At 38.8% G+C, this 60,948-nt stretch overlaps 3 protein-coding genes and 2 long non-coding RNA genes across 7 annotated transcripts; 4 read left to right on the top strand and 1 right to left on the bottom strand.

Moving 5' to 3' along the window:
- The first annotated feature begins 4,130 nt into the window (after positions 1-4,130).
- LOC146575866 (uncharacterized) lies at positions 4,131-7,517 on the top strand. Its single transcript, XR_014892181.1, has 4 exons — positions 4,131-4,257; positions 4,355-4,436; positions 6,892-7,206; positions 7,283-7,517. It is a non-coding gene; the product is annotated as an uncharacterized LOC146575866 (long non-coding RNA).
- A 23,384-nt stretch (positions 7,518-30,901) lies between these two features.
- Positions 30,902-32,468, top strand: LOC146575865 (ras-related protein Rap-2a-like). The gene has a single exon (XM_085272601.1). The coding sequence runs from the start codon at positions 31,020-31,022 to the stop codon at positions 31,644-31,646; it is 627 nt and encodes a 208-aa protein (XP_085128727.1). The 5' UTR covers positions 30,902-31,019; the 3' UTR covers positions 31,647-32,468.
- Positions 32,469-36,510: 4,042 nt separating this feature from the next.
- On the bottom strand, positions 36,511-48,427 carry LOC146575864 (phosphoribosyl pyrophosphate synthase-associated protein 1). Of its 2 annotated transcripts, XM_085270767.1 has the most exons (11): positions 48,025-48,427; positions 47,713-47,765; positions 46,342-46,408; positions 46,074-46,246; positions 45,868-45,983; positions 45,701-45,756; positions 45,353-45,498; positions 44,242-44,283; positions 41,613-41,683; positions 39,671-39,817; positions 36,511-38,162 (listed from the first exon to the last, which is right to left on the bottom strand). In XM_085270767.1, the coding sequence occupies exons 1-11, from the start codon at positions 48,105-48,107 to the stop codon at positions 38,004-38,006; spliced, it is 1,113 nt and encodes a 370-aa protein (XP_085126893.1). In that variant the 5' UTR covers positions 48,108-48,427; the 3' UTR covers positions 36,511-38,003. The 2 variants fall into 2 exon arrangements, with proteins under 2 accessions (XP_085126893.1, XP_085126894.1); XM_085270768.1 differs by lacking the exon at positions 44,242-44,283.
- A 2,405-nt stretch (positions 48,428-50,832) lies between these two features.
- LOC146575863 (cytoglobin-1-like) lies at positions 50,833-56,468 on the top strand. 2 transcript variants are annotated; one of them, XM_085270771.1, is made up of 5 exons: positions 50,833-51,048; positions 51,142-51,284; positions 54,226-54,457; positions 55,409-55,608; positions 55,896-56,468. In XM_085270771.1, the coding sequence occupies exons 2-4, from the start codon at positions 51,142-51,144 to the stop codon at positions 55,571-55,573; spliced, it is 540 nt and encodes a 179-aa protein (XP_085126897.1). In that variant the 5' UTR covers positions 50,833-51,048; the 3' UTR covers positions 55,574-55,608; positions 55,896-56,468. The 2 variants fall into 2 exon arrangements, with proteins under 2 accessions (XP_085126897.1, XP_085126895.1); XM_085270769.1 differs by having other exon boundaries at positions 50,835-51,048; positions 55,409-56,468.
- Positions 56,469-60,279: 3,811 nt separating this feature from the next.
- Positions 60,280-60,707, top strand: LOC146575862 (uncharacterized). Its single transcript, XR_014892336.1, has 2 exons — positions 60,280-60,332; positions 60,495-60,707. It is a non-coding gene; the product is annotated as an uncharacterized LOC146575862 (long non-coding RNA).
- Positions 60,708-60,948: the final 241 nt, after the last annotated feature.

Here is a 60,948-nt window from a genome sequence, read left to right as displayed (position 1 = left end):
CTCCAGCTACTCCAGACATGTCCTCCAAACACATCAGGTTAATTAGTGATTGTAAACTGACCATAGATGTGAATGCTTAATTAGCTCTCTTAATATGCCGTGGGTCTACCAGACCCACTGCATATTTAGAATCTTAAAATGTTTAACTTTGTCGCAGTTTCAAGGAGTACAGACCATATTATTAGATATTTTATCTCTGTTCGGGCCCAGCACCTCCTGATCAGGATGATTTTCTAGGTGTCATCCAGGATGAAAAGTTTTTAAAATTACTGGTTCCTTGGAGCCTGCTGTCCAGGCAACCAAAGCCATGTTAACAAGTCCCATGATCAAGAAGCGGGACTAATCAAATTTGACTTGGAAGACCATTCCAGTTTCTTCTTATCAAGATTAGCAGGAAAAACACCTGGACAACATCCAGGTAGGTAGTACTGGGCAAGTCCCCTCACCCACATTGGCTCCAGCTGACCACCACATACCTATTGGGTAAAACCCAAAGGATTGGGGATTAGGACATTTTTTATGAGAGAGCTGAGGCAGACTTCCTGTATAGGGGTTTTGCAGGCCCTGCAGATTGACAGTGTGATAAATGATAAAGCAGTTCCCAGACAGGCAGAAGGCAAAATATTAGGGAATGTGTGGGATCAGACAGGTGTTGGTGCTTGAAATGGAGCAATGCTGTGTGTGAAAATAGGAAGCAGGATGACAAAACACAGGCATGCTATAAACACACAAATACAAACAAATACACCCCCTCCCGTCCAGTGTGTCAGTGGGACCGAACGCCTTACTATATCTTAAAGTGAGCAGTGCCATATTCCAACATTACACGATGGGAGTCAAGCACCAATTTCCCCTTGTGAGTCACCGGGCGGTTAGCCAGAATCCCTCCAAGGTTGGCTAAAAGTCTTGTTCCATGAACTCCTCCCACATCAGAGTTTTGCTACAGCTACTTCAAGAGCTACACTCGGCTTTCATAGTTTTCTTACATACAACATATACATGAGCACTTTGGAAAACCTTAGTTTCAGTTTCCGAGGATTTTGATGTGATTACTGGCCAGATTTTACACACTTCAAACATATTTATTTCATTCATATTTCATGAACTGATTCTGGGCATAGGTGTGCTTTATACATAAAGGTGCTGAGACTATAGGTCATCTGCATTCATGCAGTAAAGTGATATTTACAGATCACTATCACTGTCAACTCCAGAGAGGGATTGACTTATAAATGCAGTTATGTTGGGGAGTTGGCCCTCAGGATACAGCATGTCTCAAACTGTAACATGAGGAAAATCCCAAGTCAAACAGGTCTGAACTTTCTGAACAGTGGTTTTTCTTTTGCCATCACTTGAGTTTGGAGTCAAAAACATTGAGACGAAAATACTGGGTGCATGGTGCTTTACTGTATGAAGGCATGATTCGGCAAAAAACAACTTTAAAGCCAAAATTCCTTCTCTCTGCTCAAACATGTTCACTGCATCTGCAACAAAAGCTGCTTCTTTGGCATTTGCTATTAACTCCATTGCATAATGCATGTTACTGACTGTTCTCCTCTTTTGGTTTATGGATGTTTGGTGTATGCTGCCATGATTAGAGGGAATTTTAAGGCCTTTGCTATAATTTTCAGTTAGATTTTCTAAGTACATCGGTAAACTCATTCAGGTGAGGATACGTTTTGCCTTGGTGTGAGTGCGAGCTGAAACATGCCAGTGCTCATTAAGTAGCTGTGAATCAGTGAGTAAAGGTATTACAATATCAGACAGGCTGCTACTTGGTTGGTATTAAATAAAAAAAAGCCTGATAAATGATATTTAACTTAACCCTTTTTATTATAACATGAAACAAAGTGGAAAAAATGAAAAGTGAGTCCTTTGGATACTCTGCATCACCTTCTACAGCCTGTCTTTGTTAGGCTCTAGTAAGCAGGTTAGCTTGCTAACTAGCTTCCAGTGTTCTTCCTTTACTGGCATGACAACCATTAAAATAAAACCTTTCTATATTATAACTCCAGAGTCTCTGCTGTCAGCTCACTTTTACATTGTCTGGGTCTGTGCAGCTGCAAGACGTTCTGCTGCAACACCCCCAAAAGCCCCAGCTGTCTTCATCTCCAAGCTGTCTGAGATGCTTACCTTTGTATGTCTGACGCCCTCCACACTCCTTGTGAATTTTATATTTCACATCTATACTGACTCTCACAACTACCCTTTGCTGCAGAAATGTCACTCTTAGACTGCTTTAGCATTGGTCACCATGTTTAAGACCCCAAAGATCACACACTGGAAGGATATAGCCCCTTCCGACCTGCACTATATTGACCTCGCTGTCTCTGATCATCATGCCATCTTTTTCTCTGTTACTGTTCTCCCGCCCAGTGTCAGGTGTATCATCGCATACAGGAACATAAAGTCTCTCGCAAGTCACTGGGCTTGGCTTGACCTCTGACCCTCCAGAGCACAATGTGGAAGGGCACGCTACGGTTCTGTGTTGTCTCTGTGCCTTGACTCTGTGGTCCCTTTAAAATCACAACAAATCCAAAATCTCAAACTCCCATCTTCATCCTGCTCTCAATTCCCAATATGAAGGCCTTTGGTTTGGGTTAAATGCACCTTCATCCACAGAAACTATACAAAAAAAACCTAGTTTATAGGTGTTATTAATGAATATGCTCAAGGCTGAAACTTCCCCTCATGTTTGCTTTCCTGTCTCAAAGTGTTCTGTTTACTGAACTTTTAAAACATTCGTTTTCACTTCATTAAAAAAAATGTATGCGTGTCCTTAATTTAAATAGATGGAATGTATTAATATAGCACTTTGCTCATCTCATCCATGATGGCTGACACTAGAATCTCGTGGCCAAGATTCCAGCTCAAGTTATGAAAGCTCAAAAGGATTTAGACAAATACAAACCCTGATCTCAAAATAAAACAAAGACACTTGCCACATGTTGAGGAAAAAAGACATGATGAGTCTTTGTCAGCGCTGTGGTGAAAATCGCCTGAAATGCATTTGTTTTCCGGCACATTTCTTCACTCTTCTTCCAGAGAATAACGGTTTACATTTAAATGCGTCATAGCGATACAGACATTACAAAATCCTTCAAACTTAAATTAAATCACATGATTGTAACAAAACAGTGTCTCCTGCTATGAAGAAAAAAAGTAAGGTGTGTTGACTGTACTGTCTTTTGCTCTGTCCAGTTCACCAGTCGCTATATGTGGTGTACATAGTTACGCCACATATAGTCTTCTCTGTCATTTCCATTTCTAAAGGATAGAAGTTATTAACAATCATTCAAGATCAGGTCTCTGGATAGATCAGACCTTGTGAAAATATGAGTTTCTTTTGTCTGATGCTTGGTGACATACATGTACATCCTAAACGTAATTATTTGTAATCACCAAGATTATTAACTGAAACTAAAACCAGAGGTGAAACAGCATTTAGTTAAGTAAATTGAAATAAAGTAAAATAACTAAAAACTAAAAAAAAAGTAGGAAATATTTCCTTCAAGTATCACAACTTCCTCGATGAAGCATTGATAGACACGATGTTGTGAGACTGGATGTTTACAAGTCTGCGATTCGACTGCTTTTAAAAGGTTCACTGTTTTTATTGTAATACCTGTGCTTATTTTCTTTTGCCTCTGACATATCCTCCAAACATTAATAATTAAAGTTATAAGGCGAGTAAACACGTGAGTTTAAGAAAATACCATTAGCCAATGATACGTTTAGGGGAAAACATGATATAGCTCTGCGTCCAGCTGGTGAGCTGTCCAGAGTGACCTGTCCCCCGCCTTTTGCCCCATGGTAGCTGGGAAGCTGATAAGCATAAGTGAGAGCAAATGGATGTATGGATGGATGGTTGGACACATAAACACATAAGCACTCCTGCATTTGCTCAATTAGGTGGGGATTTGATATATTATCAATCAATCAATCAATGAATCACAAAAGAAGGGTAAAGCCAACCAGTTCAAAAAAGATGACTGAAAACTAAATAAACTAACTGTAAGAGTTAGTATTAAATTTGTTCCCCTAGGTTGTTTTCTTAAGAAGAGAAAACTCAGTTTGTTGGAGCAGGGCATGTCTGTTCATGTTGCTGAGTAAATATGATACCCTAAGCTGAAGTGTCTTAACAGCAGAGAATGAGGCACTGTGTGTTCCTTCATTCTGCCGTTGTGCTCTGACACCATAAAACAGAGTCAAACTAAACGCCACAGACATCTACAGTGGATCAAAGACAGCAGGGTGGTACGTATAGATAGACTTGTTTTAGCCCATGTAGTAGCTCTCTGTGCTTGGCTTTTATCTGATTCCTCTCATGTAAAAAACATTGATTTTCATGCAGGTTAAAATGATGGCTTTCTTATTTACTGAATGGAGACATGTTACTGCCTTGGTTTCTATTTTCTGGCTAGCTGCAGCAGAAGGTAAGTCTTTGTTTTGAGTTTTGAACAGTGCTTAAAAAGAAGTTCTCACGGGAACTTTTTTTTTTTTTAAGATAAGATAAGACTTTATTGATCCCACAACGGGGAAATTTTTGCGTCACCTCAGCTCAAGTACAGATATATGAAGGAAATACAAAAATACAATTAAGTACAATCAATGAAAAAAAGTAAGATAATACACTATATACAATGGTAGCATACACAGTATGTGATTATGGATATAGTTGGAAATAGGGAAGACATAAACTATATAGCTTGGAAGGTCATGGAAGGTCCATTATGCATGAAACAGTATAAAGACAGTATAAAAGCCTTCCACCTCCAACTGAGGTAGTAAACTTTACTCCATAATATTTGTCTCTAAGTCAGTTTCCTGTATTTCTGGTAAACTATACCAAACTGGTCTTCTTGCCAGTGAATACAATAAAAATGACCCAATAACTGAGGACGGTATTTATCAAAGGTGTGATCAACCTAATCCCATTCATGCTGTTGATATTGCGGAAAATACTTTCCTGGCATATGGAGGCATTTTGATAACCATGTCTGGGAGAAGAAGAGCATCATCTGCAGATTAGCAACTAACTTGACGGCTGACAGTTTTTACGATGTCCTGTAAAATCTGGATCGTAACATTATGTGTAGCATCCTTGGAAGTATAAGTGAATGCAACTTTTCTGCAGAGCCTCAAGAACTGACAGTAGTTAGCTAAGCTTAGCTTGATGTCGATAAAACACAGTTAAACAAAGCTAGTCTGACACATGGTAATATTCTGCAATTACAACAAAAAATAAATAAATAAATAAACTAAGTGTAAAATTGTGTCTCTGGGACATCAGCCGAGTACATTTTTGTGATCTAATATCAACATAAAGTCTCTATCGTGCCTTTTAGTGACAATAATGAATATGTTAGGTTTCAGATGAACAAGATTCGAATGCAGGATTCAAAGAAAAACTCTATTCAGGTTGTCAGGAGTCCAGAACAGAAATCCAGAATGAGCCAAAACAAACATCAAGCAAGGATGGATACGCTGATGCTCTGACAAGGGCTGAAGAGAGACGACTATTTAAACACAATGAGGGCTAATCAGGGGAAGGGGACACAGCTGGAAGAAAACTAGACACAATATAGTCATAAAGACAAAACATAAGTGAAATTAAAAGTAAGATACACAAATGCACAAAGTAAAACCGAAAATACCAGGGGAATTACACACAAAGATAAGAAACCTCAAGCAGAGAAGACCCAGGGGCAGACTAGACTTATAAACTGAAATGCAAGAAAAACACAAGAAACCAGATATAAATAACTCCAAGATTAGCAATTCAAAATAATGTAAAATATTAATAATATGAAAACTCAGCTTAATGATAAAAAATCAAAAACGAGAGCATGACATTTTATTTATTTATTTTTACAGTTTTTAGTGGGTGGATATTATCTGTTTCACATTATCGACTAACAATTAATAAATTCAAATTTTAAAAAATGAGAATGAGACGAGAGAAACACCCTTCAGCCATGTTATGAGTGTTGATGTTTGTCCATCAGAGGGCACTCAGCAACGTCCCTGTTAGCAGTACATGAGCGCAAGTAAATAAGTTAATACACAAAGGAAATGTTTGGAGAGTCTGTGTCTGAAAAGAAAAAGAATTACTGAATGACAAATCACCAAAAATCAGTATTTGGAACAGCTAAAAGACAATTAAAAACTATTAATAACAAAAATCAAAAGAATAAAGTAAATAAAACTAAAATTACCAGAAAAAAACCCACATTCTGTCATCCTGTGCACTCAGAGTCAGCAGCTGATTTATTAACTTAGCATCAAAACGAGGAAAATCCAGTTGTGTTTAGTAGCCATTCAACAACTCTATTCCTTCAGCTGCTTATTTTATAGTTTATAGTTTTTATTACTTTTAACAGGGACATGTAATAAAGAGGTATCTGTTCCTTATCTGTGCTAAGCTAAGCTAACAGCCTGCTGGTCTTAGCTATCCTGGTACAAACTTAAAACAAGAAAGTGGCTTAAATTTAGCATTTACAAAGTCACAATCCTAAATCTTGTTTCCAGGCAATACTTCGATACATTTTCCTGAAATCCAATTAAACTCTAATCCAGACAGTGAATTCCCACTGAAGACTATTTCTAGTAAATATTTTCATTATAAATAAGCACTCTTTTAAGGATGACAATTATTAACTAATTAAAACATTGCTCCTGTTAGCATATTGAGCTAAAACATGGTAAATGGTAAATGGCCTGTATTTATATAGCGCTAGTCCCTAAGGACCCCAAAGCGCTTTACATATCCAGTCATCCACCCATTCACACACACATTCACACACTGGCTAAAACATGACTAAAAACGTTCAAGTATGTAACTTGAACAACTGATAACACTATGTCCTCTCTCTCTCTTTGGTATTTCAGCCAACCAGAAAATAGAGTTGAAGACTTTGCCCAACATCACAGCACAGCTTGGACAAAATGTGACACTGACATGTGAAACCAACTTAGATTCATCAAGTATTAAGCACTTGTCCTGGTTATTTCCTAGTAAAAATCAATCTATGTGTCAATATGATTATGGAAACACTGTGCTTGAGAACAGATGTGAAGTAATAAATGGGACTTCACTCGTCCTGAAACTCATCAACGTAAGCCCAGCTGATCAGGGATCATACATGTGCAAGCTACGCTCCAAAGTGGGAACACAAGAAAATATCTCTACTGTTACAGTCCAAGGTGAGCTCACTTTAAATAGGTGGTAACAAATTTGTGATTTCTTTTTATTCATTCTAAGAGCCTTTTGTCTTTACAGAGTCTTCCACAAGTTCTCCAGAGGACATCTCCACGACTCTCGGTCAACCGGAAACTCCTGGACCTCACAAAACAAGTTCAGGGTCAGGAAATTTGGTGCAGTCGATGTATATAATGGTGGGAATCATCATAGTGAATCTTATTATGTATTGTTAATGGAACAAAAGTGTCCATTTCAGAATTTTATATGACTCATTTTTAATGTGAACAGCTATAAGTTGCAGGTGGTCGTGCCCCGGAAGCTCAAAAAGAGAATTTTTGAAATTCTTAGCAAATCTTTATCTTGAGAGAAGGATTGTAAAATCACAGTTTTGCTTAAATCTGGACTAATGAAGTGCTGAATGTCTTCATTTAAAAAATCACAGCACTGATTGCTGAAAACTCCCCACTTGATGGCAGCACAGCATTTTCTTTCCCTTGTCATGTGAAGCAGAGGCACAGTACACTTGCGCATTCGGCAGGAGCAGACTGAATAACTTTTATCACAAGTATCTAATTATTCCAGAAAACATGAACAGGTGAATTCACAGGCAGAAAAATCTCCACATTGCAGAAAATCCAGCTTCATTTTCACTCTTGTTTTACTGGCAGTTTGATGCTGACTGTGAAAAGGAAGGTTTGTATGTCACACCGCCACAGTCACATTTACTCAAATACTGCATAGAATTATTTGCTTGTCTGTTAAAAGTCATAATGTTATGTTATCATTTTTTATTTCCATATTACATTCAGCTCACAGTAAATGTGTAGTGATATGTACTCTAAGCTAATGTGCAGTGGATGATGTTGAGTCTTGCTTGGACACTGGATTTAGGGGGACTTGTATATAGGGTTGGAACTTTTTTAACATTTTTATTATACTACGCTTAAAAAAACGTGAAATGCTGTAAATGTGATGAACAATGTGTAAACCTTTTGAGAATAAAGCAACTAAACACCCCCCTGGTGCATTAGCATATTTGACTTGACATACCGTACACTCCGACTGTGGGTGTACATCTGCTGCTGCGACGCACGTGTTTGCTCTGCTATCGTGTGACTGCATGCGAGAGGTTTGTTTTGTCTTACGGGTTTCTCTGCTTGGTGGGAAAAGACAGAAAGAGCATTCTGTTTTCAAGCTTTTTATCTTAATTTCTTTTCTTCCTTCGACTTTTAACACAAGAGCAGGAGTTTCCACTGGAATCGGATGAGTCTCAACAAATAACAAAAAGCCATTAACATAATATCAGCAGTCAGTGAGGAATGTTACATTCTGAGAAGTTACGTAAATAATAAAAAAAGTAAATATGCTTCACAAAAACTCTCAATCCCAGGGCAGATATGTCAAAATAATAAGAGCTGATGCTGAGTAGACACGCAGCACAGATTAGTTTCAGAGGGGAGAACACAGGCAAGAGATAAAAGGCTTACTTAAGATCAATGAGACAGCAAAGCAGGCAGTAGAACTTTTCAATAAGTGCGAGTGTGTGAACACGTGCGTGTGTCTGATCAGGTACTCAGTGAATACAATCTATAGCTTTCATTTACATCTAATTTTTCAATGGCACACTTTGGGAAATGCAAACACAGCTGTGGATCAGCATGCAGCAGCGCTGTGTGTTCTTTAATCTACAGACTGATTTTGTGGAAGGCTCACAGAGGCAGAGGGAGAGTAGCTTAGGGAAGAGCCGGAGTCAAAGGGAATGGTTTCATGGAAAAAAACCCAACAACAATTCTGATGAACGCAGATTAGTGTCAAACAAACTTTAAGCATGTAAACCGCCTTATGCACTTCTCGTGAACCAGTTAGGTGCTGGTGTGTGGGAAAAAACTTAAAACTGCTCTTTCAGAGGGGTGTTCAGGCTTCACCTCATGAAAATCACACAAATGATGTTGTTTTTGTGTGCGTGTGTGTGTTTGTTTTTATAATAGAGGTACAAAGAACAATGTGTTGTTCACTTAAAAAAGTTTTAATTTTTTATTTAATGTTAATGCTTTATATTTACCCGCTGTTATTATCAGGAACATTTATATGCAAATGTATGTTCTCAGTCAGGGGAAGCTTGCTGGCATTTAGGCTGAATGTCCAGATACACAGAAAATTATAAATGTCATGTGTAGGTGTGTGTTTGCAACACGCCGCAATCCACAAAGTCATGAATGATGATCATCAAGCGATAGATAGATAGATAGATAGATAGATAGATAGATAGATAGATAGATAGATAGATAGATAGATAGATAGATCAAGCATTTAAAGCACTTTTTAGTCACAGTAATTTAACATAGTAACAGCAATTACTTACTATACTATTTTTAGTAGCAGTATATAAGTTGCTGCTGCTATAAACCAAACAGTTCCTACCGCTGCAGGTTCAAGTCACTGTCAGGCATCCACAGAGTGGTTTTCAGTGACTATCTTTTCTCTTTCTGAGAGCAGCAGTCACAGTAAATTGTTAGATTAAAAAACTGCAGGCGACATGCTGGACATCTCCAACTACTCAATGAAGTAACCACCATTCATGTGCACGTTCTTTGCACCCTGTTGTCTGCAAACTCATGTGGTGGGCAGCATAATATCGGATCACAGCTGCTTGCAGAATGAAAGGGAGGAAAAAGCCAGTGAAACAAATTTGCTTTTAGCAGCAGTGCTTACGGTCAGCTCCAGCAGACCTTTAGAAACTGTGAGATTACTCTTTGGGTTTGCAAAACACAAGAAGATTAATTTGATTGTCTCACTATCAGGTAGAACTCAGTTTCCATGGTGATGCAAAGGCACTCAAGTCATGAGAGAAGTATATTGCTATTTCTCTAATTTGTTCCTTTTCATCCTTTGCTGCAGATGAGTGAAGCCTTCTGAAAGCCCAGCAATTACATATGCTTGAAAAGCTCTGCTGAGCCTGTTAGGCCTGAACACCTCCCTCTGCAACTGGATCCTGGACTTTCTGACCGGAAGGCCTCAGTCAGTACGGATCGGGAACTGCACCTCCAGCACCACCACACTGAGCACTGGGGCCCCACAAGGCTGTGTGCTCAGTCCTCTGCTGTTCACACTGCTGACTCATGACTGTGTAGCAACACACAATTCAAATCACATCATTAAATTCGCTGATGACACGACCGTGGTGGGTCTCATTAGCAAGAACGACGAGTCAGCGTACAGAGAGGAAGTGCAGAGACTAACGGACTGGTGTAAGGACAACAACCTGTCTCTGAATGTTGACAAGACAAAAGAGATGGTTGTTGACTTTAGGAGGACACGAGGCGACCACTCACCGCTGAGCATCAACGGCTCCTCTGTGGAGATCGTTGACAGCACCAAATTCCTGGGCGTACACCTGGAGAAGGACCTCGGCTGGTCCCTCAACACCAGCTCCCTGCACAAGAAAGCCCAACAGCGTCTCTTCTTTCTGAGAAGACTGAGAAAGGCCCGGCTTCCACCACCGATCCTGACCACCTTCTATAGAGGAACTATTGAGAGCATCCTGAGCGGCTGCATCACTGTCTGGTTTGGGAGCTGTGCCATATCAGACCGCAAGACCCTACAGCGGATAGTGGGAACAGCAGAGAAGATCATCGGGGTCTCTCTACCCTCTATTGAGGACATCTACACCACACGCTGCATTCGCAAAGCCACCAGCATTGTGGCTGATCGGACACACCCCTCTCACACACTCTTTACACTCCTGCCATCTGGAAAAAGGTACCGAAGCATTCGGGCATGCACATCCAGACTGTGCAACAGCTTTTTTCCACAAGCCATCCGTCTCCTCAGCAAAAAGGGACTGACTGATAAACACGCACACACACACATACACTAACATTATCACTCAGCTTAACTCAAATACCTCAAAACATTGAGACTGGACTGACTAACCAACACAAGCGCAAACACACTGACCTACACCACCAAACCATCGCACACACCAACCTGTAAATGCTCTTTTGCACAATATTATTACTAGATATATTATATATTATTTTTTTTTTTGCACTAACTTGTCTTGTAGCACCTTGGTTCCTGGAGGAACGTTGTTTCGCCTCACTGTGTATTTTTAAACTGTATATGGTTGAAGTGACAATAAAGTTGAACTTGAACTTGAACTTGAACTTGAAATTCAAGGAGCAGTATTTGAGCAAACAAAGGTGAAGCTCATACAAGTCTGGGCATTATTTGTAAGAGGATCAGTTACATTTACTTATACAAAGTCAGGTGTAGTTTAAGAGTCAGACTGTACACAGTACAAGGATTATGGCTTTGTATAGGGTACTCTAAACTGTATTTTCTCGAACCTGTCGACGCTTGATCTTTTATTTTCACTTTCTTGCACTTTGTTGAAAACAATCGACAGCAGTGCAATTTAAACTTTATCACATAAAATAACACTAACGGTGGAGCTGTTTGATGGGAGGTTGACCTCTTTTTGAAATTAGTTCCCTTTCAGTGCAGTGGAGGTGAACCACCCCCTATTGATAAACATCCTTAGCTTTTCATTGGCTGGAAGTTTCACGTCTCTAAAGTACTTTGGGTCATCTTGTGTTGTTTAAATGTGCTAAAAGCTATAAATAAAATAGACATCACAGTCATCACACAAGAGTGTTCAACGTGTATGTTTGTGGCTTTTTTCATTTCCCAAATATAATATATTTAACACAATTTAGTGGGTTACAGACTGAACTTAGAAGATCGAAACACAGTATCGATCCTGCACTTGTATCGATCTAAAACCTATACCAGTGCTGATATTGATACCACTGATACTTGGATTGATCCATCTCCATCTACTGGGGCAAAAAAAAATGTGGCCCACATGAAACTACCAAAAGTTATAGTTCCTTATATATCCACTTGAGCCTGTCTCCTAAAGTGAGTGAATACGGAGTAATTACATCAACAATTAAGGGCCTGACGACTCTGAGTGACAAGTGTGTGCTGTTTCATCCTATTCGGCTGTACTAAAAGAACCTCTGTGGAGTCCGTTATTCAGTTTTCTCTGTAATTACTTTTTGTTTTAAGCCTGTTTTATGTTAGCTAAAATTAACATCCTTCAATAATATCTCTTTTTTCCTTGAATTATGGATGCACTTTACTAATCGAGCGAGCCACCTACGCTTGCGTTGACTTGACTGTCAACATGCTCGATAAAAGCTTTGTTCGTTTTTTACTTTAGCTGATGTCTGACTTGACTGTTAGTCATATTCAGTTATTCTAACAGCAATAAATATTCGAATGCTATTTTTAAAAACAAAAACAGATTGTAATAACAAATTACCAAAATAACTGTTTCCAAAGCATTCTTGTCAAATGTTACCTGTCAGAAGGAGAAAATAAGATCCAGATGGGCAACCCAACTCCCAAATCTTCTAATTCAAATATTGTAGTGGATAGTATCTGATGTAGCAAATCTAAAAGAACTACACCCGTCAGTTTAATTCTAAAGTCATTAATAACTTGAACCAAAGCTGTTTTTTTTGGTTTTTTTTGGGGGGGGGGGGGTTCTTGTCAAGCCAAAAAAAGACTAGACTGATTTTGATCATGTTTGCTGTTGTAAGCAAAGTGGCCAGGTAACCTTCTCCCGGACTGCCTCGTTTTTTGGGGGTTTTGTTGTTGTTGTTGTTTGTTGGTTTTTTCAATAAAGAAACAGGAGATTAGAAACCAATCTGTAACACTAGCAGCCGGATGTAGGCTGGACTTCTTTACAAGTGGCTTTACAAAAGAGGATTCCAGCTAACAGGAGATTAAAGGTGTGGCAGAAAAATACCAGTTTATACTTACAGAGGTGTACTTACAGACGTTAGCTACATTTTCTAGCTATCTATCTAATAAGTTGTTACAAAGTTACTAAGTTGCTAAAGCTACAGCCCCATAGACAGAGGCTCCATCATTGTAAACATTAGCTGCTGATGTGTTGGTTATTTTTAAAAAATTTATCTAAATCATTCACAGTCAGCTTGTGTTATCATATATTAGCCCGATGTTGCTTCACCCTACGTCATAGGCACAGTCAGGGCTGCTTAGAGGTGCTGAAGTGACAACATTTGATGACATGACGATGGTCGCTGGACTGGTTGAACCCAGATCTGCGCCCACAGCCCCTCCTTTATCCTGATTCTTAGAATAGCACGCTTCTCCAGGAGCGTCAGTGGTGCATGTTATTTACTCTCTCCCAAGAGATCACAGACTGTTCACAATCACTCAAACGTTGTGGTATTTCTTAACATCTAAACATTACGCTTGAGCAAACCATTTGCATGGAACACGGAAGTCATGTACCTCCTAAAAACATATTTATTTTAGTTCTGACTGCATCAGCACCTGTCTCTCTACATCATCAGTCATGAAATATTGAAGGTATATTCAGACAGGTGGAAAATTAAAGTGCCAGATTTCAGGCCTGAATTTTCAAAACCGCAACAGTAAGACAACCAAATCTACAGTACTTTAAGTACTAATTAAATTACCTTTGCCTTTCGAATGCACAGAAATATCACAGTTCTCTATCTCAGACTCTATTTTGTTAACAGCTTTACGGTCCAGGATAGCGAAGGCGAGGTACACCATATATGAGTTGCCAGTCTATCATAGGACTAACGGAGTGTCCTTTTCCTCATCTCCTCCCACGGCCAATTTAGAATCAACAATTAATCCATTTGTTCATTCACTGTGTGTTTGGACTGTGGAAGGAAACTGGAGCACCTAGGAAAAAACCCACGCAGGAACACGGAACATCCAAAGGTTGAAAAAAAAATGATGAGATGTTGAACTCCATTTAACTCCTCCAGTTTTAGGATAGTGATCATGAACCACTTTCATGGCTCATGGATACACTTGAAAACATTTTTACTGGGTCGTCATAGTTGCATAAGCAAACAGGTCTAGATGTACGCTGTTTTTAATGTGCATCAATTCAACTACAGAACAGAACATTTTAACTTTGGTGGCTAAAAAAAAATCCATTTGACGATGATTGCAGGTGATATTTTTTATGAGTCACGGTGGAAATTTTGACATAGAGGTGAACATAATGCATCATCAGTAAAATGCTTTCGCCTGCAATTAAAAAGATAAGTGGAGCACAGCTGCAGGGCACTTATTTTATGTAAACGCTGGTTGCTCAGGCTCCTCCCCTTTTTTCCGTCTGTGGAAGAATCCATAACTTACACTTGCTGCACAAATTACAGGCCTACAGAGAGCAATGCGGGGGGAAATGGCAACACCAGCAACATAACACAAACTCTAATAGCTATTCTGCGCATTGCGCGGGACTCATCCAGTGACATTAATTGGCTTGATCGGGGAACGGGAATGTGTTGCGTGTCTGTACAAGTGCACGCATAAAGTTTCTCTTCCTCTCAGAGTACTTCGTCTCCCTATTGCTTAAACTGTGTCTTCAAAATTGAGCACAAATCAAGGGTTCAAAATGTGTAAGGCAATGACCTTAATTTCAAAGATGAAAAAACCCCATTACAACTGACTTTAAAAAATGTTGTTAAATCTTTGTGGAAACCAAAAACTGGAACGTTACTATACTTGTGGTGACCACCAGGCCTTATGGCGACAAAATGCCTGTGCCCTTGAGTTTAAAGGCATTTTTGAGACTCAAAATGTGGTTTTAGTGTCAGGGTTACAATTAGCTTATGGTTAGGGTTGGGCTAAAGGTTAGGGTTATTCATTCATTTTTGATAGTTAGGGTTAGGGTAAGTGGATAGGGAAAGCATTATGTCAATTAGATGTCCCCACTAAGATATGAAAACATAACTGTGTGAGGAAAACAAAACAGAATGGCAGCAATGCTAAAGTAAGCTGATGACCTTAAATGAACACACAGAATTCATTGTGTGATTCTGAGTCAGTCGGTCGACTGGTCACTGGTCACATTACTATCCATTATCTCGCTGCATTACACAGTCAAACAAAGCCTCGAGTCACGTGTCCTGGAACCCAAACACAGACTCCAACCACTACACCTTCTCAACGAGGTTCACGACACTCGAGAGTTTTCACACTTGTGCTTTGAAAACAGAGGGTCAGTGTGTGTATGTATGGGTGGGTGGGTGCTTTCCTGTGTGTTTGCAGAGTGCAGCCGGCAGCCCAGTGACATTAGGACCTAAACTGGAAAAATCAGCCAGAAGTTGAGAACAGCTGAACTGAGCGGTGAAGAGACACATGTCAATGTCTGTGTGCGCCATAGCATCAATCCCCAAGAGCTACACAGCTTTTAAAAAAGAAATGATTTTATAGATAGTAATCACTCAGTATGTGATTATATTTTCTTTTCATACACTCAGAAGTTTGATCTAATATTTTTTTTCTTTTTATCATGAGCAAACTTAATAAAATCGGAGATTTTTCCAATGGCACTTTGATTTCATGAAAACCTTTGACACTTTAAAACAGCACAACGGAAGCACTGAAGCATTTACAGAATTTGACCATTTTTTGCAGGTCCCCATCGTAAACAGAATAAACTATTCAACTGTGATGTTTACATTCAATGGCCACTTCATTAGGTACACCTGGGTTGGCTGCCTATATCTCCGTCAGTATAGAGCAAGTAAGGTGCTGGAAAGATTCCTCAGAGATTTGGGTCCACATTGATATGATAGCATCACACAGTTAGTACAGATTTGCACATCCATGATTTGACTCTCCTGTTCTACCACAACTCACGGGTGCTGTAATTAATTGAGATCTGGTGACTGTGGAGACCACTAGCACTTTATATAGCCTCTGTAGAAATTATCCACACCCTCAATTATCTTAACTGCACTACTGTATAGCTCTGTGTAAATAATCATTCTGTACATACGATAATTTTTAACCCTACAACTGTTTACAACTTGCATAGTTCCCATTTCTGTATAACTGTATATCTCAGATTTCTGTAAAGTTATTTCATATTCTGTATAGTTTTTCATATTTATATCCTGTTCATATCCTGTACATAGCTTACAGCCTGTACATACTTATAGTTATAGAATATTCACAAAATACTTCATACCGTGTACCTTATAACATACCATAATAGACCCATTTCTGTAATATACTTACATATCTATATTATTGCTAATATATATTGTAATATATCTATATCACTAAAGCACTTCTGGATGGATGCAAACTGCATTTTGTTGCCCTGTACCTGTGCATGTGCAATGACAATAAAGTTGAATTCTATTCTATTCTATTTTAATACAATGAACTCACTGTCATGTTCAAAATCACTCTTTGAGATGATTTGGTCATTAGGGGATGGCCAGCAACAAAATGCTATGGTGTTTATATGATGCTCAGTTGGTGCTAAAGGGCCAACTGTAACCCGCACCATTACACCACTAGGCAGAATGGATACACGCTTCCATCTTTACATCAGATGCTGACCCTACCATCCAAATATAAAGCAAAAATCAAAACTAGTCAGACCAGGAAACATTTTTCAGTTTTTTACTGTCTAATTGTGGTGAGCCAGAACCCAAATGTAACCTCAGCTTCTGGTCTTAGCTGACAGAAATAGCACCCAGTTTCCTCAAGGTTAAACATGTTGTGCACTCGTGGATGCTCTTCTACATACCACCAAGGTATGGTTTTTCAAAGTCAATTAAATAATCTTTATTTCACATTGTAATTCTCAACTTGAACTTTGGGTTGTCTTGACCATGTCTAAATCCAATCAGTTGCTGCCATGTGATTGGCTGATTTGATATTTGCATTAACAAGAATTTAAACATGTTTACCTAATAGTGTCCAGTTTCCCTAATTATAGAGAAATTTTGTGACAAAAAAATTATGCGTTTTTAAATTTTACTTCATTATCATAAAATCGTGACTTAAAACTAGAAACAAAAAAATGGCAGTACTGGTAGAATCTTCATCTATTTGAGTCATGCTGATGCAAATACCACCAAGGTCACTCAATGCTTGGAGTTATCAGTACTCCAAGAATGAAGTCACCTTGAAGAAGGCCTTGGGAGGCACAATGCAAATGCAGGGCTTTCTAAAAAAAAACTGATGAGACAACATGTTTATCTTTCACGCTGTAAAATGTGCTTAGAGACTGGAAGAATCTTACATCGGTGTGGTGATTCACGGTAGTTCCCAATGAGATTTATTATTCAACATTTCCCCCAACATAGCTTGTTGCATAAGACACTAATGGATGACTGGTGAGCGGGTCATTGATGTCACTTCAAATTTGCATAGTGTTTAGTTAGATAGCACATAACCCTGACTGAAGGATGTATATCACCAGAGGGAGACAGAAAAAATATCTAATTGCAAAAACAAAAGCTTGGCTCACAAAAGCGCCTAATGTCCACAGATGCTAATAATCAGCTGGAGAATTTTAACCTTGATTGTATAACAGATTCACAGTTTTTTGGGGTATGCTTTTCAGTCCTGTAAAATCTCTATAAACTCTTAACCTGCTGTTTGAACTGTCAAGCTGTCAGCGTCGCTATGCTCATGTGTCCACAGTAAACTCTTCTAACAAAATGTTTGGAGTTCAATAAACTCATTTGGTCTTCTATGTGATGTTATCGAACAAGACAGGAGAGTCGTGCTTTCGGCTGCACCAGCACTCCTGCTGGTTTAAACCACAGCAAGTAGAAGTCAGCAGAATAAAAACCTCCGCATGCAGTTCTGTATTCTGTCTGTGCAAAGAATAAATGAAAGGTTGCTTGTTCACCTTTCACAGGAAATAAAGTTTAGATGAAACATGTATATATGCACACTGACTCCACCAGAATCACAAATAGACAGTTGAGAAACCTGCCCTTAGTTTTATGTGATAATACATAAAGATGAATTTGAAGATTCTCCAGCATTCACTCACACGGCATTCAGTGGTGGCCTATGTGCAGTACCAATACAAGAAATTAATTCCCCTTGCGGTGTAACATCCTGATAGATCTAAAGGTCAAGTGCTTCTTTGTGCAACATTTCCAGAGCTTCCCATATCTATTCTGACTCATTTTTATTGCTTCTTCTATATGGCTTCTGCCGGTAAACTGCAAGCACTGCCCGTGCTTTCAAGGATTGTAGGGGAGAACGGGGTAAGTTGTCACACTCTTCACACTGACTAACTTTTACTGAGCACCATACATCACAACGTAATAAATGTTTCACCAAATGAAAGACGGAAGTCTCGGGCACATATGATGTATTGATTACATTTTCATATCTTATCTCATTACGGAGTTGTAGACTGTTGAAAGGAGAATGTGCACTTGTGACAATTTGCCCCATCGGCAGGTAAGTTGTCACACTAGATTATCTTAAAATATGAACACAAATACTTAATTATGATTATTGATTTTAATTGTTAAATTCAAACCAAAACTGGAAATTTGAACAATTATGCCAAGAGAATTTGGAAAAAAACAATTATTTCAATCCAATACACATTTTAATCAAAACATTAAGTAGAAAGAAAACTTTAGTTTGAACTTTAAACTCAAATGTTCTCTGGCTTGCACATAAATCCATCATAACTGAATGGAATGCTGCAAATAACTTGCTTTACTTAACATGTTTATACTCTGAACAAAACAGATGCCTTATTTCTGATTAATCAGACTCAACTTCATAGTCACAATTCTGGCACACATAAATTGCCTGGCCTGAGGTGCAAGCATCATGGGCCCATTTGTTGCATTTTACGCATTTTACCCAGGTCTCTTTTGGACGACTGTTTGAAAATGGCTCCACACAGACAAGGCAGAAGCACTCTTCATCATCTGATGATGACTCTTGAATTATTTTTCTTCTTTTAGCTGCGTTGTTCTTCATAGGTCCAGATGTTTTCCCCCCTCGCGTCCCTCTCTTTTGAAACAGCTTTTTGCTAGATTCAGCCTTATTCTTTTCTTTTTCTAGTTGCTGCTTCACTGGTGTGTCGGTTAGAATTGCTGATTTGCGTCGTTTTCTTCCTTTGCTGGATGGTTTTCGGCGGCCAGCTTTTGGATATGGCTGGATGTCCTCTGGAGTTGGTAGTCCGCTGTCAGTAATTGCAGTGCGGTAATTTATGTCAAAATCCTTTGCTGTACTTGTGATTGATTTGTTCTGCATCTTTACCTGCCTGACTGCCTTTAACATAATGTCAGGTGGTGTTCTGCCACGCTCTGTCTTTCGTTGATAATTTCGAACCATCTTACTTTCTTCCTTCCTTCCTTAATTCCTGCCTCTCCTTCCTTTCTTCAAAAACCTTATTACAAATACAAATGAATTACAATATCACAATTTTTTGGAGCATTTATTTGTACTGGGGCAAGTTGTCACATGTGACGACTTGCCCCAAAGTTAATGAGACAACTTGCCCCAAACTGACATTTATGCTAATTTTGGCTAAATGTCAGGGTTAGCTCAACATAGCACATCAGCTGAAGTATCAAAAGACACGTTAATGTCTCCTCTATTTTGTGTAAAATAATAATCTGTAACATCTATACCTAACAAAGTTGTACTGAAGAAAATTTAAAGTGATTTATTTTTCCTTTTAGGTCAAAAAAATAAAAAAGATGTGCTCACCTCAGATTAGAGCAGTCTTGACCACATGTGAACAGGAGGTTGACTATAGAAGAAGAAGTCACACAAAGTGGCTATTTCATTTTTGAGATAGAGCCTCTAGTGTTGGAGTTATGAACAGTGTGACAACTTACCCCGCTCTCCCCTACATTTAGATAAAGGTTTCACAAGCAGCAAGAGAGAATAAAAGGTAAGCTCTTCTCTGTGTGCGCATGTAAATACATTAGAACGGGGATCTCAGAATCGTATAGCGCACCCTCATCCTGAGTGGGCCGGACTACTGGACTACATTTAATAACTGAGATGCCATAATATAAAAAAGTGCTTTTTAGGACACAAGTAGCTGTCAATCAACTGCAATTCATGGAACACAAAATACATCACAGTTGCAAAGAGTTAAATTACTGACTGCATTAAATGAAAGATGTGAAAAGCTAATAATGCGCAAAGTTTTCAAAGGTTTTTGTTAGATTGAGAAGAAGAGAAGATTTTGAGTTTAGTAAATGCAGAAACTAGGCTGGGAAGCCTGACTGTAACCACAGAAGAGAAATCCAACATCTGGTGAACTTTTCTTTAATTTATCCCCATGACAGCTTCAAAATCACACTCACAACTCGAATTTTCACATTTAAAGAAAAGGGTAACAGCAATGTGAGGGGCTGAGCTGGTTAAGAAGAAAGACTCAGTTATAGTTTTGATTACAACCTTGGTACTAGTTATTTTGTATTTTTGTACAGCACTTACATAAAAAAACAGACAAATGGGGGTTTTATTTAAAATTCAAAAATAAGTCACTCAAAATTTAACTGAATAATAATAATGGTCCCTTAAAAAAGGCCAAGTAAACAGAGCTCAAGTCATAATGCCAACTTAACATAATCAAACTGTGCGTTGTGCATGTCCCAGCTAATGCTTCATAAACATAGCTTGGTTTTGTTAACGTCTGTTATTCTAATAAGCAGCAGAATTAATCAGAAATATGACGTCGAATTTTAATAACCATCCAGACAACATTTGATTATATGAAAAACGTGTAAAATGTAAAGCAGCAGCATATGCTATTTTTATACATATATCTTCAGTGGGACATACATATATATATTTCACATAGCATGTGAAGCAGGTTTAACTCCATCTTCCCTCTGAACAACTTAATTTTGCATTTTGCAAATTTCATTAAATTTAGATTTCATATGTTTCCATGAACCAGAGACAAAACTCAAAAGACAGGTGGAGGACTCCCTTGAATGTGAAAGTCTCATATTTATATTGGGAACCTAATTATCTTTTTTTAAATGAATTATTTTCTGGCTTTGAGACCTCAGGACATATTTCACTTTCAATCCTGTGTTTAATTAAATTTATCACTTTATTAATAACTGAAACTGAAATTAGTTTTGGACTTGCAGCACTAATGAAAAGGTCATGTAGCTTAGAGCTTAATTATCCCATAGTTGTCAGAGAGTAGTTTCTAGCACTTTCTATCAGTAATGCGGGAGCTTAATAATGCTTTTCACAAAGATCAGTTTTCTAATCTTCTCCCTGGTGTTTTAATGATCTACTCTTAGTTTATAAAAAATCGTATGCATTTTTTGAAGCATAAATATATTTCTCTGCTCGAATATCAGTTATTTCCATATCTTTTGTATTACATATTACTATTCAGAAATCCTTAAAATGGCACATCCATCTTTCCTAGTTACATTCCAAATTTATAAATATGTTAATATTTCCAAAGTTGTTTCAGCAACAAATCTCTTTTTTCAGTTTATGGGCAATGTAAGCTTCAAGTTTTATCATACTGTAAACTAGATTTAATGGTTACACTAGATTAATGGGTTTTAACCTCTAATGGCCACTTGAGGCTCCAAAAGGAGTCAAATCTCAAATAAAAAAGTTTGCAGGACTAAAAAGCATGTGATCTGGCCACCTTGATCATGAGGCGTTCCAACACAGGCAGCTGTCAGGGACTCACCTCCTGCACTGTGTTTGTGGTGGTGGCGTTGTTGGATCCTTTTTCTTTTCTTTTTTTTATCTATGGTACGATCGTTATAGTAAAATGACCATAAACTCAAGTCAAGCCTATAGTCCTGTAAAGGACCAGAAGTCTTTTTGCAACCCCAGATCTTACCACTGATGGGCTTCAAATATAATTCAGGTGTAGCGCACTTCTACATTGGCTTCATTTTCCAAACCCATATATTTCCATATTTTATACTGTGTTTGCACGCCACCCCAGTATGAAACATACCGACACATTAAAATTAGCCGTAACAGCAGAAGAACAAATTCTGAACATGCATCATTGAGAGACGTGAAGGTGAAACTTTCAAAAGCTCATTGATCAAAGCACATTCCTTTACAGGTCTCTACACGCTGAACATGACAGAGGTCAAGAGTTTCAGGCCTGATTGAATACCAAGCTTTTACGACCCTTTCATTAGGCGGACACTTAAAAGACTCACATGGTTTGTCGCTCAAGTCAATCTGGTTTGAGAGAGAAACCATTAGAAGACGTGGCCTGCTGTTTATATGTTAAACCGATCTCCCGAACACACTGAAGTCAGTTTAGGTTTAGAAATAGCATTAGTTTAAGTGACCTCTTTAGTTGACATCGGGGGGGATCACAGCTAGAATGGAGAAGCTCTGCAACTGTTGCTGCAACCACCACTAAGAAGCTTCACCAAAAACAACCCCACATACACTCTATGAGCAGCATTTTAAAGAAAGCTGAATAAAGTTTGAAATGAGAAACTGGGTCAGGAATACATAAACATTTACAGCAGCAAATATCAAGCAGGAACAAAACTGCCTTCACACACCAGGGTGCTCAGAGGGGGAAAAAAATCGATGCAGATTCTGAAAATAATTGCACACTTTCACTCGGAGGTCACTCTAATGCGATATTCTGAAGTTTCAATAAATCTAGTTATTTTCTTCCCTCTGTGTCCCCAGTGCCTACTGGCAGAGCATATAGTAGTTTCTGGCTAAAAAAGTAACACATATTTAAAAATATATATATAATATATATAATTCCAGAGGTTTTAAGGAGGTGTTGTTTAATATAGCAGCTACTCTAAACTCAACACTTTTCATCAAGTGCTGAATCCCGAAACCTCCAGCGAGAAACCTGCACACAATCCTTCAAATTAAAAAGATGTTTGCCGCAGATGGTCTTCTGATGCTTTGGACACAAGGGACAAAAAAAGGCTTAGGAGCTCATAACCTCACAGTACTGAGCACAGAGGAGCATGTCTGAAAAGGTCTTGGCTTATGAAATCTCTCTAAATCTCATTCTGAGATCGTGTTACCACCCTTTTAGTTAACTCGTTAAAGTCAAATGTGGGCCACCGACTCGCACCTGTTTAATCAGATTAAAAATTCTGTAATTCCTCAATAACCTCCATTACTGTGAACTTAGAGTTATTTAACTTTTTAATAGTTATTCTTTAAATAACAATGAATAATCTTTGCTGAACGGTTATTAATGGCATTGTGATCCATTTTCACCCACTCTTTGGATATTTACTGAACTTGATGTGTTTATAATTTTGTAAATTATGCATTATAAAAGGTGAAACTGATTTCCACTGTGGATTTGCAATTTTAATGGCTGCTTCAGTTTAGCCACCAAAACTTATACTTGGACGTTTTAACAAAAGAATATCATTTGGCTTAAAATACAACCGTTCACATGTTGTAAAATGACACACAAATGATATGCACTGCAATAAATTGCTCTTATATGAAGCATCTGCGGTGAAAGTGGCATTGGTGACAGGTGCTCCATGGCTCCGTTGCCAAAGGATACCTTGTGTGTGTCTCTGAGATATCAGCGGCTTCAGCAAAGCTCCAGGGTTTGATGCATTGGGAATGAAAACAGGGACAATGATCAGTAATGATAGCTTTATTAGAAAACAACAATCATATCCAGCGATCAATGTAAAGACTTAAAATAATATAAAGTAAAGTGCTTTGAGTGCTAATGTCATTAGAATGTAACTGTTATTGTCTTGGTGCAGTACATACAGTACAGGGTGGGCCATTCATATGGATACACCGTAATAAAATGGGAATGGTTGGTGATATTAAAGTCCTGTTTGTGGCACATTAGCATATGTGAGGGGGCAACCGGGTCATTGCAGCAGATTTCAATGCAAGACACCCTACGAGACCACCCATCTCCCATGCTGCAGTTAGCAAACTGCTTGCTAAGTTTCGTGAAACTGGTCGAACATCCCTTCGGCGGATATTAGCTACTCACAAATGGCACCCTTACAAACTCCAGTTACTGCAGCATCTCAACGAGGATGACCTAACACAACCACCGCTATTGGTCTGACACTAACCCACATTGGATGGATCCCTCCAAGACTGTTGGAACAACAAAAGTGATGGTTTAGTGTAGTATATGGGGTACAACAATAGTGGGTCCATTCTTCATCAATGGAAACCTCAAGGCCACTGGATATTTGAAATCTCTACATGATGATGTGTTTCCCGCTTTATGCACTGAAGCTGGCACGTTCCCTGAGATTTTCCAGCAAGATGGTGCACCACCACATTATGGGTGCCAGGTCCGAGCATTCCTAGATGAACAGTTTCCTGGAAAGTGGATTGGTCATCGTGGGCCAGTTGAATGGCCCCCAAGGTCTCCCGATCTGACCCCCTTAGACTTTTATCTTTGGGGTCATCTGAAGGCAATTGTCTATGGTGTGAAGATACGAGATGTGCAGCACCTGAAACTACGGATACTGGATGCCTGTGCTGGCATTTCTCCTGCGGTGTTGCTATCAGTGTGTGAAGAGTGGGAGAAGAGGGTTGCATTGACAATCCAACACAATGGGCAGCACATTGAACACATTTTATAAGTGGTCAGAAACTTGTAAATAACTCATGAAAGAATAAAGTTACGTTGAAACCAAGCACACCATTGTTTTTCTTGTGACATTACCAATACGTTTGATGTGTCACATGGCCCTCCTCCTATTGAAAAAACAAAAGTTGGTGACTTCTAAATCGCCACCATGGTCACCACCCATCTTGAGGAGTTTGCCCCCACACATACTAATGTGCCACGAACAGGACTTTAATATCACCAACCATTCCCATTTTATTACAGTGTATCCATATAAATGGCCCACCCTGTACAATCCTTAGCACACAATATAATCCTTAAGTGATTCTATAATTCTATATTTCTAAGTTTAATTTGCATATTAACATTTTTCTGAATATGCAGAATTTTCATATACTACCTGTAACATTATTCTTACAAAGAAACTTGGCTATTTTCTCAGGAGAGTGGCAGGTATTTCTGGGCAATATCTCTATATGGATTTTATTGTTATCATTATTTTTATTAATTAATCTTTTTTTTTTTTTTTAAAAGCCTGAGTCACTGCTTACAAACAAATTCAGAGAATAACTGAAGACAGCTGTCCTCTGTTGTCATCTTCAATCAGAGGGACTAAATTGCAAAATTATGATTTTTTTCCCCACATATAATGTTTTTTATATTTCTCTTTATTATGTGCCTTATGACTGTAACATGAACAGTTTGTGAGCTTACTCAATATAAAAAGCACAGCGGGCATTAAATGTACTCATCAGCTCACTCCCTGTTGTCCAGCTGCCTTCACCTTTCAGTGCTGAAGGTTGCGTAACGAAATCCCAGTACACCCAGTCCAAATGTTATTAGCTGTTTCTCAGGATGTTCAAAGATTTGTTGTTGAGTGCATGCAAACACATATTACACACACACACATGCACGCTTGTGTGGATGCCTGCCATCCAGTGGGTTTTTGTAATGCTCACTCAGCCTTGCAGACATCTGATGCATACAAAGGCTCACCTTCAATTATTGCTAACCTTGGCGGGAGAGACATAACTGCCATTGGTGCCTTGGCTGATGTTGAAAAAGAACAATCAAAGCGGCACTGACTAATTCCTAGAAAGTATGAGTGATTCAGAGAAAAAAAGCATTAACTGGATGATATTTTAGATATATCCATGTACAGTAGAAAAATCATAATGATATAGATGAGAGCTTTTGCCTCATGGTAAACAATAATTGCTCAGTTGCTGAGCAGACCTGCTGCTACGGCGAGATATAATGAGACCGCTCGCCATTTGGTATGTTGCTTCTTCCCCTTCCACCACCGCACCTTTCATAATCCAGGACATGCTGTTCCAGAGTCAAAGGACAGTCAGAGGACCTGTAGCCAAAGTTAAAATCCCAAAAGCCACTGAATGAAAAAGATGGATTAAGAGCATGATGAGGTGGAGGTTGGTGTATGTTTTCTGTTCTTTTTGCTGGAATATGTGAACGGTAAAGACGTGTCTGCAATCTGCTGTAAATAAGGTGATCCAGAAGAATTTAGGAACAAATTAAGACAAAGGAGACTGATCGTGCTGTCCTGGAACAATAAAAAATGAATATGCATCTATGCTCTGAAAAAGCTTTTGATTTTAAAATAATTCAGATATGGTCATATTAGGTAAGTATCCATCAAAAAATGCTCTGTCAGATCACTCCATTGCCGTGGTCATTATGCATGTGTGACGCTCTCTTTTGTTTCAGATGGATGATGGAGCAGTATGTGCGACCAACCCTTTGTGTTACCTGTATGTCAGTGTATGTGTTTGTTTAAAAAAAAATAATGACACAGTGCATCAATGTTGAAGCCCTGAAAGAAACTGGTCTGAACAATTGTACAGTTCCTGCACACAAAAACTAAACCAAAAAAAGCTTTAAAAAAGCTGGACTGCTATTACGATCATCCTGGATATCGATCAACTTCTTCTGCAGAGACGATCTTATCCCTCAGGTTCCCTCAGGAATTCCAACTCTACAAAATACTGCGGGTGGTGCCAACAGATCAAATGGTGCCACTCTGCAGGAAATAAAGAACTGATTTACCTGCCCATACTTCATACTTATAGTGGAGACACTCTTAAGTTCACACAGTATTTCAAGGAGGTCTGGAGATCTTGATTGGACCATTGCAGCACCTTGATTGTTTTCTTTTTCAGATATTCTGTTGCAGATTTGTTCCTGTGCTTGGAATCATTGTCCTGTTGCATGAGTCAATTCCAGCCAAGCTTTAGCTGTCAGACCGATGGCCTCACATTTGATTTTAGGAGACTTTGATATACAGAAATCTGAATAGTCAGCTGAGTGACTGCAAGGTGCCCTGTTCAGAACAAGCCCAAATCATGACCCCTCCACCACCATGCTTAACTCTGGACCTCATACCAACTGTTAAGTACCAATAGGGAATAAGTAGCACAGACACAAAAAAATGTGCTAACATTCAGCCTTGTGACCTACAGCTACCTTTTACCTTTGGGTATACAGCACTGGAGTTATATGACTTTGGTTTAGTACCACGGATGAATGTACTATGAGGGCACATCTTCTTCAGAGACTGGATAATTTGGTATGAGGTATTTGTGCTGATATGCTGTGTTTAGTTTTTGCAACCTTGTCTGCCCAAAGGACATCGCCATATATCTTTTATTTTGTGTATTTCGTCTGTATAGGATAAGAGCATGCTAATCAGATTATGCCAGTGCCTGACTGGTATTGATGTGGCAAGTCTAAAGCATTCAGATCATTGGCTTCAACCTGAGGATTGCACCCTATATATGGAGACAAGATGACCGCCACCTGCTGAGGATAATTTGCCTCCCTTTCACTCAGCCAGCCACAACGGTGGTTATGTAATTGGAAGTTTGATCTGTGTTTAGAAGGAAGTAAGTAGGGGTGAGCTACTATTTTTTTTCTAGGTGTTCCTTATATTTTTGTTAGACTAAGGAGGTAAGCTGTTGAAGTTTGGTTTGCTACATTTGCACAGGTTGGCTGAGCTTGTGTTAAATGGTGCAATTTATATATCATTTTGGCCTTAGCTCACCCTGATGTTATCTTACACTCCTCTGTTTGTGAATTCACTGAACAATAAATAAAGTTGTTCTTTTTTTCAGCTATATCAACATCTATATCGTTGCTCCCATCTAAATTTATATTGGCTCTTACTACGAGCAGTTTTTTGGTACAGGTTCTGGCATGAAGTGCAAACTTTGCAACTGTAAGTACAGACTACGTACAGAGTACGTGCGTATCCAGCAATGGCACTGGACCAGTGTAGTGTGACAAAGAAACATCTTGTGAAACATGACAGTTTGAGTGTTTGACTGATGGGCGTGTCAATATGACACACCCTGCTGAACTAACAGTTAGAAATAAACAGATAGGCATTAGATATATTATGTACCTTATGCAACTATTATATTATACTACTTATGCAACTGAATTAATGCTCCTGATACCTTTCTCAAAAACTGTTTTGGAAGTTAGGGGAACATTGGGTAACATCGCTCTAAACTGTAACCTTCATTTTGCTTTGGACAGTAAAGGCAGACATGCTGGGCAAACCACAGTTACATGTCAAAATAAGGGTTTTTTTCTTCTTCTTCTTTTATAGCTGAATAATATCAGAGTAACCAGTGTACAAAAATCAGAGTTGCTTAACAGAACACCAGATCCTGTGACCATATGAAAGGCCATGTGCTACAAAAACAAATTGTTCCTTCCACTGTGACAGTCAGTCAACAGAAACCAACGCCTCCAGGCGACCACCAGCTCAATGCTACATCACTGCTGGTGCTGCTACTATTCTCACATCTGTATCTAACATCCGAGAAGCCTGGAGTGGATGTTTAAAAAAGCAAACAAAAGTAAATCATATCTAAAAATGGATCATGCTGAAGAAAAACAGACCAAAATAAAGTTACTGTTCACGGTCAAGACTATAAATAAAAACTACACTAACTTCCCCAGCTGGTTTGAACTCTCGAATTTAGCATTTTATCAGTATTTTGTTTTTTTAAGCTAGAAATGATCAAAGCTGCCAAAACAAAGTTATGCATCCACAGAATGGAAAAGCCCAAAGACCAAAGCTATTTTTGCACCAATACTCACCAATGAAGTGAAAACCTGAGCAGAGAGAGACATTGCATTCCATCTTTAGAGAAATATGATCAATATGGACATCTAGTCTAAATGTAGCATCCCTAATGAATAAAAGTAAGATCATAAACTGTACTTAAAAAGTATTACAGTTAATATTTTAACTTTCCACTTTTAAATCACGTCTTAAAACCCACTTTTATTCCTTGGCTTTTAACCTCAGTGAGACTTAGTTTCTTTTTTAATGCAGTAGTTATTTAATTAATGATTTCACTCTTCTTTTATTTGTTTTTTATTTATATCTCATGTAATTTTATTTTACAGTTCCAATGTACAGCACTTTGTGTCAGCTGTGGTTGTTTTAAAGTGCTTTATAAATAAAGTTGATGATGATGATGATGATATTTATTGCAAAAGAGAAAACGGTGACAGTGTGCTTGTTTTATTTCCTGAATTAGCCAGTATATTACTGGTTATTAACATTCCCCTTTAAGTAGAGTGCAGTATGCATTACAATCATGATGTAAAATCAGTAAACTCAAAAATGACATGAATTGACAATTTATTTTGGATATTTAGAGTGAATTACACAATCCACATATTCTTTTTCAGTCATTCTGTTGTGCATTTGCTGCTGTGCTTGTGATCATTGTCCTGTTTATGTCCTAATTAGAGTCAACCTATAGCTGTCAGTCATGTGTCCTCACAAGAATCCTTACAATTGAGTTTATGGTCAAAGCTCATTTCATCACACCTCCACTACCGTGCTTCACAGTTGAAATGAAGTGTTTGCACTGATATGCTGCACTTGATTTTCTCCAAATATGCCGCTTTGCATGTACAAACATCTCCAGTTTCCTCTCATGTTTCCCAAAGAAATTTCTCCAGAAGTCTTGCAGTTTGTTCAGATACAACTTTACAAGCCTTAGGACTTTTGGCAACGTTTCCAAACAAGCCAAAATTGTTCAATCTTTTTCTAACTGTCCTGTCATGAGCTTCGACATTTAAAATGCTAACTGAGGCCTGTAGAGTCTGAGATGTAGCTTTTGGGGTTTTTTACTATTTCTCTGAGCGTTCCACAGTCTGACCTTGTGGTTAATTTGCTGGGACATTCACTTCTGGGAAGATTGTGTTAACAGACAACTGAATGCATTAGACTGGCACACTGTGAAAATTATGCCTTTATAGAGGTGCTCACGCTTGCTGATTATCAGTTAATGATGTGCACTTCATTATCACCAACTGGCTGCTAGTTAATTCTTTATACTGCTTCTTATGGAAGCAGTAAGGTTGTACTGAATGCCACAGAATCCTGTGACTACTTTCTTTTTCTTATACCAGTAAATTTAAATTACAATACTTCAGTGAGGACAAATAAAGTCAAACAGTGTTTATTTACAGTGATTTATATTTTTCATTATTGCTCTGTTCTGAGATCTGTGAAGAAGATAAAAGACCATCAGTACCGAACAAAGCAGCGATCAGGTACAATAGATGTGAATAAGTCAGTCACAATATTAGAAGGACAAAAATGGGTAGCAAAGCAGCTTGCATGTGCACAGCAACTTTTAGCAGGCTAAAACAATTTAAACATTATGCTCCATATGAGACTTGCCTATTAGACATAGAAAGCTGATCTGTCAGAACTGTGGCTGATATCGACTTTGTAGTTGCCTAAATGAACTCTAGAAGGCAGACCAAAAGCCTTAAATATTTTTTCTGATTCTGGTGCTACAACAACTGAGTATTAAGTCTTTTATGTTAGAAGAAAAATTCCACTTGAGTGTGAACAATTTATAGTATAAACTCTTTTACAACAAACTTTTAGCAAAAGATGAAAATGATTAACCTCCTTGCTGCAAAGGGAAGTATTATTCTTCAGATAAACAGATGTGTTGAGATATTTGATGTTGAGCCAGCAGTCAGGAATGCTTTCTGCACTGCACACAAAAACTCTCAGTGAAAGTATCTCAGTATCACCTTTTTTTTCTCTTACTGGACTTGATTTACATGTATCTCTGATTGGCTGGTGCAGGTTCAAGATGGAGCCACTGCTCCCTGCTGATTGGCTGGGAGCAGAAGGGGGCAGGCAATGTGTGTAAATAAATGAGCAGTGTAGCCTCATAGGCAGACTCACATGCCAACCACTTCCCTCTTCATCATTGCCATCAAAACACCTTCCAGGCTAAGGATCCACAGCCAAAGAGGAGAAGAATAGAGGGGTGAAAAAAGGCAAATTCTTCCTGTTACACGAAGAAGCACATCAAGATGTCTATTGAAGTGAAAGAGAAGACAGAGGTGCGTCTGGTGTTTTTGGGAGCAGGTGGAGTGGGAAAGACAGCCCTCATCCAACGTTTCCTCAAAGATACCTTTGAGCCAAAGCATCGGCGTACAGTGGAGGAGCTCCACAGGAAAGAATATGAGGTGGGGGGTGTCAAAGTCACTATCAACATCATGGACACCAGTGGCAGCTACTCCTTCCCTGCCATGCGCAGGCTCTCCATCCAGAACAGTGATGCCTTTGCTCTGGTCTACGCTGTGGATGACCCTGACTCTCTGGAGGCAGTCAAGAGTCTGCGGGATGAGATCCTAGATATCAAAGAGGACAAGTACACACCGATTGTGGTGATAGGGAACAAGATTGATCGTAACAATGAGCGACAGGTGTCCAGCGAGGACGTGGAGTCCACTGTGGAGTTGGACTGGAACCACAGCTTCTTGGAGTCTTCAGCCAAAGACAACATCAATGTCCTGGAAGCTTTCAGGGAGCTGCTCCAGCAGGCCAATCTTCCTAGTCGGCTCAGTCCAGCACTGTGCCGGAGGCGGGAAACCTTCCCCAAAGACAGCAACAAACGACCTCCTATGAACAAAACCAACAGCTGCCTCCTCTCATAGCGATATTGAGATGCACAAAGGACAAAGTGAGACTGGGGGGCAGAAAACTGTTGTAAATAGATTTAAAGTTCCTCGTTTGCAAGGGTCAGATTTGGACAGAAGCAAAACAAGAAATGCTGTTATACATCTTAAGCTTCATGTGAGACACTGAGTCAGTAAAATATTTGTCCATCAGTCTTGTAAGCACTGCAGTTAGCCCCACAGAGGCACTGACAGCACAGAGATGCTGCAGCGAGGACCGACATGTGATGATGTAAACAAATACGACCTTAAAGACAGTGTGGAATGTGGCTGAGCTCGAAAATACTTACTGTGAATGTTAAAAATGTAAGATATGGTGACAGTGCAGAGCTCATTTTACATACAAATATATGATAATGTTTGATTTGGGGCCTTTATGTTACTGCTGTTTAAAAAAAAGTGCAATAACTGTGAAACCATATAAATGCAAAAGTGTTTTTGTGTCTGCATATGTCAGTTTTATGAATCAAGTGAACAACTAAGGACAAATTTAAACTTTTTTTCTTGTGAATGCTTGTGCAACCTGTTCTACAGCTCTTAGAAGATTGTTTGCAAAACAGCTAACATTTAAATACACAGAGCACATTCACTGCTGGTTCTCTCTACTTTGATGTTTATTTATGTGAGTTTGTCTTAAAGAATAAGTGCATTGCAAATCTGAGCATAAAGGGGTTTTTTTGTTTTTCTTTTCTTATTAATGTGGTATTTTCTATTTATTGTGACACCACAAAGAGCCACAAAGGCATGTTCGATGTATTTATTCAGTGCTTATTTCAAGTTAAATAAAAGATTTGAATTTAATCCTGTCTATCCCGACTATTTTATCTTGTTTACTGCTGTGACTTTGTTATTTGACAGAGCAGCAGAGCAGACAAACAGGAACGGTATGAAAGTTACTGTTTAACTAGGGGAAGTTTTCACAGTCATAAGTGAAAAGTTATGAATCTAAAAAAAGCAAAAAATTAAAGTCTAACACGTGAAAACAGGTGACCATTAAATAAATAAAACAACTTTATTTTGTATGTCCTTAAAAAGATTCACACTGCACAGACCTCCTATACTGTTTCTCTTATAATAAGAATTCAAATCAATTCAACATCAATCCATCAATTTTCTTCTGCTGTCCTGATTCAGGGTCTGGGTCTCTTTATTCCAACCAAACTGGTGGGGTGAGACTGTCTAGTCTGTTGGCCCAGTTATCACAGGGCTAATGGTGCAGAGACAGCCACTGCCACTCACATTCACACCTACAGAAACTTTGACCTAACATGCAAATTTTAGTACTGTAGGAGGAAAGCCCAGGCGCCCAGACACTAATTCTTGTTGCACACTTCAATGCATTTGTGGCAAAACTTACAGACAAACTATACCTCCCTTCTAGAGAATGGGGCTGGTCTAACCAGATCTGTAAAGGTTTTTTCATTTGTTTTTTTGTTTTTTATAAGACGGAAATGTAAAAAAACCCTGCTGAATCACCCAACTGACATGTCTTACAGTTTGTTCCTAAGACCCTAGAAAAGTTATGTTGGTACTGAGTGGATTAAATCAACTAATAGGATCGCTTGGTTGGTCTTTAACACAATCTCAACGGCACAAGCTCTGTTTTGTGCTGCATTGCCCTCTGGTGGTGCACTTGGTGATGTGTGCATTGTTTGATGACTTCACTTTATTAGGTACACATTGTGAGTACTGGTTTGTACCCCCTTTCGCCTCGAGAACAGCTTTGTGGCGCAGATTCAACAAGGTGCTGGAAACATTCCTCTGAGACATGACAACATCACATAGTTGCTGCAGGTTTCCCATAGGTGATCTATTGGATTGAGCGCTGGTGACTGTGGAGGTCATTTGAATACAGGGAAGTCTAAGGAGCTTGGAAAGAAAAGCGTCTGGACTTCTTTGAGTTGCTTGAAGACGTTTCACCTCTCATCTGAGAAGCTTCTTCAGTTCTAAGGGTCAAATGGTGGAGAGTCCCAGATTTAAACCCAGTGGGAGTTTCCTCCCAAAGAGGGACAAAGGACCCCCTGATGATCCTCTACCTAATCACATGAGCCAAGGTGAGAAAGCGGGTGTGGCTCACACCTTGGCTCCTTAGACTACGATGACCTGGATGACTGAGAACCTTCACAGACATGAATACAGGGAACCTATCATCATGTGCAAGAACCAGTTTGAGATCATGATAGTTTTATAACAAGGTCTGTTTTCCTGTTGGAAGCATCTGTCAGAAGATGGGCGCACAGTGGTCACAGGTAGGCCGTGGCGTTTCAACTATGCCGAAATATGGCAAGAAACCTTTACACCACCATGAACTGTGCCAAATCTAGCCTTATTTCATAACTGACAGGATGGCACTAGTATGGTCTTCTGCTCCTGTAGCCCATCTGCTTCAAGGTTTGACATGTTGCACGCTCAGTGATGCCCTTATGCACACCTTGTTACTGTTCCCTTCCTATCAGCTCGAGGCAGCTCGAGGCAGTCTGGCCATTTTCCTCTGACGTGTGGCATTAAGGTATTTTGCACCCAGAGAACTGCCGCTTGCTGGATATTTGATGTTTCTTGGACCATTCTTTGTAAAGTCAAGAGATGCTGCACAGGAAAATCTCAGACCAGCCCGTTGAACATAAAAAAACAATTCTTAACCCTGTTCAAACTTCAGCAGGTCATCTTGAGTTAATGCCACGTCACTGTCTGATTAGATATTTGTGTTAATGAGGAGTTGAACAGAGACACCACTGACTATGTCTCCAAAACCTCCTGAAGTGCAAAATAAAATCGAGTTACTAATTTTATTATCTGAAGTAAAATTAGTTACTGAGATTAAATCTGGATGAGTAATGTCTCACATGTTTTGTTTAGCTGGATTTTGTGTCTACTGTGTATACTGAAACATGCAACAAAAGCTGATAAAGAGGTTTTCATTCCAACCAAACTGGTGGGGTGAGACTAAAATCTAATCCACTGCTTCAAGAAATTCACATGATGACTTGACTAAAGAGCTTACTCCAGATGGTTCTCTAATGCTCCACTCTTAACAATGGCAGCAATGACAGGACAAAGTTGCCTAATAAAGCATGATAAAGTATCATGCTATTTAATGTTCACTTTTCATGTTCTCTAAAAGAACTTCATACACATTGTTAGCATTTCCTGACTGTTAAAAGGCAACACAGGCTTAGAGAAAGAGACAAAAAGGTGCACTTCCTTTTTCCAAAAATGCTCAGATAAGGTACATTGTTTCCTCAGAATGAGACAAGGAAGTGATCTGTAATTATCAGATCTTTAGTTCCTCTTAGTGCCTTGTTTAAACTCACAGCTGCCTTCAGCTGCTCCACTGAGATTCACAAACCCATCTTTCTCAGCACATGGACGAAGACCCGGGAGGGGGGACCCCTGCCTTTTAAAACTCAGGTGCGATTTAAACCTCTTTACTTAGGTTGCTGGCAGAGCACAGGGCTCAGCTGTAGATAAGGGTAAAGGAAATGCAAACTACTCAGATAGGATTACTGCTACTATAGCAACAAGTAGAAAAGTCTGATTTGTGAGTATGACCTCTGAAATCCCTACACTGCCTGGCAAAGTGTTTGTCTCTGCTCCTAGACTTGGTCCAAGCTCCTCAGTGCTGTTTATATACCTGAGAAGTTTTGAACAAGTATAGGATCTCTGACGTCCACATCAGGTGTTTTTAAGGAAGCGGTAAGACCTAATGGCAACTGCATACTGGATCTTTATGCTAACATTTTAATCACAGTACATGTTAAAAGTAACTGAAAGCCTTCTCATAAAGCTGTATTCAATTTTATATTTGTCTCTGCAAGATTGTTTTAGCAGGATTCATTAAATATCCAAACAGAATACATATAAAAACCCAGAAAAGCAACGAGAAATCTGGTTCTTTGTAGCCAAAAACTACAAATGGAACAAAATGTTAGCTTTTCCTTGCTGAAATAGAACATTTGGACTTCAAATGTATCTGTAATCTTTAAATCTTTCTGATTCTGACAGATCAGTTTCTTTTATTACATATTAGTTGAATTCAAAACTAAGGCCCACAAACCAAACCTGGTACTTCTTAAACTTTAATCCAGTCCCCATATCCTGTTTTTCCAATAAATTTTGTTAAGCACCACAACCTATAAAACTAAACAGACATTTGCACCTCTACAGCATCAGTAAACTAGCTGCTATGGAACAAAAAGGAAATTCTGTGACTATTTTGGTTTTCAGAGAATCCAGTTTGATTTCTGAATCCACGTCCTTCTTTGGAAACAGTCCTGGACCACAAAGGCTTCAGAGAGGTTCTGAAGTGAAAGTGATGGAGCTGTAAAGGGTAATGGCTATGCCATATAGTACAAACAGTCTACATAAGGTTCATAGTCAGGCAGTATGTCAAGAACACAGCTAAAGATTGATTTTCTTTTTTTTTTAGAACTTGTTTAATGGATGTTTAATGTTTAATGGACACCCCATTGTGTTAACTGATGTCAAATTCAGGCTTGTGACTTTATAAGCTATGTGGTAGCCTTTAAGCAGAAATGTAATATGGATGCAATTATTTAGCTTGAGTGTTATAACATATGTTATAAAGCTAATAAGCGTTTTTTTGTTTTTGATTGATGCAGCACAAATTAGATATGATTTTCATTACATGGTGCAGCCTTTAGAGAAACAGAACAGACTCATATAATCTAGAATGTATAGATAGATAGTAGTTTAAGGTGCACATGTTTTGCAAAGGGAGTTATTCAAATAACTTTTTTTTTTCTTCACAAAAGTGGCAGATGCTGTGGATTTAATTAATTTAATTAATAATAAAATTCCTTATTTGGTAGAGATGAGGCAGAACCAGAGGCAATGTTTTTTTTAATTTCACAAACAGTGACAAACACAGTACAGTCTGACAGAAAGGTGGGGTTGGGATGGGGAGGGGTTCAGGGAAACAGTAAATACAGAGGATTTCTGAAACACGCTGTGGACAGAAATTTGAGCTGACATGGTAATGGCATTTTTACCCAACTCTGTGCACAAGAGTGCCCAACCTTATCAAATAACATCCAGCATCTATAGCAAACCTAAATGATAAGATAAAACGAGCACAGGTGTACAGTACTGCTGTATGGAAGACATTCTCGAAGTATTAGGGTGTGCGCACACAACAGTAAAACATCTTCATAAGCACAAGAGCAAATAATTGTGCATTGGCTTCTAAAGTATATTTCCCTGAGCAAAAGGCTCAAACAGCATAGAAAATAAAGTCATTTTCACTCAACCTCCACTCTGAAGTTTTCCCAGAGGCCATAATCACTTGGAGACTAACATCAGAACTGTGCTGCTGTGTCGCAAATCATCTTAAAAATTAGAAGGCAAAACAAATGCACAAACAGGGGACACCTTACAAAGATGTCAGTATGTTGCAAAACTGTCTATCCAAGTCAAGGCTTCAATACAAGCCATCTAAAGCACAAATTATCTGTACTTTTAATTACACAGAGAACAATATTCACCTTCATCAAAGGCATTCAACCAAACCATCGCAGCTCCCTGCATCAGTTGGCAATAGTGTGGTGCACACCTCCCTTTAGCTATGTCATATGTAGTGCATTGTCACAATCAGGTAATAGTTAACAGCATTTCAGTCGATTAATAAAGCGAGAATATGATAAAGGCTCATTTCGCCCACAGCAGCTTGCAGCGGTGGTATGAAGCCATTCGCTCTTAACTTCCTGCTGAGAGTGCAATACAACAAAAGTGAGTGACATTTTAACCTGTGGTGACGACATTCAAAAACATTTTCATTTCCCCAAATATTTCCACAGAAGATGCAAAGAAAAGCTGCATAAAAATGATCATTTGAGAACTACAGTTTGTATACTTGTTCTTACTCATTAGATGAAACATGCCTCGTTCAGTGCAAAGAAATCAGTGCCTGAGCAGCCCTGATCACAAGACCTGGCAAGGTGTTGGTTAGTAAAGCCAACAAATTCTTGCCAGCTCTTCTCCTTTGCAGATTAAGCTCAGTCACTAGATAGGAGGTACTGTTAGAGTATGACAAAATAATACCAATGCAAAGCATCTTTTGTTCAAGTGAAATGAATGAGAGCAGCGAGACGTGCCTTAAAAAACTGAAACAGGTCTTGTTTTTTATAATATCCACGACACGCCCGAAAACGTATCAGTTTTTAACAAGTGAAATATTTTTTAATAACTTCTGGTAAGAAGATAAATAACTTGGGGCAATTTATAGAATCGCTTCAAATGACTTACATTGCTTTTGTTTTTTAACATGTATAACACAGGAAATTATGACTTGCTCTCTATCACTGACAACCTCTGATGCCACTAGTCATCCACAGTGATGTTGCGGAACAAGTAAGCCATGGACTCGCCATTGTGGATCCTGCGGATAGCCTCAGCTAATATCATGCTGACATCCACAGTTTTGATCTTTGGACACTGCAGCTTCTGTACTTCATGGGGAACTGTGTTGGTCACCACAACCTGAGGACCCACAGTAAACACAGACATTTTATACTATGAATATATTATTTGTAATATTAGTTTGACATATAAGTAACAGAGCTGCTTTAAAATGACTTGAAACGCAAGTATCCAAACATGGGCATGCACTTGAAAAAAAAAAAGAAAAAAAAAAAGAAGAAAGGGGGGTGTGTGTGTGTAAGTTTTACTTTAAAAAAGGGACAAGTCGGTAAAGACAAACTGGATCCAAAACATAATTAAACACTTAAGCAATACTGCCATTGACTCAGGTCTGTTACTTAGATCTCAGTTTTGTGAAAGACAGATGTCCCGAGTTCAAAAAGAGGACAAAATACTTGTACAATGAATAGAAGATCACAGGTATAGTGTTTCCTAGTTGGCATCCCTGACTTTTCTTTCTTTCTTCTTCGTGCAATCAATCAGAAAAGTGCAAGAGGCACAGGATCAATATTCTGATTCTGTTGTTTGAATAACTTATTTCTATAATTCTTAATAAATGAGCACTGCAGCAGTTTAGGAAACAGCCCCACACTGAGTTTGCCACCTTCACACTCTGCAAACTTTTAAGATAACATTTGTTTGTTTGTTTCCCCAATAGTATTAATATCAAAGTAAAGCAAAAACTTGAATCTTGACTCTGTAGGATAATTTAGTGGCTCTGTTATGCTGACAGAGACATGGCTTGGACCCACTTGTCTCTTTTTCTACCCTGATAAGAATGGTTGTTTTTTCATCCATATGATACGAGGAGTAACTGAACAATTTGACAAGTATGAAAATGATGTGAATAAGCAGCTGTGGTTTTCACACTTACCAGACATCGACCCAGATGAACACAATTCAGATTTTGACTAATGTGTTAGACAGCACTGGAATTATTGAAGCTTTTCTGGTAGTACTACAACACTTTGCTACAGGGTGGCTATAGTAGAGTAGCTAGAGCAAGTCATTAGAGGGTTGGTGACTCCAGTCTGCACACCAAAGCATTAATGGGAAAGATACTGAAGCCTGAGATGCATTCATTGGGGTGCAACTGTGTATGAATATTAAATATAAAGTATGAATAAGTGCATGAGGCATGTATGTTTTAAGGGCTTAGGGTAGAAAAGCACCAACTACCAGTCCTTTCACCAGTATGTGGATCAAGATTAAAGAGACTAATAGATCAATTAATAATTAATAGATCTCAGATCTCACTTGTTTGTTTTTAATAAGTCATAAATGTAGAGTAAACTGCAACTATTGTTTTCTAGATAGTTCAGAGGAAGTGAAAATGAAAACTTCTATTCAGCAGATCATGAAACTCCTTACACAGTACAGGGAAAAAATGCCCACTACGAGGAAGCATCTCGTTTTACACTCTGTTTACAATGAACAAATGATAGCCCGTAAAAAAGAAAAAAAAGAAAAAAAAGACCTTTTACCACTTCTCCTTTAGCTTGTGTGACAGTTTCGTTCAAATACATGAATAACCAGTTCTCGCGTGGGTGGGGGGGATCAGTCCTCACCTCATCAATGGCTGATTCCTCTATGAGACGTGGCGCGTCAGCAGAAAGTAAACCATGTGTGGCCATAATATAAATTTTATAGGCTCCTCTCTCTTTCAGGATCTCGGCAGCAGCGACAAAGTCTCCTACATCATCTATGATGTCATCCTGTCAGAAAAAAAAAAAAAAATACAATCTGTAGTTAAAACTGCATCTCCCTTTTTCTTTGTGTTTTTTTTCCTATGATTATTGGTGATATACTTGCGGCACTGCTCACAAGCAGTGTAATGATATACAAAATATACAAAAACACTGTCAACAAGAAAAGATTAGGAAGTGTCAAAACGCTCACATTGCTCATTGTTCAGAAAGATAACTGGATCATATTTACCATTAGAATTAACTTCCTGCTTTTTGACTATACACAAAGAACAAATATTGATCAAACAAAAAAAAAAAAAAAAAAAAAAAAAAAAAAAAAAGAAGAAGTTAAAACTTTGTTCCCGTTTTAAAAACAAAGAAGGGATAGCGTCTGTATCATAAGCGCTGGGTACCAAATGATTCAGGAGAAAGACCAAAAGATCCATTATACCCCTACTAATCACACTCAAAGACTGAATTTGATCATCTTGTTGGATATTTTACTTGATTCTAGGGCTGTTCATATAACGATATATATCAGATGACGATATAAAAACATCTAGTTTCATTTTACACTATCGTTTGTTTCGTGGTGTCGCAAAATAAACTGTTTACAGTAATATTTTTTCATCGTTTTGATGGTCACTGTAGTGGCTATATTAATTTCTTAAAGTTCTCTCTTTCTCTTATATTTAATATAACCACACTACGGACGGACAAGCGACTGTTTTTGTGCGTTGTCATTAGCAACAACGACGGTAAAACCATCGCGTGTCCGCTTGTTTATTTTCCATATAAACCTTTCACAATAAAGCTCAAGATCCTGTTGAGGCTTTTCAAAATAAACCGAATCACCTGAAAGAGTATGCAGTGTTTACAGATGGGAAGCAAAAAAAAAAAAAAAAAAAAAAAAAAAAAGAGTCGCCAGGTGCTAAAAAAATAAATAAACCTTAGACTCAAACGTTAGAACAGGCTTTTCCCCGCCCGCAGCACGCTGTGTAATACATACTCTGAAGGATTAACACACATCATCACCATGGACTTGCATCAGAAGGAGATCCAGGGCTTCTTCAGCTTTCCCGTGGACAACTTGCGTGCCTCCCCTTTTTTGATTCAGTACATTCAAGAAGAGGTAATGATCCCTGTCAGATCTCTGCTGTGTGTATTCTAGTGACCTGTGGATCACTCAGTCCGTTACAACTTATGTCTAAAAATGTATAGTTTCATACATCGGTTAAAACACTCGACTCCAGGTACACGACGCCCAGCTGGAAACACTTCACATGTTTCAAATGTTGCATTTTTGTTATTTATATCGTTATCGGGACAATAGATGTCTTATATCCGGATATGAGATTTTGGTCATATCGCACAGCCCTACTTGATTCTATCATTATTATTATTAGAAGATTTTTTTTTTTTTTTTAATGTCAGTTTTCCCATTTTTTGGCTTGGATTAGATCTTTTCACATCCTTTAAAACAGAATTTGATAACTTACAACGAATAAGGAAAAATAAAAAACAAAAATATGTAGCAGAAGATGAAGAGCATACGTAACCAAGTAAAGTAAGGACAGTGCAAAACCAGAATTGCAAAAACACTTGGTGCAGAATGCACTGGATAAATAGACACACCTAAAGGAAGTGACTGGCAGACAGTAAGCATATCACACTTCAAAAAGAACTAGCCAATCATTTTAAAGAAAGCTGTAGTGTTGCATTGGTAGATTTTATCAAGAAAGAGGGCTGAATCATCAGCTAAAGTTAGCCACGGAAGCTAATGGAAATGATAACTAAGGAAGGAGAAGCAGAAATGACCTACCACGATGATGGCAATCCTTCCTCCCACATCCCCAACCACAGTAATGGGAGGTTTCTCTTTGGCCATCATTACTGGAAATGAAAAGAGCAGTTTGCCCATGAGAGCACTTCCAGGAAGTTATGCGTACAGTTTCTCACTTAATCAAAAATAAATCTCAGTAGATTGGGTAAAATGGGTTGAGAAAATTGTTTTTCGATTTAAGCTCATTTTCACTCCAAATCATTGTTTTTTCCATTGCATGCTGTGAATGATTCGTAGAAATGCTGCATTCAATTTAAATTTCAAATGCACTTGATTACACTTTCCCTCCATTCTACCCCTCCTACCCCTAAAAGATTAAACTCAAATGGCAAACATAGTACAAAACATGCCATGCAAAGATCAAATGGCCTAAGGGTTTTCTGCCCAGAATACCCAATCAGAAGACAATGTATACAACCGCCTTGACACACATGTTAGGTTGCCAGGCTGTGGCAGGCATGTGGCAGCACTCTGTATATGAATCAAATAAGCACCACACAGTCTTATTTCACATGGGTCAACAGTGGCAAGCACCGATGAGGGTTTCTTCATCCACACTTGCCAGTGTTCTGGGATCAGTCTTCAGTGGAACATCAGTGCTGCTACTTTTACATGCACGCCATAATTTTCCACCCTTTAAAAAAAAAACTTACAGTGACTTGGATATAATTTATTTCTATTAAGAAAAGCTCTGATTATCATCAATACTGTCACTGCATCAGTGCTGACGTCCACTATAACACTTCTGGTCTCACATGATATATCACATATCGCTATGTGTTAATAAAACATGAAAGTGCTTCATCTTGTGGCAGATCTTATCATGTCTCTAATTCTCAACTGATGCATTAAAAATTATCCTCAGATAAGGATTGATGCAGTGTACTTAAAGTGGAGAACCATCAGTAACACTCTGACATGTAACCCAAATCAAAAACAGCTGTTTTCTGATTACAGGTATGCATGTAAATGCAGTCATTTAGAGGGTTTTGAGGAAACAATCAACTGATAAACAATCAGCCAGCCAAGCCGATTGTGCAGGAAAAGTATAAAGCAGCAGAGAAAGGTGGAGGCATGCCTTGCAGAACATTTTGCTGAATACCGTGAGTCCCACAGCATCAGAAAACCTGGGAGTGTCACATTCAGTCTTTTATTGCTATCAACCAAAAACAGCAAGAGCCATGTTGTTAGCGGTACACACACTTAAAATACATTGTCTCGACAGTTTGTTGATGTGCTACAACATTGTCCTGAAAAATGTCTGCTCAGAGGTTTCTGAAATTAATTTCAGATGTCTAAAACGTATTGATACTTTGAGTTATCTGTAGAAAATGTTAAATCAACAGGTTGGCATGCCCAACCTGTCCAAACGGCCTAACAGAGTTAAAGCTTTGCATCACATTAAATATGCCACCCATCAGATCAGCCAGTAACCCATATACAGGAAGTCTGGACCGGTTCTTAGTGTAAAGGGTCAGTGGCTCTGAGCCTATGGGTATTACATAGTTTTGGAAATGATTTGAGCGAAAGGAGATGGGGTACATCCTGGTTTGTGCTTTGCCCTTGCTAAACTGCTTCAATAAAATATCCTGAATTCAGAAGTCTAAATTTCAGACATTTCTGTTTTAACTCTTTACGTAATCTTGTGAATAAGCAATAAATCTTTTAATACTTCTTACATGTTACCCTCAGGCCTTAAAATTAACAGATCCCTGGGACCTATATTCTTTTCCTGGCCACCAACGTACAACCTAGCAAAATTACCAAGAGCAAGCATCACAAGAGGAGAGCTGCCATTAACCAGTGTGGCTGACAAATGGTACTTAACCTACAAGGCTACTCAGCCAAGCAGGATAGACACTGGGAGCACCACCAGCTCAAGAACCAAGGTCTGCATTATCTGTTGGGAGCATTGCTTGGAATCAAAAACATGGTCCCTTTAAAAGAAAAGCTGGTCCAGACCTGTAGGAGTAACTGACCGATCCAACACTATTCAATAATAAAATAGGTTATCTGATCCAGCATATTAAAACTGCTACGATTATGCTATATGCTATAATTCACTAACCGTCCCATTCACAACATCTTTTGTTCCCGTCGCTGGATGTTAGATTTCAAATGCATGCGTTACTGTTTTATGACATGCAGTTATGACCAAATGTTAATCAGGTTTTTAAGGGCGGGTTTTTTATGGGTGCACAATGTGTTGATTGGCAAGATGAGTCCAGATGTTCAACTACAAAATAAAAACAGAAAGAATGTTTGGTATGGTTCTGGTTTGATTTATGGATTTGGAGTTTAAAAAACAAAATAAAGTAAAATAAAAATCAGAACACAACAAAAAAAAAAGAGGGTTTTGACCATCTTGTAGAACTAGCTGTCTGGAGTCACAGAAATGTGGCATAATGCAAACAGTATATCGAAACTGAAATTAACTGGTCTTTTAATTCGTTTGAGCACTAATCATCCACTTTGTTTTTACAGACCTGAATCCAGACTGTATTTTCACAAGATGCAACACAAACCCTTTGTTTATACATGCAAATTGAGGAACCATTTGAAGAGGAATCATTTCATAGTCAGATGTAAATTAATTTTACGGTCGTACTTGGAAGTTCTATGCCAGGGAACGGAGCTTGTTGTTTGCCTGCTATTGTCAACAAATAAACACCACGTTAAACACAAATGCACAAATATTTGACACGACACAACACATGACGCCAGGACTTGAAAAATCCTCTGCTCGGCCTGACGGGAATTTAAAAAGCAACACAACAAATCAGACTGATTCTAATAAGAAAAATTAAGGATGAAGCCATTTGTGAGTTGCAGTTCCAAAAGAGGATTTTTTAAGTCAAGGTTAAAAGCACAACGCTGTTGGTTTTTTGTTGGTTTTTTTAAACAAAATAATCAACTAAATATTGGACACAAATTTGGAGTCATTTGCCAACGACACACTTATTTGACATTACTTCAGATTCAGAGTTAGCACTATAAAAGCTTCACCCAGTCACATGTATTCGCACCAAAAAAAAAAAAAAACCAGAAAGAAAAAAAAAAAAAGATAAAATTAACGTGGCAAGAAACAAGCAGAAGACTGCGCTTTTATGATTACATTGTAGTTTACACTTTGTAAGTTAGGAACTGCAGCTTGCCGATGCAGCATGAGTCAAAGTAGCTCATCTGTAGAAACGAAATCATGCACTAACAAAAAATAAATAAAAAACAAAAATCAGTTACTTGCAGTATGGCTGATGGTATGAGTGAGAAACGACAGAATCGTCAGCTCAAAACAGGTTAGCATGAGTAAGAGCTGTATTTTGTCTGTTTTCCCCACAGAAGACATTTTAAACTGCTACAGTAGCTAAAACACAGGTGAACTCTACCATGACTGCATCCCACTGACTTTGATGCTGTTGCGCATGTTAGCTAATTGTCATAGCTTCCTGTGACGCTTAAGCCATCATTAATAAACTCATCAATCCACCTGTGCTTTTTCTGCTTCTAAATGTCTGCTGTGAAAAGGTCTGTTAAATTATAAATACAATGAAGTGCTAACATTAAAAATTCAGACAACTGAAGAGTTAAACTAGGAGAAAATTCTCAAAGAAACAATAAATAATGCAAATCATCAGTGCTGGTAATATCTATGGAGCACTTAAGCTACAAGAAAAATTATAAAAATTAAACATAAATGCTTTTCATATGGGTTTTCTTACAAGGAAGCTCCAGGCCTGTGTGTCCTGTTGTGTTGCGTACACATGGTGGGGAGTGTCTTCCATCAGCCATGTCAGACTCTGAACACTGAGCCTCGCCGTGGATCACAGCCAGACCGAGACGCAGTCTTTCTGCATAGGACTGAGCCCTAAAAATAGTAATAATAATAATTAACAATTAGTCAATAACAACATTATTATTATTACCAGTAACAACATGTATATATATGCACGTTAGTTATACATATGTATCTAAATATGCATGCATAGAATAGGACAGAAATTATTTTTGCAATATATATCTGATGTAAAGATTATCAGAAATTATCAGTGGTGTATTGCATCAGTTACCTTTTAGCTGCAGCAGGGGACTTTGCCACAATGATGGCATTTCTGTAATCAGGGATCTGGCAATAAAGAGTGAAAACAGTTTTGTTAGACTTATTGATGGAGTTCTAGACTGAGTGATCCACAGGTCACTAGAATACACACAGCAGAGATCTGACAGGGATCATTACCTCTTCTTGAATGTACTGAATCAAAAAAGGGGAGGCACGCAAGTTGTCCACAGGAAAGCTGAAGAAGCCCTGGATCTCCTTCTGATGCAAGTCCATGGTGATGATGTGTGTTAATCCTTCAGAGTAAAAGACATCAAATAATCAAACTCAAATAAAGATTCTTTGAACAAATCACAGATTGAGGTTTTCTTTTTTGCTATTCTTACCTGCTTTGGCTAACATGGAAGCTAACAACTTGCACACTATTGAGCCCCTTTTTCTCATCTTGCACTGCTTGCTGTAGGGGAAGTAAGGAATAACTCCAATGATGTTCTTTGCACAAGAGGTCTTGAGGGCATAAGCCATGACAAGCAGCTCCATGATGGCTGTGTTCACATCCCTGATTGTAAAAAAAAAAAAAAAAAAATCAGATGACTCTGTTTGGTGATAATCTAATAACCTTTTTAAATGTTTGGCACATCCTACTATACTCACCGTGGGATGGTCTGGATAATGAAGATGGTCTGTCCACGAACAGATTCTTTTACATCCACTCGAGTCTCTGAACAGAGAACATACTTCACCAATACTTTTTAATACACATTTGTTGTTTATTTGAGCAACAGAACACGGGATGTTGTACATTTACGTCTCATGACCTAAAAACTGATGAAATCTTGTAGCTCTATTACATGAACAATGTGCTATTTTTGATGGATTCCATTAATTTCTGCAACAGTCGTGTCGTATTAATATCCATGCCCTACTCCACAGCAATCCTGTGCCAACAACTTTTAATGCAACTATCAGGAAAGCTCTGCTTTCCCTAATGAAACAGACAGTGGTACAGATACTGATAATCTGAGCTAAAATGTCCTAGATCAATTTCTTCATTGACCATTCATACTACACCAAAACTAGTAAATAATTGATAAACACATCAATAACATAAAAGTTCCTGATTTTCCACTATCTACTATAGAAATGTGATTCAATGGGACTACTGCAGGAATAAAATAGGAGGTTTTCTGTTAATTAGCAAAGGCTTTCTATTTTATAACAACAGGACAGCCTGTTCGTGAATAACCAGAACTCTTCCTGTAATTTTACACATTATATTCTAACAATTTAACTGTACACGACAAACAGTCGTGCTGACAGATTTCTTTCGTTACAAAAGCAGCATTTCTTTATCTTATAGAAAAATGAACCATGTTATTGAAACTACATGTATTGATCTTATATTAAGATATGTCAGGTATTATATAAGCTTACACTGACACTGACAGTAAGCAGTTTTGCTTGTTCAGATTCAAGGTCAAACTGGGCTGTAGTGTCCCATGATATAAAATGAGTTTGGCATCCCTGATCTAGAGGATACTTCTATTTATATAGCACCAAATCACAACAACAGTTGCCTTGGCCTACAATAATATAAAGGAAAGTCCAACAATCAGATGAGCCCCTAGGAGCAAGCACTTGGCGACAGTGATCATTGGGAGTGAGGTATTAAAATAAGAGGGGAAAAGTCATGGACAAGCTGTTTATAAAGTCACTTCTGGTGAGAAATCAGCTTATCAAGCAGAACAAATTGAAATACCAAGTCTGAACTGAACTTACACCTGTCCCTGAAAATTGCACTTACATTATACATTTAATAAAAGGAAAAATTCAAATACCAATCTGAAACTGACCATTTCGAAACAACAAATAGTGATTAAAAATATCAACTACAGTAACTTTAGCACACAATCTCTAACTACCCTCACCTACTTGTGTATCAGATCACAAGCCTACATTTCAGATAAAACCTGACCAGAAACATTTGGAATAAAATTGCATATAAAGCCATAACACCCTGCTCACCTCTGTTAGACTCCTGGAAGACCACAGACTTCCCCAGCTCCACACCCAGACGCCTGTGAAACATGAGCACAACATGGCAACCTAATGGTCATCTGCCAGCTGCAGAGTTTCAACACACAATATCAGGCTTTCACCACACGACTAATTCATTCATCCACGCATTACAGACCACACTCACTATGCATGGTAAAGTGTCAGCAGTGAAGTTTTTCCACAATTATCACCGACCAACAACCTAAAGAAGCACTATTAGTGGCATTAAATATTAACTAGCAGTCAGTCTTAACACTAACGGTTCAAAGCATTACTTACTCTGTTATTTTCTTGGCTAATTCTGTGCATGCTGCAGAGGAGTTTGCAGAAAATACTCGATAAGCACTTTTAGCGACATTCATTCTGGTGTTTAACTTGACAGGCACTGTCAACAGCTCAACCTTATTCCTTCTAACCACTTAGTTTCTTGTCCTTTTTTCTCTGACGTAGTCGTTAGCTTGCTCGCTCGCTAGCTGGCTCAAATTAGCCTGCTAGGGGAGCGGATGTACCCAGAATGACCGTCAGAGTGCGGCACAAAGTTAGCTAAAATATAGCAGTAAAATAAGCATTGCTTATTTTGGTTTGTCAAATTATTGTCGCAGGTTTCGCCGGAAGTCTACTGACACCTGCCTCTCTCTCAGGTAGCAATGTAGCTTATAATGTTAACTACGGAATCCCCGTCGGGTCAGTCTTAACCGCGGATCAAAAAACATAAGTTCAGTTGTACTGAATGTCAGACGGCGGTTTTCTTTAGGGATACTAATAATCTGGTAATAATTTGGTTAACCAAGAGATTACATTTATTAAGCAATAGTTTAATAACACACTGAAAAATATTCTGTTAAAAAAGTAATTTATTCAGAGCCAAAATATAGTTGAGCAAAATGTGAACATAGTCAAGTGACTAGATGAACTCGTCATTTCATATTATTGCATATTGTCTATGTAAGATTATATTTTTCAGTTTTTTTAAACACTTAACTGTTTTGGCAGGCCAAGTAGGTTAAAGCTTTAAAAAAAATTAATTACGGAGTTCAATTATTTACTGTACTACGGTCAAAGTAGCATAAAATATGTGTACTCCAGCAAATTTACAAACTTTCTAATTGAAATAATAATAATTCATATTATTTTATATTCATATACTACAGGTTTTTAAATTTTGGTTAATATATGATATATGAAATATGTTGTTGTCATAGATTAATCATAGTGCGATTGTCAGTCACTTAAGATGAGATGACCATAGTTTACTGCCCAAACTAAGATAGCGAACTGTGTGAAAGAAAGCAAAAAGAAAATAAAGACACTATAAAGCGTTATTACCACAACTGTCCAGTAGATGCCACTAACGCTGTACTGACTGCAGTTACAGCAGTTATTCTTTTGGATGATAATATTATTGTTTTTCTTAAGAGAGTGGGTTAAAGGTTTGTGAAAAAGGGTCTGAATTTACTGTGGGTGTGAAAACCACTAGAGATTCAAGGAGTCATGAAGTGTTTACAGAGGTATGTGGATTTGTCTACATAAACCTGTAAAAATAAAGTTTTTTGATCCCAAAGTTTATCCACAATTATACTCTGACCTGGGGCCACAGGTCACAGCATGCACATGAACAACATACCATCCTTTAATTATGTGGCTTCTTGTACACCTTACAACCATGACGGGATGCAATATCTTGTAAACCACTGGTTTAATGTGATGCTTATAATTACTGTTATAACTTGTAAGACAGTGGTGGCAAGGCAGCCATGGTGGTGCTGATCTTTGGACAATGTAAAGGAGCAAATGTAAAGCCCTGACTGTACGCTTACACGAGGTTGACGAGTAGCCTACACGGTTAGGATCGTGCGCATAGTCATGATCTTGACGAGCCAGCTTGAAGGTCACATGCCTGCATTATAATGAGCTTCACACATGAACTGATGGTGCATGTGTCACGGCCTGGGCTCTATAGCTCCTCTTCATACCCCCCCCCCCCCCGGCTCCAATCAGCATGCACACCTGTGGCTCATCATCTCATCACCGGAAGCATCACTCTGCAGTCTCTCTGACAAACCATTCTGCTTGAAGCACTTACCCATCACCTTGTTGTCTACCTGCCCAGCTCAGGCCACTTGCTCTGATTGCCTTCAGTTCCATTCTGTTGCCTGCCCAGCTCACTGCGTGTCAAGTTGTGTCCTGTGTGCTCTGCTTTTGATCACGAAACCCAGATCTCATTGTAATGTTTCTCACTGCACACCTTAGGAGCAATAATTCCCCGTCTCCCGTGTTACACTATCCCCCTGTTCATTTCCCCTGTTTAATTGGCACTGCTTCTGCAGACGGGGTAAGGGAAAGCTATTTGAATGGTTGGTTATGATACATCTACCTTAAGTCTACTTTTTTTTTCACCAACTTGAATGGCATACTATCAACTCTGTCAATGTTTAACGCAGAGTTGTACATTGTACCTCCCCTTGTAAGACAGTTGATATTACCTAAGTCACAGTGTCTGGTCTTGTGTTTGCTCTCCTCCCATATTTACCTCCCAGATTCCAGGCTACCTGGGTCCTGGTTGGCCAATTCATTATAAAACAGCAATAACAACTTACTCAAGCTTTTTTTTAACACATGGAAGCGATATATCCTTATACTGATAACACCAACCACAGCAAAGCTACACATGTTTGCTTTTGAAGGAAGAAAATGAAAAAGTTAAAGCACAAAACACCTTATTATTATTAATATTAATATTATGATTTTTATCTATGCATTTATTTTTTCATTTACATAAAGGGAGCTTGTGAGAAATTCAATATCATTCCAGGTTATTCTCCTGGAAAGTCTGCATGAGGGACTCTAGAGGTAAAACAAGTTAAGAGTGCACCTTTATCTTATTTTACCATGCTGACATTACACTGTATCTGCGCTCACACATTATGTGCATGACATATCCGGCTCCCTTGCTTGGGATTTGTTTCTGATCTCATCGTATTTTCATTAAACACCACCTACAAAGGTGAGGCGGGCAGAGGGAGAGAAGGGGAAGAGAAGGAGGGAGGCAGGGAAGGGAGAGTGTATAAAGAGAGAGTACAGAGGCTCCTCCTCATTCGCTGCTGCGTGTGTTTCTTGTGTGATTTTTTTTTTCCTAGCCCGTTCTTCACTCACACTCTCGCTCAGCAGAGATTCAGAGGTCGGGAGCAGAGATTCTCACAGGGACAAGGGGTGGAAAACAGGAAACTGCTTTTCCCTTCTGCCACCACATAGGAGACACAAACAAGAGGAAAAGACATCAACAACAACAACAACAACAAAAAGGTACAAATTGTGTTTATTTGCCTGAGGGGGAGGGGTGCTCTCATCAGCCCTGCCTTCTGCATGTGCTCAGCTCACTACACACTGTGTTTCCAGATGGAGAGGACGCAGGGAGACGGAGAGGTGGACCACCTGGAGCGGCCAAGCCCGCTGACTGACAAGGAGAGGGTGATGATCCAGGCCTCCTGGGGAAAAGTCTACCAGAACTGTGATGATGTCGGGGTGGCCATACTAGTCAGGTATTTCCTTTTCTATGTATGTTTGAGGAAATATCTAATTCACACCAAAATAATAAAAAGAGTACTGTGAAAAATGTTATCTATAATTAACAGGAATGTTATATTTGAACTATTTTAACATCCTTTTTTATGGCTATGCATCTATTTAATCAAATGCTGAGTAAATATAGCACAAACAGTGTAATATCACCTATTTTGAGACTTTGGTATGAAAGTTCTTTCCATCTTTATTATATAGTTCACCACACTTAAGTTAAGATTTGCCTTTTACCCCCTTTTACCGTCAGCGCACCAGCAGGAGCCAATAAAAAAACAGCTGATGCTTGTTTGTTCCCCTGTGCAGAGACTTTTTTTTTTTTAAAAACTTGCTTCCTCAAAATCCAGGATACGCTCAACTTCAATGAGCTTGCTGACTTTTACAGGTTTTACAGTCATCTCTTTAGATGTGACGCTCTCTTAATCCTGTTTGTTAAGTTGTTAGGGCAGAGGTCAAACATTTAAACCCCATCTGTGCCCATGAAAGGGGCACACTCCCTCTCAGAAGAGGTTCTGATTGAATGCCTGTATAGAGGGCTTGGCAACCTATGGCAGCATGACTCCATCACCAGCTGTAAGACATTTAAAATCCTCCTCTTTTCTCTATTACAGTGGATACATACACAGCAGGTATTCAGTCTTTCATATATTTACTACATCATATTTTATTGATTTGCTGGTTGATTCCTGCACTTACCACACTTTCATTTTTTCACATTGAAAGTTAAGCAAAGCAAATGTTGCAAAAATCATCCATGTGCAGGGATTTCGCAGAAGTGTGACGGCTTTGAATGGAATTCTTGTGTGACGAGATTCGATGCACGACAGAGCATGCCTTTATAATCCGTTCTGACTGCAGGAGGTGAAAGTTGAGAGGGAGTGTAATACTGTATTTATACAATCACCATTAGTAATGTAGTTTTCACAGATTGTTGAAAAGATGGAATTTAGCTGCTGCGCTTTCCTACAGAAACAGAAAATAGTATAAAAAAGTATTTAAAATATGTCCTTTCATATTGTCTTGCTTATATTCCATCACTAATTTCCTGCGACCTTCGGGAATTTGATTAATAAAGTCCGATTGATATCCGTGTCCTGGCAAAAGTCTCCTTCAGCCAGCGAGAAAAGATCCTGCCACCGTGTCCAACTTCAAGCCTAACGCTGCAAATCCTTCAAACTCGTCGGCTTTATGGTCGTCAGATAGGATCTAAAGTAGCAAATCTCAGCGCTCTGTCTCTGAAATGAAAAACTTTCTATCACTTCAGCTCTTCATTTAGTCTCGAAATAAGATAAGGAAGGATTAAGAACCAATGACCATATGAAAAACTAATGAGGCTATTTATATGCAACCACAGGTCACATGCAATTACAAAGACAGAAAGATTAAACAGCACGGTTCATTATTTTGCTCCGGCACTTGCAGAAGCCCATACACCCAGGATTGAAAAATGAATGCACCGCCTCCCAACCTCCTTCCCTCAGACGTTTAAGTTCACGAGTAAAACTTAAATATCGAGCCATATGTTGCAGATCTGACAGTGTAAATCCGCACTTCCTTTTTCTGTTAGTTGCTCTACAGACAGGGAGGAGATGGGATATCTCGATCCGATAGCCAAAAACCAGATGCTTTGGCCCTCTTCCCAGACTGTGGGAGGGGGTAAGTTTTTAGGTTCCTCATTGTTAATTCACTCTGATACTTCTGAGTGTCAAAGAAAACATCTTTAAAAGGACTATTTGCTGTCTTCAGAAAGAACGCAGCGATATTAAATTCTCGACCCGGAGCTTAAACTGAGATGAGAAACTGAGTATTCCAACATAAGTATAACTTCGTATCTGTCTTTGCTGGAATTATAATTTCAGTGTCACTCAGAAAGAAAAGGAAGTATCAGGTGTGATCATAGCAACCTTAGTAAGCATGGAATACCCACACCCTCATCTGTAATAAGCATGTTACTTTTTTTTGGAAAGTATGCAGGATCATGTTTTTTTAAGTCCTGACAGGAACCAGAGCAGAACTAGAAACATCAGCCAACAGGTTCCCAAACGAGGAGCGGCGAGGGTGGGTGGCTTGAAAACAATGTGTATGAGGAGACAGGTTTCATGTTCCTGATATTAATTTTGTCATTCCATCCCAAGGAATGGGTAAAATAACAAATATTGACATTGATAACAGGACTGGAACTGTTTTTCTTTAAAAACAATAGAGTTATTCATCACACTGGGTTTTCAGGTACGAAATAGGGATACGCATATGGATACTACCTTATAAGTTGAATGGCAAAGGGCCTTAAACTGCAAATACAATAAGAAGTCTCCATCCATTCATTTATCAAAGCAAAAACAGTTATGAAACAGAGAAGCTCCCAGAATATCAGAGTTAGTGCACGCTTTGGGATTCTTTATCTGATGCTACAAGATTTACTTTCCTTCTCCAGTGTGACATATTAATTGGTTTGGAAAGCAAAGGAAGCTATAACTTCATTTATGATGATAACTATTTCATATTTAGTCATTTAGTCAGTATTCCTCATTTTTATTTCATAAACCTAACCACAGCTGTTGTTTAGTACAACAGAACTTGTGAAATCACTGTGTAAAGTATCTATTTATTCAGCTCTTTGCCATGATCACAGCTCTGCAGCTGGACTCTTCCCTTTAGGTTGTAAATCCTTTGCAAATATATGGAAACCACACTGCACAGTATCAGTTTAATGCAGTTATTTTACACTAAAAGTATGCAGCACCCTTATACATGCGCTAGTGTTTACTCGTGTTATCTTGCCAACTTGACAAGGGAACGTGGGTTTATAGGATGAGGCTGCAGGCAGAAGGAAGATGAGAATAGTACAGCAGTTACACGTATGTATATATATCGTATTTTTCATTTAGCACTCCTCCTTTGCAGATTCTTTGTCAACTTCCCCTCCTCCAAGCAGTTTTTCAACCAGTTCAAGCACATTGAGGACGCGGAGGAGCTGGAGAAGAGCGCCCAGCTCAGGAAGCATGCTCGGAGAGTTATGAATGCCATCAATACACTGGTGGAAAACCTTGACAACTCAGATAAGGTGGCGTCGGTGCTGAAGCTAGTGGCCAAGGCCCATGCACTCCAACACAAGGTGGAGCCTGTGTACTTCAAGGTAAAGAAAACAGTGCGTGAACAGCTGTGCAGAAAGCACGCTCCAAGACATTAGTAGAAAAAAAAACTGTCTTTCATTCTGCACCATGTGCTTCTGTAGAGTCACGTATTTACAGTCAGTCAGTTTAATAGGTTAGCATAAAATGATCAATAAATCATTTTGCATTCACAGGAAATGATACAATGTGAGATAAATGTGATAAATGTCAAGCATACGACGCATGTCATCACCCCCAACCAGTCATGATGGCCACCCCTCCCTGAGTCTGGTTCTGGTAGAGATTTCTTCCTGTTAAAAGGGAATTTTTCCTTCCCACTGTTGCCAAGTTCTTGCTCAGAAGGGATTGGTTGATTGTTGGGGTTGTCTCTGTATCATTGGGTTTTTACCTTACAGTGTAAACCACTTTATATTATGTTCGTCATTAAACTCCTCTTTCCTGCCATAATTTTGTGACTTGGTTTTGCTCCCTCTCCTTTGATTCTTTTATGTTTTTTCTCTAGCATGTAGTTTTAAGCAGATACATAATGCACAGTCAATTGTTGTGAGCTCGTGAACAGAAACCAGCTGCACACCGTTTAATATGATGCACCACGCAGCTGTTTGGACCAGGAAACCAGATTAATTAGCTGAGAGCGCCAGAGACTGCTAGCAACCCTTCCCATCTGAGATTCCTTTGATTCAGTATTGAAACATAGAGTTATATGAAAAAACTGACACTAAATAAGAAGATAAGAGACAGCTAGTGTATTTGCAAATTTGATGAACAGTTCCATACATCAGACCAAAGATAACAAGCACAACTCAATCCCTTGCAGTCTGTATATTGTACATATTATGCTTTCGTTGCTTCAACTGTACAAAAACCCGAGACTGGGGGTCAACATTTTCAGGGAAAAACAAGTCAAAGCGCTCCATCAATGTCCTGAGCACATTTGTTTGTGTCTTACTCAGATTCTGAGCGGTGTAATCCTAGAAGTCCTGGGAGAAGAATTTCCAGAGGTCATCACACCTGAGGTGGGCGCAGCATGGACAAACCTCTTGGCCACGGTTTACTGCAGTATCTCTGCCATCTACAAGGAACTGGGCTGGGAAAAGCTCTCAACCTCGACTGGTTGAACGTTTTAAACTTGGACTACCCATATGGAAAAGAAGTAGTAAAATTTTCTTAGAAATATACACGCTCTCTAATAGTAAAAGTTAGTTTTATATACATACATATCGTAATACTATGATTTACTCATGATTGTGTCCATTTTCTGTTTTTCTGGTGTCGTAGTTTGAATTTTTTTTAATGTTGCATGAGAAAAATGTGAAATGGCCACTTTCATATGTAAATTGATGGTATAAAATATAAGCCTTGAGAATTACACATATAAAACAAACATTTACTCGTTTTTTGTTTGGGTTTTTTTTAATTTTCTATTTCTTTTCCACATAGGCAGGCATGCGGGGAAACCTTCTGATTTCCAGGCTTCATAGGACATTAATCAGTTGACTCTAATGTGAGATACAGCTTGATGTAATCTAAGATCATCATGGGACGTCCACTCTTACGTGTGGTTAGTAAAGTGGGTTTCTAGTGTGTATAAGAGAGGGAGAGACAGAAAGAAAGAGAGGGAGAGAGGGAAGAATAAAAAAAATCAGCTCACCTTCTTACATTTGTACTCTTGTAAAAAGCTAAACCATTAAAAGGAGAGAGAGCAAAGAGGAAGAAAATGCAAACATAGACCCACCAGTGGACTAGAGGTCACATTTGACTTGGATGTGCCTTCTGCTGAATGTGTATATCTCGAAACAGAAATGTAAACAGCATTCTTTCTAAACAGTATGATGTCTTTCAGATGTTTAATCTTATCAGTCTGTATCCACTTGTAGCCACTTTATTAGCTCTTAAGTATACGAGACGTTTTTACATTTTTACATTTAAATGTGGCGATTGTACATTTTTCATCATGGCTCACGTTTGTATCTGTAATTGATTCAATTTTCAAATAAAAAGAAAAGCCTCTGTTTATCTGCTGCTCCAATGTGACCCTCCTGTCACTACACACTCGTGGGCATACCGACAAAATTACACCTTTCTTTTCTATTCCTTGCCCCACTGCTCCCTTATTCTGTGCTTGAGTCAGCAGTGCTAAGTATAAGTGGCTTAGCTGCCGACAGTCTGTATTTATACCCTCATTTATCCCACTATGTGCTCTCTTTTCATAATATATTGTAGGAACACTGGACTTGGCCTGCGGAGAAGTCATTAGAGGGTCTGGTTTTGGTATATTTAGAAGCAGTCCCATGATATGTTCTAAACATTCGATGTTTCCCAAGTTATGTTTGAGCACAATAATATTGAACTAGATAATCCACTTAAAAAACAATGTAAGCTGATTGGTATGTTGATCTTTAGGCTCATGTTGCAAAGCTACCCTGTTGCCCCCGTTACATAATTCTGCCTATCCTCAACTGAAAAAAAGACAATATACTGATGAGATGGATTTAGCATGCTGTGCTAATGACATGGTGGTAAGGGTGGGCTGTTTTTAGAACAGCAACTCACAGCATGCTCTGTTTACCTCGTAGTCCTGCCAGCGAGATCTAACCCCCCCTCCTTGATCCTAGCTAATCCTCCATGATAATCTCCCCAATCATGTGTGAGCGCCAAGGCAGGAATAGTCAGATTGTTACACCACAAACTCTGCCTTTTACCATTCAAGCCTTTCAATGGCGGAAGACGGTTCAGTGCTCTGAACCACCAGCATTCCCAAGGCAGGAGATCCTTGGGGTAGAGCCATGTGTACGACTATGATGGTCCTCACCACCATTGCTCTCATCCTACGACAGAGGTTCTCCAACAAAATCAAACCGTGAGTCTAACTTTATAAACCCCCATTTGAATTTTCACATCTAGAAATCTTGTTTTATTTTTGCATTTAACCCCCTCATGTCAGTATTTGCTTTAGCAAATGCCTGAAAGAATAAAGAGGAAATTTACTTTGAGCCATTGGAGAAACACATTAAATAGCTCATTAAATAATTGACACAAAAACTATACTTTTAGCACATAAAAGCCATATCTGTTTCATATGAGGGGAACAGCGTGAGAGACTGGTTTTCATTGATTCGAAATCAGCCATGTGATTATTTTAGGGCTTGCTTCGAGCAACAGCGTGGTGGATTAAGTGGCTGGCTATGTAACGACAGTGTATTCCAGCTTTTTTAAATGGAGACATGAATGGAGGAGGAAAAAAATATCAGTGCTCTTGAGTTTATGGCTACTAATTGACTTTAAGTGCAATCATCTCAGGCCCCTGGCCCTGCTTACCCACTCACACTGCAATAGCAAACAACGCCAACGGCTACAGCACCATGGAGCATGGCAGCATCTAGCTCACTATTAAGACTGAAAAAAGCAAACAGAAATAAATGAAACAGGAAAAACTGTGCGCACATTTTCCATCATCCAGATCTCAAGATTTTATCATGATAAAAGTGTACATTGTGCTCTTGTTATGTATCACCTCCCACAGGCAGAGAGAGGAGTTTGAGGAAGACGTGCCATACATGAAGAGCAACGGAGCAACAGAAACAGAGAAATGACTGGGTAAGAAAACGCAAACAAATGACCTGAAGGGAAGCATACTGAGAAAATGCAACACCTTTTCTTCAAATTCGAGAACATGCGAGCGACAGATTAAAAAGCGGCAGACAACAAGATCCGATGGCTTCTTTAGTGCTTAGCGCTGGCCAGGTTCCAAAGTTTTAGGATTTACAATTCCCGTAATTCAACTTACAGCCCAGGTTGTTAAATGCTGTTGAAACTGTCAAACATGCATGTCATCCTTCTACTGGCCTGACATGAGATAACGTCCACTGGGTGTTGTTATTGCAGCCTTGAAAAATGTTCTCTGTTTACAGGTTGTTAAATCGCAGCAAACCTCCAGTGCTCATTAAAACACTGTTTTTAATGAGGAATCATTCAAAAACGATCAGGATTTTCAAGGAAGTTTTCAAAATCCTGATCTTTTTTGAATGTGCTTGTGATGAAGATTACACAACATGTTTTGTTCTAGGATTTGACAGTGTTTATACAGTCAGTTTTTAAGAATCCAAATCACACTACAGAACTCAACATATGATATGTACAAAACATTTTTGTTGTAAATCGAAAAGAAAACTCAATTCATTAAATAAAAACATTACAACATAAGACCAACACACCAAAATTGAGAATCACGACGGGTGATGGAAAGACAGGCTGACAATTATGAGGAAATGGTGTGTGTGTGTGTGTGTGTGAGAGAGAGAGAGAGAGAGAGAGAGCGAGAGAGAGAGGAGAGGTTTACAAAGGGGCTTCAGACAAGTGGAGAAAGTGGAGCAGTGGAGCATGTTGGAGAGGCACAGATGCATAAAGAGCCAAGACGCCTGCCCCACATTTGGCTTTTAAGTACTCACTGCTACACTGCTAACACTAAATGATTCAGAAGCAGAAGAAACAATGCACCATCTCTTTAGAGGGTTATTATAAATACATTGCCTTCCTGGAACCGCAGTGTTAAATGCGAATGTGAAAGATCGCTGCATAAAATAGTAAACCTGTGCCCCACTGCAGGATGGAGGTTTCATGTAGGTCACAGGCCACCTTAGGAGAGCGCTTTTATGAGGGCAATTGGATTTAGCTGAGTCAGGATGACTATTCCTTCTAAATCATTATTGGCCAATGCCATTCATGACTTTGCAACTAACAGCATTTCAGCACCAAACTGTGTGTTCGCAGTGTTTACAGTTCCAATTGTATAAGTGGAGGAATTGTTTTCCTCTCCAGTGCAGATGGACAAAGTCTGAAATGTCATTGGCGTTTTTTTCTGAACTTCCAGCCATTACTTAGAATGTCATTAGCCATTGCAAACCGGAATTGTGAGTGGAAAACCTCTTCCCACTTTAGTTTATTTTAATTTAGTTTGCTTATGTGTGTCAGATACACCGTGTAGCATTTGATTGCAGTAAATTATTGCCTATAAATAAACTCTCTTTAAAATTTGCAGTGATGTCACGCGTTTCAAAATCATTATAGGATCATTTCCAACAGGAGTGAACTGAGGCACGCACCCTCGGTTAGCTTTATCACAGGAGATAATGAGAGAAGTCATAACTTACGTGCATTCTGACACATTCCTGAGTCGATCTAGTCTAACGTGTGCTGGATTTGGGCTGTTCAGTCTGTTATGATAGAGGAAGGAAGAACCCCACTGATAAATCAATTCTGCAATAAAAAAGAAGAAAAAAAAGAAAACATTCCAACATTTCTGACATTCCAGACGCGATATTTTAAACATAGATTGAAAGATCTGCCAGATCCTCTGTCATCTCTAGAACACCTGCAAACGCTGTGCTGTAGTGATGAAACTGAAGGAGGTTTCGTAACTTTTGTAAACCTTCGAAAGATGCACGAAGAACAGAGATGCCTGCCTCACATTTGGCTTTTGAGGACTCACTGTTACTACGCTAAATGATTCATGGGCAGAACAGCAATCCATCATCTCTTTGGAGGGGTAGTATAAATACATCACCTTCCTGGAACCGCACTGTTAAATGCCGGTGTAGAGGAACTTAATAAAGTAGTTGACCTCCATAATGAACCACAGCATGTTAGCTTCATGAATCATCTTCTGGAGACAGCTGTTTTCCCACATCATTCATGACTTTGCATTTAATATTTACATTTTTTTCCCAATTGCTTGCTCATCCTCCCCTGCAGATGTCATTTGTTAAATCTTAAGTTGAATAAGCCAGAAAACGAGTCTTAATTTATTTTGTGCTTCTTTTTTTCAGTGGCCTCTTGATGTCAACACTTGTTCCACTGATGCTACAGGACAGACTTCATGTAATCTTCTTTGTATTCTCTCAGTGATCTGATTCTAATTCATCTGCATTTGGCAGCTCACAGTAAGGCTCCCACCGGGAGTGAAAAAAATAAAATAAAATAGAGGGCTACAAAAACAATGAGGCTTGTTTTGATCATGCCTCCCCCCTATCTGTCCAACAGATGTTCGTTTTACTGAAGAGGAAACAGCAAATGAGTGAACATGGGTATGTTTCAGCTTGGAAGATGAAACTGGACAAAGGCTGAATTTACAACATTGCTACTACTGCTGTCTGCTTTAGAGTCAAAATGTATCTTTAGCTTGTGAATTTGATCAGATTTCCAGGGTTTAAAGTAACAAAAATGTGCCTCCACACAATAAAATGCCACAATGTTCTTCTCTGATTGTCTGATGTTTTGCTTTGACATATAAAATTATTTTCCATAAGGAAAAACAATAGAACAAAACATTTTCATACCCTCCAACAATATTACATTTTAAATCTCGCGAAATGTATGTTTCATTCACACATGGTGCAAGTAGCTTCTAGACCAGAGAAGTGAATCCAAGGCCATTGCCTTGGAATCCATTGCCTTAAAGCTGCATTCTTTCTAGTGGCCAGCAGGGGGCGACTAC

This window comes from Mchenga conophoros, linkage group LG4 (genome assembly GCF_057382185.1).
Source record: "Mchenga conophoros isolate Kocher_MC1m ecotype Shallow Benthic linkage group LG4, M_conophoros_male_GT1.1, whole genome shotgun sequence".
NCBI lineage: Eukaryota > Metazoa > Chordata > Actinopteri > Cichliformes > Cichlidae > Mchenga > Mchenga conophoros.
Note: the sequence above shows the minus strand (reverse complement) of the source record. Positions and strands in the feature narration are given on the sequence as shown.

What these genes read in the sequence shown, in the direction of transcription:
- LOC146575865 (XM_085272601.1), top strand. Translation starts at nt 31,020, where the DNA reads ATGTCTATTGAAGTGAAAGAGAAGACAGAGGTGCGTCTGGTGTTTTTG.
- LOC146575864 (XM_085270767.1), bottom strand. Translation starts at nt 48,107, where the DNA reads ATGAATGTCGCTAAAAGTGCTTATCGAGTATTTTCTGCAAACTCCTCT. An exon ending in CACAGGCCTGGAGCTTCCTT is followed by an intron (nt 44,284 to 45,352) that starts GTAAGAAAACCC and finishes TGTTGACAATAG; the next exon opens with CAGGCAAACAACAAGCTCCG. An exon ending in CCCTGGCATAGAACTTCCAA is followed by an intron (nt 41,684 to 44,241) that starts GTACGACCGTAA and finishes TTTCATTTCCAG; the next exon opens with TAATGATGGCCAAAGAGAAA.
- LOC146575863 (XM_085270771.1), top strand. Translation starts at nt 51,142, where the DNA reads ATGGAGAGGACGCAGGGAGACGGAGAGGTGGACCACCTGGAGCGGCCA. An exon ending in GGGGTGGCCATACTAGTCAG is followed by an intron (nt 51,285 to 54,225) that starts GTATTTCCTTTT and finishes CCTCCTTTGCAG; the next exon opens with ATTCTTTGTCAACTTCCCCT. An exon ending in TGGAGCCTGTGTACTTCAAG is followed by an intron (nt 54,458 to 55,408) that starts GTAAAGAAAACA and finishes TGTCTTACTCAG; the next exon opens with ATTCTGAGCGGTGTAATCCT.